The 72089-nt window shown below is 38.6% G+C and overlaps 2 protein-coding genes across 3 annotated transcripts in view; both read right to left on the bottom strand.

Annotated features, from left to right (window-relative positions):
- Positions 1 to 15460: 15460 nt before the first annotated feature.
- On the bottom strand, positions 15461 to 35313 carry LOC138808597 (zinc finger protein 420-like). Its single transcript, XM_069994893.1, has 6 exons — positions 35227 to 35313; positions 34364 to 34509; positions 32932 to 32990; positions 20006 to 20132; positions 19203 to 19292; positions 15461 to 18109 (listed from the first exon to the last, which is right to left on the bottom strand). The coding sequence occupies exons 3-6, from the start codon at positions 32986 to 32988 to the stop codon at positions 16059 to 16061; spliced, it is 2325 nt and encodes a 774-aa protein (XP_069850994.1). The 5' UTR covers positions 32989 to 32990; positions 34364 to 34509; positions 35227 to 35313; the 3' UTR covers positions 15461 to 16058.
- A 17216-nt stretch (positions 35314 to 52529) lies between these two features.
- The window catches only part of LOC138808598 (zinc finger protein 268-like), a 20229-nt gene continuing 669 nt past the window's right edge, over positions 52530 to 72089 (bottom strand). Inside the window, exons 2-5 of one of the 2 annotated variants that reach the window (XM_069994894.1) lie at positions 71231 to 71289; positions 59860 to 59986; positions 59058 to 59147; positions 52530 to 57964 (exon numbers count right to left, since the gene is read on the bottom strand). In XM_069994894.1, coding sequence (XP_069850995.1) covers positions 55914 to 57964; positions 59058 to 59147; positions 59860 to 59986; positions 71231 to 71287 — 2325 coding nt within the window. In that variant the 5' untranslated portion in view covers positions 71288 to 71289 and the 3' untranslated portion in view covers positions 52530 to 55913. Of the gene's footprint in view, positions 57965 to 58684; positions 58836 to 59057; positions 59148 to 59859; positions 59987 to 71230; positions 71290 to 72089 lie in introns of those variants that run through there. The other variant, XM_069994896.1, reaches the window with a different exon arrangement.

The raw sequence follows: 72089 nt of genomic DNA on the forward strand, positions 1-72089 counted from the left end.
TGCATTTTCCTCTTCTTTTCTTGTCTTTCTCTTTAACCCAATCGCATGCTTTTCAAGTACCCACTTCCTGGTACAAATTTTGCAAATCTGATTCCCACCACCTTTTGTACCTACTCTACTTAATTTTTGTCAGTTAGTCCTTCTGCCTACTAAGAGGAGAAGTATCATAATACCCTAATACAAAGATGGAAGTTGAGTTGTAGTTCTTTGCATTATAGTGATTGATACAAACTGAGACATATATATTTTTTTGGGGGGTCCAATCATGGGGCCTGAACTCTGGGCCTGGGCTCTTCAGCTCAAGGCTAGCGCTATACCACTTGAGCCACAGCACCACTTCCAGCTTTTTTCTTTTTGCTTATGTGGTGCTGAGGAATGGAACCCAGTGCCTCAGGCATGCAAGGCAAGCGCTCTACCACTGAGCCACCTTCCCAGCCCTAAGCTGAGATATCTTAATCCTTAATTATGTAATTTTTTTAAACTGTGGTACAGAGGTCAGGCACATATTCCTGAATTCAAGAAATAAGAACCCACTCATTTAATCATGGAAAAAACAGACCCCTTTTACTTGGGATTTCATTAAATATTCCAGAGTTTCAATCATTTCCACATTCTTTAACATCTTCACAGACTACCCTGTCTTTAGCTGACCGTGTAGATTACGGTATACTGAATCAAGTTGACTGTTTTTGTAATTCACTAACACTGAGACTCAGGCATAGTTAAAAAAACCCTTTGGATCTCTCATATCCCTTCTATACAATGGCAGAAATAAATCCATGCCTCTGTAATGTGGAGATTGATAGTTCTGACATGATAGCATTGTTAGCAGAAGGGAAGGATATCATATAGAAACTGCCTAGATCTTGGTCTATGTAAGCCACATTTTCTTTGTCTATTCATCAACGGTAGTACTTCCAGACTGCTTCCAGTTTGGCTCTTGGGTATAGGGGTACAATAAAGTGGGTGTAAACATGACCCTGTTCTCTCCTGACAAATTCCTTGAGTTCCAGAAGGATGGTGGAGCAGAAGCTGGAGGCTAATCAAGCTCTCCCATAAAAGCAGTTTTTAATGTTCCAGTGAATAGTCCTAAGCCAGAGAATCACACCAAGTGTGCCATGACATTACAGAGAGTTAGTCCAGAGAGGGAAAATCCAGGCAAGGAGACAGATCTGAGAACTTGCAAGCAGCCGTGGCTGTGGCTGTGGCGGTGGTGGCAGCGGCGCCGTAGCCGCCATACCTGCAACATAGAGAGTCTGGGACAAAGGTGTCAGACCCGGCAGATGAGCCGATTCTACTCAACACCAGCAAGAACTGACAAGGAGCAGACATCTTCATCCTGCAGTTTGCAGACGAGAGACGACCCAGGAACCAAGACTCCAGTGTGAGTAGAAGCCTGACATTCTCACTCCTTTTCAGGGAGCAGAGGAGGGAAGGCCACCCCTCCCCATCCACTACTGAAGATCTCCATCTTTGATACTGACAAAGGCCTGGCTGAGCATCTAGCTCCAACTCAGGCCTTGGAAGAAAACTAGAGTCATTTAGCAGGTCACTGGAGTCTATAATGGCCTGCCAGGCTCAGCTCCACCCACGGAAATATCACCAAGCCTTGGCTGGCTGCCATCCCCAGGAGTGGCTTTCTTCACTGGGTAAACAGAGAAAGAGGCTGCCCCTCCCTACAGCAGCCTTGACAATCAATTGAAATTCAGTAACCATAAACCCTGACAATGGCTCCAGGCTGGGCTCTGTGAGTGTCTCAGAAACTAGCCCCTCAGGGAAAAGCTACTGTTTGCTGAAAAGGCCTCAGCTCTACCCAGAACCTAGCCTCGTCACAGCATCTCCAAACTAGAGTCAACAGTCATCTCCTTCTTTTGTGATACTCAGAGCAGATCCAACTCCCATTGAAATAGCCTGGGAAGAGGATCACAAACTCCTGGGTAAAGCAGAGCATTTTTCTGCCTGGTCAAACAAACTGACTTAAGAAACCAACGAGCAAATGATTTGCATTTTAATGATAAATAAACGAAAGCCGGCAAAAAAAAAAAAAAAAAAGAAACCAACGAATCCACAGGAAAATCAAACACCACGAGCAGACCAGAGACTCCAACAAGAGACTGGTTACAGACACAAGAGAGATACAGGATCTTCCAATCCCCTCTAAAAATATCAAAGAAGTCTTTTTTGTACCTTGAATAAAATTTTTTTTCTAAAACATTTTTTAATTTTTCATTTTTAACTTTAGAAAAATTGTTTTCTATTAACTTCTTTTTCTTCCCCTTATAATTTTTATTTTAGGGGTACATGTGTGTGAGGTTTTATCTTTTTTGCTTTTTTCAGTTTTTTTGTTTAGCTCTACTGAACTTTTGATCATTTTTTTGTCTTTCTCATTCTTTTCATCTTTTCTTTACTTTTGTTCTTCTTTGCGTGACTTAATTGCTGTTCTGCTCATCCTCAGATACACCCAGAGTCCATTATTAGCTCTTATTCCCCATTGTGTATACACTTAATCCAGAAATTTATTACTCAATTCAAAACTTCTTAGACTTAAATTCCTTTATAGCAGCACTACCTCTTTTTACCTGTGTAACATTTTAAGCATTTTTATTTTTAAATTTTTCGTGTCTCCTTTATATTCCTCCCCTTCTCTCATTCTATCCACATTCTTCTCTGAATATTTCGTTTTCAAATTTGCATAACTTTTAAGTGTTGCAGTTTTTAATTTCTAATTTTTGCTTTTCTATTTTATCTTGTCTTTTTTTTCTTTCCCTTTCTTTTTTCTCTTTGTCTACTTTCATTCTATTCAACCTATTTCCTGCTTTGAGAATAGGACTTAGTTAACTGTCCCTCTGCCTTTCCACATCCCTCAATTCCTTTTTTACCCACATCTCTCCTCAAACCTAATAATTTCTGGTTTGCCAAATTCTTTTTTCTGGTGTAGCCTATTAATACATAATTGTTTGATGTGGAATCGGTATATCTGTTGAACTAGATTGTATCTGCAGACTATTGACTGTGCAACTACAGACTTTGGTTGATGCTTGCCTTAAGATAGTGTTCTAGCATAAAACGTGTTACTTTCATCCCTAATGGGCAGAACAAGCTGGAAAAACAAAGAATAATGGCAAGTCCAGGTACCTCAACTCCCACTCATGATAATCAGGGGACAGATCAGATAATGAATAATCCAGAGGAGAGTTCCCAAATAGCTCTACAAACACTGCTGGTAAACATGGAAATGAAAAGATTGAAAACTTGCAAAGGACTCTCTATGATCATGATAGGAAGAGAGAGGAGGCAAACCAAAGTTTCATATAGGAAAATATTTGATACAGGATTTGCGTGAGCAGCTTGAGAACACTCAAAGAGAAAGACAGAAATTCGAGGAGAAAGCTGATTAGTCAAAGAGAAAGTCAGTAATGGCATGAGCAGACTGAGAACACTCAAAGAGAGCTACAGGAATTAGGTGAACATGAGGAAGCTAATCAAAGAGAAATAGAGGAATTGCGAGAACAGTATGAGAATACACAAAGATCACTAAAGGCTTGCATGGAATTCATTAACAGAGAGCTGAAAGAAGTCAGGAAGACCACAAAGGGAATGCTGAATGAACCCAACAGAAAAAATGGGAGTCCAAGGAAACCATAACCAACAAACTAAGTGATTTGAGAATAAACAGTGAACACCAAATTAAGGAAGTCAAGTGGTTCATACACGATCTAAAACAAAGCTCCAACAAAGAATTTGAAGCCAGCCATCAAAGCTGACCAATTAGAAGGAAAATAAATAAAAAAAACAAAGTAGAAGCCTTGACAGTACATTACACCATGCAGAAGATCAAATCTCGGGGATTGAAGACAGCCTAGATATTATAGAGAAAGAACATACAACCATCCAAGACAAATCCAAGAAATATGATAGATCTATTCAACACTTGGAAGATACCATCAGAGGCCTAATCTGAGGATAATGGGTGCAGAGGAGCACCTAGAAACAGAAGTTAATGGTCTAGGAAAAATGTTTAACAGGATCCTAGGAGAGGACTTCCCAAACGCGAAAAAAGATGGGCCTATTCAGATACAAGAAGCTTTTAGAAGTTAAAATAGACCAGACCAGAATAGAACATCCCACCATCACATTATATTCCTCACAGAATCAATTCAGACCAAGGAAAAGATCCTTAAGCTATCAAGGAGAAAAGATCAATCACCTATATAGGGAAACAAATTAGAATCACCTCAGATTTCTCAGCAGAGACAATGAAAGCAAGAAGAGCCTGGAATGATATATGCCATGTCCTAAAGACAAACAACTATCAGCCAAGAATATTGTACCCAGCTAAGCTCTCATTCATAACCGAAGGTCAAATTAAAACCTTCCACAAGAAAGAAAAATTCAAACAATATAACTTCACCAAATGAGCCCTACAAAAGATTCTTAAAGATGTCCTACACATAGAAAACCAACAAGAACACAATAAAGGCCAAGAAACCGCACCCAAACTGAGAATCCAAGAACCATAGGAAGAACCCAGTTGCTGCAGCCTCCAACAAGGTGGATTAAATGGCAGGAACTCCCAAATACCTCTCAGTCCTCTCTCTCTACATAAACGGACTTAACTCTCCAATTAAGGGACCTAGACTGTCTAATTGGATTAAAAAACAAGATCCTTCTATCTGCTTCCTTCAGGAGTCACATCTTTCCCATAAAAACAAACACATTTTCGATGTGAAAGGCTGGAACAAAATCTACCAAACACATGGCCCCCATAAACAGGTGGAGTTGTAATCCTAATATGAGATAAAATAGACTTCAAATTAAAATTCGTGACATGAGATAAAGAAAGTCGCTATATACTAATTAAGGGATCTCTCCTTCAGGAGGAGGTTACAATTCCAAATATCTATTTGCCAAACAACGATGCACCCAAATTTATCCAAGAAACACTACTTTCCTTCAAATCCCACATAGATACAAAGGCATTAATTGTTGTAGACTTTAACACAACACTTTCCCCACTAGACAGATCAACTCAGCAAAAACTCAACAGAAATCACAGATCTAAAGAACTGCCTAGATCAACTAGATTTAACAGACATCTACCGAATATTTCACCCAGCAGCATCAGAATACACGTTTTTCTCAGCAGCACATGGATCATTTTCCAAAATAGACCACATTTTAGGCCAGAAAGCAAACTTTTCCCAATTCAGAAACATTGAAGTTATACCTTGCATTCTCTCAGACCACAAGGGAATAAAATTAGAACTCAACACCAAAATCCAGGAGGCTGAAAAACACACTGCTGAATCACGAGTGGGTCATGGAAGAAATTAGAAAGAAATTCAAATGTTCATAATATTCCACAGAAATGAACAAACAAATTTCCAGCTCCTCTGGGACACAGCAAAGCAGTACTCAGATGCAAGTTTATAGATCTGAGTTCCTACATCAACAAATTGGAGAGATCTGAAACCAGCAATTTAATGAGACATCTGATCCTACTTGAAAAAGAGCAGAAAGATAAACCCCGATCCAATAGATGGAAAGAAATAATTAAAATTAGATCTGAATGAAATGAATTAGAATCCAAAAAGGACTATAGAAAGAGTCAACAAAACAAAGAGTTGGTTCTTTGAAAAAATTAACAAAATTGATAGACCCTTAGCAAATCTTCTCAGAAAAAGAGAACACACCCAAATAAATAAACTCAGAGATGATAATAGGAACATCACCAAAGAATAAACCAAGATTCAGAACATTATAAGGGAATCCTCCTCGCAAATATCTACATGCTGAAACTAAACCAAGATGAGTTATACCATCTTAACAGGCCCATATTAAGCATTGGAAAAGAAATAGAAATAAGTGTCCTGCCATCTAAGAAAAGTCCAGGACCAGATGGTTTTACAGCAGAATTCTACAAGGCCTTTAAAGGAGATCTCACACCAATATTCCTGCAACTCTTCAATGAAAGTGAAAGAGAAAGTTCAGTACCGAACTCATTCTATGAAGCCATCATAACCCACATCCCAAAACCAGCCAGGGACTCATGAAAGAAAGAGAACTATAGACCCTTTTCTTTGATGAACATTGATGGAATATATCTCAAACAAATTTTAGCCAATCGACTTCAAAAATTCATCCAAAAAATTGTACACCACTTGAAAAAGGAAATCAAAACACAACTTAGAAAGTGGCAAAAACTCCCATGCTCTTGGATTGGAAAGACCAAGATTGGGAAAACGGCAAGACTTCCTAAGGCTATCTACAAATTCAATGCGATACCTATCAAAATTCCAGCCTCATTCTTCAAGGAAATAAAAGAGGCAATCCAGAAATTCATATGGAACAATAAAAGAATCTGAATAGCAAAAATGATCCTCAACTAAAGAACAGTGCTGGAGGAATTTGGTATTGACCAAATTTCAAACTCTACTATAAAGCCATAGTAATCACAACAGCTTGTTACTGGCACAAGAACAGACCTCAGGACCAATGGAATAGAATTGAAAACCCAGAAATGAAGGACGGACCTATGGCCATCTAATCTTGGATAAGGGAATGAAAAAATTAGAACTGAAGAAAGACAGCCTCTTCAGTAAATGGTGCTGGCAAAATTGGTTAACTACTTGTAGAAAAGTAATGCTAGATCCTTATATATCACCCTGCACCAGAATCAACTCCAAATGGAGCAAAGACCTCAGCGTCAAAGCAGACACTGTGAAAACATTACAGGATGGAATAGGAGAAACCCTAGGTCTCCTTGGCACAGGCCCAAATTTTATTAAGAGCCCCAGAAACACAACAAATCAAAGAAAGGTTGGACAAATGGGATTGCATGAAATTGCAGCACTTCTCCATGGCAAAGGACATAGCTAGCAAGATCAATAGAAAGCTAAAGACTGGGAGAAGACCTTCACTAGCCATACCATGCACAAGGGTCTCTTATGTAAAATATCCCTGGAACTCAAAAAATTAAGTCCCCCAACAACAAATTTTCAAAGAAACAACTGCCCAATAAATAAGTGAGCTAAAGTCTTAAAGAGAAACTTCTCTGAAGAGGAAAGAAGGATGGCCAATAAACACATGAAGAAATGCAGGGAGGGTGGCTCAGTGGTAGAGTTCTTGCCTTGCAAGCCTGAGGCCCTGGGTTCGATTCCTCAGCACCAAATAAGAGTAAAGAAAAAAGCCGGAAATGGTGTTGTCGCTGGAGTGTTAGAGCGTAAGCCTTGAGCCGAAGAGGTGAGGGACAGTGCCCACAGAGTTCAAGCCCCACTACCGGACCCCCCCCCCCCCCCCCGCAAAAGAGAAACTTCTCTGAGAGAGGAAAGAAGGATGGCCAATAGACACATGAATAAATGCCCAACATCTATAGCCAAAAAAGAAATGCAAATCAAAACAACGTTGAGATACCATCTAACCCCAGTTAGAATGGATAAAATCAAGAACTCTAATAACAACAGATCCTGGAGGGGATGTGGATAGAAGAGAACTTTACTGCATTGGTGGTGGGAGTGTAAACTTGTTCAAACACTTTGGAATGCAGTATGGAGGGTCGTCAAAAGACTCCACATAGAGCTCCCCTATTACCCAGCATTTCCACTTGTGGGCCTTTACCCAAATGTTCACAAACAAGACCACACTAAAGCTACCCACACGACTATGTTTATTGCAGCATTGTTTACTAAAGGTAAGACATGGAACCAACCAAGATGCCCCTCAGTAGATGAATGGATCAAGAAAATGTGGTATGCATACACAATGGAATTCTATGCCTCCATCAGAAAGAATGACATTGCCTTATTTGTTAGGAAATGGAAAGGATTGGAAAAAATTATATTAAATGAAGTAAGCCAGACCCAAAGAAGCATAGGTCCCATGGTTTCCCTTATTTACATAACTAGTATAAGTCAGAGTCAAGCACAAAAGGTCAGATAAATTATTGTTAGAGAAATGAATCCTAAGATATGTATTCAAATGTTTTTTTTTCTTCCTGCGATTGTTTCTAACAGATTTATAAGATTATTTCTTTGTTGCTTTGTTTGTCCCTGCTCCACCATATAACCCCTGCTTTCCCTGTATTTGATGTCGGTATAATTTTTGATGGGGAAGGGGAAAAACTCATCATTTAAATAGGGATACAGGTGGACCCATTGCAACAATGAGATGTACAAGTCATTATGTTGAAAATGAACTTTACCACTTTGGTGCCAGGGGCAGGAGGGGGTTGAGGGGGGGAAGATTTTGTGAGGGGGGGTGGGAGGAAGGGAAGGGGGAAACAAAGGAGGAGGCTACAATGCTTGATAAGAAATGCACTCATTACCTTGCCCATGTAATTGTAAACCCTCTGTTCAGTATTTTCACAATAAGAACAAACAAATTCCTTCAGATGTAGGCCCATGAGTAATATTGCTGCATCCTATGATACTCTTACTTTTAGCTTTTTGAGAGACATCTATACCATTTTCCCTAGTTGATACACTAATATAAACTCATACAAACATCCTCACTAGCAGTTACTGCTTTATGTGTACTTGCTGATTTCCAATCTGATGGAAATATGATGAAACTTTATGTCATTTAAATTTGTATTTCTGTTCTGGCCTGGGATGCTAAACTTTGCTTCATCTACAAATGTTCTCAGTTGTACATCTTGGGAGTTAAGTACACTCATTTGTCCTGTCAGTTCATTTATGTATTTATTAATTAGATTATTGGTTCTTCAGGAGTTTAGATATTTGAGCTCTCTCTCTGTATGTTGGTCATTAGTCTGTTTTCAGATATATTGCTGGGAAATATGTTTTCCCATGCTGCAGACTATTATGCAGTATTTTAATTCTACTTCTCAAAATCTGTGATGTTTTGAGAGTGAGGATCCGTGGTAGAGTGCTTGCCAAGCATGCATGGAAACCATGGTTTTATCCTCCATACCACATAAACAGAGAAAACTGGAAATGGCACTGTGGCTCAAGTGGTAGAATGGTAGTCTTGAGCAAAAGAAGTTCATGGTCAGTGCCAAGGCCCTGAGTTCAAACCCCAGGACTGGCAAAAAAAAAATACAATCTGTCATGAAATCATTGAAATAACTAAAGTCCATATACTTTTACTTAATACACAACTGCTGGAGGATTTCTATTATACTAAGACCTATACACTACTTGTTCTTCACATAGCTGATTTTTATGTTGAATTGGCTCATGCCTATTTTATTTTTTTGCCAGCGCCTGAGCTAGAACTCAGGTTTTGTGCTTGTTCACTTTCCTCTCTCCTAGGTCAAGAACATGTGAGCCACGCCTCCCACTCAGCTTTTTGCTGGTTAATTGAAGCTAATGTCTTGTCACCTTTTCGGTCTGTTCTTGCTCTATTCCTTGATCCTCAGATCTTGGCTTCCTGAGTATGTAGGCTTCCAGGCAAAATCCATCAATCCCTTGCAGGCACAAACCACCAGCACATATATGGTTTTTTCCTTTTATGGCTGTTGCCATACAAAATAAGATGAATATTCAAATACCATAAAGCATGTCCCAATCTTTTGGACCATACATATATTCTAATTATATATTAACTATATATATTACAGAATGTATATATAATATATATAGATCATTTTAGCTGGGAACAAGCACAAATACACACACATACATATATGAGAAAACTGCACATGTCTGTGGCTTGACATCATTAGCAGAGAAACCATGGCCATTAATATTCCATACAAAAAATTAAAGTACTTTATGTTTACAGGTATGCACCTATATTTGTATATGAATATGTAAACATATATACACACACGCATATATATACACTTGCACACTCATGTATATATTATATGGTATATATTGATATATTATATATGGCATGTATGCAAATGAGGCAGCGCCTTACTATGTACCCTATGTGGCTCTCAAATAGGTGAAAATCCTGTCTTCCTTTATTTTGTTTTGAATTATAAGCCTGCCGAAACACACCTAGCTTATTAACTTTATGTCAGATGAATACACTGCTGTGCTCAAATCATATGAGTTTCTCATTATTAAAGATGGATAATCGTTAGAGGAACTAAGAAATGAACTAACTTCACAACCTTATCATATTAACCTATTTTTCTGTTTCTAAGAGGATTCCTTAAAAGTGTGCATAATTACAAAATGAAGTTGAATTACTACAATGGTATTGATTTCTGTACATCAGTCAAACATGCAAAAGTTAGCATTTGATCTCATTGCCTAGGTGCTTTTCCTGAGTTTCTTTGCTTAAGGCTAGTCCTCTACCACTTGAGCCACATATCTATTACTTATGACCTTTATGGTGGTTAATTGGAGATAAGACTCTGCTGTTCATTTTGCCCAGGCAAGCCTCAAAGTTTGGTCTTCATATTTCAGAATTGCAGGTATGAGTGGCCTGAGCCCAGCATCTTTACATATTGTTATTTACATGCCTTCACTTATTTCTGGTGCTGAATAAGGTTTGTTTGCTTTTTCTGCTGGTCCTGGGGCTTGAACTCAGGGCCTAGGTTCTGTCCCTGAACTTTTTTGCTCAAGACTAGTATCACTTGAGCCACATGTTCACTTCAGGCCTTTGGGTGGTGAATTGGAAATAGGAATTTCAATGACTTCTGTAGCTGGGCTGGTTTTGAACTATGATCCTAAGATCTCAGCCTCCTCAGTAGACAGGAGTACAAATGTAAACCACAGGTGCCCAGCTGCTTCATAAGTGTTCTGAATCAGTGTTTCTGAATACTTTACACTGATCAACAGTTTTCATCAGGTGGGTTTCAGACACTCTTCAGGGTGAAAGGGAGAACAAAGCTGTGAGGGGGAACTAAGAATATTGCTCAGGTGCTAATGTAGCAGAGAAACTATTCTTGGTGAGATGAATTGTGCTTTTATTTACAATCAATGAAATTCCTTCACTTTTAGTCTCCTTCTTTGTAAGAATCTTCACCTCTTGGGTTTTCAATTCCAAATAATTTGAATAAGCTTACTGCTATCACTTCTTTGTGGACTTGATCATACAATAAATGAGTTTCCTCTTTTATGTGCCTGTATTTAAGGGTCTGATATGGGTCTGTGTTCTGTTGCACCATGTCTGCTCCTGAGATGAGCTGCTTAGTAGAGCCAATGATTGTGGAAAAGGTCTGATAAATTGCAAGATGCTATGGAGGATTATGGGTGGATGCCAGTGACTGGATGAAGTTTACAAACAAGACCACACTAAAGCTACCAGCACAACTATATTTATTGCAGCCTTATTGACCATAGCTAAGATATGGAACCAACCCAGATGCCCCTCAGTAGATGAATGGATCAAGAAAATGTGGTATATACACACTATGGAATCTATGCCTCCATCAGAAAGAATGACATTGCCCCATTTGTTAGGAAATGGAAAAACTTGGAAACAAATTTCTTTATATGTATGCACCCATGTTTGTATATAAATATATAAACATATTCACACATGCATATATATACATTTGCACACTCATGTATATATTATATGGTATATATTAACATATATTTTATATATACAAATGAAGCAGAGTCTCGCAATGTAGCCTATGTTGCTCTCAAAGAGGTGAAAATCCTGTCTTCCTTCACTATGTTTTGAATTATAAACCTGCTAAAACATACCTAGCTTACTCTATTTAATTCAGAGGAATTCACTACTGTGCTCAAATCAAATGAGTTCCTAATTATTAAGGAAGGAAAATGTTTCGAGGAACTACTAAATGAACTAGCTTCACAACCCTATCAAAGAAAGTTATCTTTCTGTTTTAAGAGGATTCCTTAAAAGTGTGCATTATTACAAAATGAAGTTCAATTACTACAATGGTATTGATTCCTGTACATCAGTCAAACATGCAAATGTTAGTACTTGATCTCATTTCCTAGGTGCTGTTCTTGATCTTCTTTGCTTAAGGCTAGTCCTGTACCACTTGAGCCACATATCTTTTACTTATGACCTTTATGGTGGTTAATTGGGGAGAAGAGTCCCCTGTTCATTTTGCCCAGGCAAGCTTCAAAGATTGATCTTCAGCTTTCAGAATTGCAAGCATGAGCAGCCTAAGCCCCGCAGCTTTACATATTGGTATTTACATGCCTTGAGTTATTTCTGGTACTGAATAAGGGCTTCGATGTTTGTTTGCGTTTTTGCTGGTCCTGGGGCTTGAACTCAGGGCCTAGGTGCTGTCCCTACACTTGATTGCTCATGACTAGTACTGTATCACTTGAGCCACATGTTCCCTTCAAGCCATTGGGTGAATTGGAAATAGTAATTTCAATGACTTTTGCAGCTGGGCTGGTTTTGAAATATGATCCTAAGATGTCAGCCTTCTGAGTAGATAGGAGTACATGTGTGAACCACAGGTGCCCAGCTGCTTCATAAGTGTGCTGAGACCTCTTAAAATCAGCCAAATACTTTACACTGACCCAACAGTTTTCATCAGGTGAGTTTCAGACACTCCTCAGGGTGAAAGGGAGAAAAAAGCTGAGTTGGGAACTAGGAATATTCTCAGGTGCTAATGTGTCAGAAACTATTCATGGGGAGATGAATGTGTTTTTCTTTTATTAAGGAGGTGCCATGGACTGGCTCTGTCGGGACGACGGAGGACACCTAGTGGAGGTAACTGGAATAGGTGGGGAGATGGCCAACAGACAATTCACACAAGAGGAGTGAATGCTGAATGTGATTTACTGCAGAGGATAACAAGCTTTTATAGAAAATATCTCCATGAGACAGGGCAAAAGGTTACACAATCTTGCTGCAAGACTTCGTTCTTGGGTGGTCATCAGCTGCTCGCCTGATCTTGTTTTTTGCATGATGAGCTATGACGATAGGCAGTTGTTTTCGGCTTTACCTCTATTTTTAAGAAATACAGTTGTTTCGAGATGTTTATCACCTATTAACCATTAACCAGAGCATATGGGCAAGGTGCTGGACAGAAAGGCATGAACTCTAGTACTCTATTGTTACTTTTGTTTAGTTTTGTACTTTATGCGTTTCGAATCTTTTCTAAGCAATTATTCTTCTTTGCCATTTTTTAGAGGGTCCCCATTTTGTGGCCCAAAATCATGATATTCAGTATACTTAGTTAAATCTGGCCATATATCTAATTCAAGCTCATAGTGTCTTCTCTGTAACCCTTTCACATAATCGTTTCCTCTTCTCCATAGAGGCCTTAACTGTCTCATAAGATCTTTCTTGTTCCTTTTTTGATAGTATGCACCAAGGAGGCCTAGATCTAGCAAGTCTCTCAGTAAATGCAAGAGAGTAAAAGGAAGTTCTTTCTCCTAAGTAGTTTTCCCAACTGTTGCCATCCTTATCATATACACCTGTAAAAGGCTATGGATCTGGGGGAAGTCTCTGTGGTCCTCTAAATAATGGAGGATTCCACTATTTTCCTCTGATAACCCATTGCCACCTTCCATCTACCAACCTTTTAGGAATCTTATTTAGCTTTTGGTCTAAATATTCCTCTACATCTTTCTTATCTACAGGATATCTATATGAGTCTATTGTCTATGCTCCAGGATTAAAGGGAAGTCTCCAATAGCCATACACTCTTTCTGCTCTAGCCATGCCTACTGCTTCTTGTAAATTTCTTACAAACAATTCCTTTTGCTGAAGTGACGTCATGAAACCTCCCAATACTTTTATATTTACTTATGACTTGTCTAATAGCCTCCATAAGAGGGACTTTCAGGGTAGCACTTAACTCTGGTGAGCTAGTCATGTTCTCAGGACACTCATCAGATGCTGGAGTCGTCAACACTTCCAAGAAAGAGCCCTGAATGAGGGAAAGTTGAGCATGAGTAAGTAGAACAAGCAACAGGAGCAGTAAAAGATTAATAGGCACTCCTATTCAGTGAAAAAAAGAAAAACAGGAACATATCTTTCCCAGGGCCTTGCCAGCCTTTTTAGGAGGTAGGCCTCTTTGAAGCCCCATTCTCTGAGGTAGACTTCTGTGAAGTCCTATTCTCAGGGGTAGGCTTCTGTGAAGTCCCATTCTCAGAGGTAGGCTACTGTGGAGTCCCATTCTCAGATCTAAAAGCAGGTGTTCCAGGCTAAGCAGACTCCACAGAAGTAGGCGTGGCAACAAGGGTATTTATTTTTTATTTTTTTTGGTTCGGTCGTGGGACTGAACTCTGGGCCTGGGCGCTGTCCCTCAGCTCTTCAACTCAAGGCTAGTGCTCTATCACTTCAACCACAGTGCCACTTCTGGCTTTTTCCTTTTTGCTTATATGGTGCTGGGGAATCAAACCCAGGGCCTCATGCATGTAAGGCAAGCGCTCTACAAGTGAGCCACCTTCCCAGCCCTGCTTTTATTTTCAATCAATGAAATTCCTTCACTTTTAGTCCTCTTCTTTGTAAGAGTCTTCATTTCCTGGGTTTTCAATTCCAAATAATTTAAATAACCTTAATGCTATCCCTCCTTTGAGGACTTGATCATATAGTAAAGGAGTTTCCTCCTTTATGTGCCTGTATTTAGGTCCTGATATGGGTCTGTGTTCTGTTGCACCATGACTGCACCTGAGATGAGCTGGTTAGTAGAGCCAATGATTGTGGAAAACATCTGACATAATGAATAGTGCTGTGGAGGGTTATGGATGGATTCAGGTGACTGGATGAATTTGTAGTGACATATATGTATATTTACATACATAGATATGCATACCCACACACACACAATGTAATCACCCTGGTGAGCTGCTGATGAATGCGTCCCTTGTAATCTGTCACTCAAAGCCAAGAGGTTCACATTTATGAACCATTGGGACATTCTCAAGTATGTCTCTAAAGTCCTCATAAGCTGTTGCTATGGAGACATGTTCATGTGGGGCTTCTGAATTCTGTTTTTACACATGGGATTGTGGAATGTTAAGTGTATATTCTTTTTTGTTTTCTTTAGCTCCAAGAATGGGACTCAAAGCCAGTACATGATACTTTGCTCACTTACTAATGCTCTAACAACTAAGCCATACCTCTATCCCTTAAAGTATGTATTTTGTCTATTCTGTTGTGAAAGACTATATGAATATATGACAAATACTACCAGCTCTATAAAAATTATAGAACTGTTCATTTCCAGGGGTGAAGAGACTGATGTTTTAGAAGGTATTCTAGGTTTACAGAAAAATTTGAAAATTGTTTCCCACAAGAAATCTGAATGGATTCTATGTCACTTTTATTGAATTTCACCACATAAAATAAGTATTTACTAAATCAACTTTATTACTCATCTATAATTCTCAAATATTTCTCATTTTTAAACGTTACAAAATTCCATTAAATCACTCAATTTCTTTATAGATTCTATGAAACTACTTATTTTCCTAATTTATAACATTTCAGTTTTACTTACATAAGTTTTGTAAACACCTTTGAAGAAAGTAGACTGCTTCCCAATGATAGGATTCATGATACTAAATACAACAACCTCAAAATTAGAGATGTGGCACAAAGGGTAGAGTGCTAAGCTTGAGAATAAAAGCCAAAGGGAAGTAAAGGGCCATGAGTTCAAATGAAACTAACAGCAAAATAAAAGGAAAAAGGTAAATATCATCCTAGAATTTCATGAAACAGGAAATTAGACATAATCATCTTCTTGTAGATCTCCCAATAGAGAATGTTAGAAATGGAACTTGAGAAATTTTAGAAGATGGACATTTAGGGAAGAATGACTGAGAGTACTTAGAACTTTTTTGAAAAACTTTCTACATGTTTTACATTGCTATGATTTCTCATGTGTGTGTGTGTTAAATGATGAACCCTGAGCTGTGACTTCTGGTTGAAGAATTCCACATTTCTACCTTGATAAGGTTTGTATCCTGTGTGGGTTCTCTATTGCAAACTGACTTCTCTTCCAAATGAAAGACTTTCCCTACTTGTTACATACTAGAGATTTCTCATTTGGGTGAATTTTCTTATATGCTAGGCTGTGGCCTCCTGTGCACGGTTCTTTCCACATTTGTTGCAGTCATAAGGCTTCTCTCTTGTGTTGTGCTCTCTGATGAAAAATAAGGGTTGACTTCTGTGTGAAACTCTTTCCACAGCTGTTACATTCCTAAAGTTTTACTCCTGTGTGTTCTCCGATGGACAGTAAGGTTTCCCCTGTGGCTGAATGACTTTCCACACAGGTCACATTCAAAAGGTTTCTCTCCTGTGTGTGTTCTCTGATGGTCAGAAAGGTATACCTTCCTGGTGAAAGACTTTCCACAGCTGTTACATTCATAAGGTTTCTCTCCTGTGTGCATTATCTGATGGATGTTAAGTGCTGCCTTCCACCTGAAAGACTTTCCACACTCCATACATTCATAAGGTTTCTCTCCTGTGTGTATTATCTGATGTGATTTAAGGATCGACTTCCGGATGAAAGACTTTCCACACCAGCTACATCCATAAGGTTTTTCTCCCGTGTGTTTTCTCTCATGGACAGTAAGGCCGATTTTCTTGGTGAAAGACTTTCCACACCTCCTACATTCATAAGGTCTCTGTCCTGTATGTGTTGCCTGATGGGCAGTAAGTTGTGACTTCATGGCGAAAGACTTTCTACACACATTACATTCATAAGGTTTCTCTCCCGTGTGTATTGTCTCATGGATAGTAAGGCATGTTTTCCGGGCGAAAACCTTTCCACACCTGCTACATTCAAAAGGTCTCTCTCCTGTATGTGTTGTCTGATGGATCCTAAGGTTTCCTTTCTGGGTGAAAGACTTTCTACACACATTACACTGATAAGGTTTCTCTCCTGTGTGTGTTGTCTGATGGATTTTAATTTGTGCCTTCTGGGTGAAAGACTTTCCACATATATTACATTTGTATGGTTTCTCTCCTGTGTGTGTTGTCTGATGGACATTAAGGGTTGTCTTCTGGGTGAAAGACTTCCCACATTTGTTACATTCATAAGGTTTCTCTCCTGTGTGTGTTCTCTGATGGACAGTAAGGTATGCCTTCAAGTGAAAAGATTTTCCACACTTGTTACATTCATAAAGTGTCTTTCTTGTGTGAATTTTCTGATGAAAAGTAAGGTTTGCCTTCCGGATGAAGGACTTTCCACACACATTACATTCATAAGGTTTCTCTCTTGTGTGTGTTGTCTGATGGACAGTAAGGTGTGCCTTCTGGATGAAAGACTTTCCACACACATTACATTCATAAGGTTTATCTCCTATGTGTATTCTGTGATGATATGTAAGTTTTGACTTCCGCATGAAAGACTTTCCACACAGGTTACATTCATAAGGTTTCTCACCTGTGTGTGTTCGCTCGTGAGCAGTAAGGTTTGTCTTCTGGGTGAAAGACTTCCCACACTGGATACATTCATAAGGCTTCTCTCCTGTGTGTGTTTTCTGATGGACAGTGAGGTATGACTTCAGGCTGAATGACTTTCCACACAGGTTACATTCATAAGGTTTCTCTCCTGTGTGTGTTGTCCGATGGACAGTGAGGTGTGCCTTCTGGCTGAAAGACTTTCCACACACATTACATTCATGAGGTTTCTCTCCTGTGTGTGTTAGCTGATGGACAGTAAGCTGTGCCTTCCGAGTGAAAGACTTTCCACACAGGTTACATTCATAAGGTTTCTCTCCTGTGTGTGTTGTCAGATGGACATTAAGGGTTGTCTTCCGGCTGAAAGACTTTCCACACACATTACATTCATAAGGTTTCTCTCCTGTGTGTTTTGTCAGATGGACAGTAAGGTGTGCCTTCCGGCTGAAAGACTTTCCACACACATTACATTCATAAGGTTTCTCTCCTGTGTGTGTTCTCTGATGGACAGTAAGGTATGTCTTCCGGGTGAAAGAATGTCCACATTGGTTAGATTCTTTAACTACAGGAGATACTCCAGGACTATAAGCAGCACATATCCCATTAGACTCGCCATGGAGAAGCATGTTCTGACACTGCCTGAACTCCTCTGTCCTTATCCCTAAGGAGTTCCCATTATTCCTAATCAGCTCTGACTTAGGTTTGGATCTCAAATTAAAAGTTGTTATTAATTTCACATTTTTCTCCCCTGTATTAATATTCATGACTCCGACTTCAGACAGACAATCATAGGGATTCTCCTGACAGGTCTTAGTCCTGTACTCCTTTTCTTGGACATCTACAATGAGATATAGAAAGACAGACAAAAACAGAAATGAGACCTCAAGATTCCTTAATGTAACAGTAAAGGCATTTCCGTGCATCCTAACTGTTACGAGATTTTAAAAGATCAAAGCAGGAACTCTTTGATGCAGAATATAAGCTTTTCTCTGTAATGTATTAGTTAAGAAAGTAGCACTGACATTTTACAATGGTAAATAATGTTTTTCTGTTTCAGTTTTTCTCAAGGAATTAATTACTCAAATGATTCATCTACACACTATTAGTTATAAGCTGAGTACTAAACATTTGCCTTTAATACCCTCGAGGTTTGGTCCTAAGGGAATAGCTATTATTTTTCTTTTAATTTGTGGAAATAATTTATACATTTTGCTGCTTAGCTTCTCAACCATTAGGTGAGGAACAGAAATACTGTCTAGATTTAGGGACCATTAGGGTGTTTGATACATCCCTTGGCCTTTCCGCTAAGCATGGAAGGTTCCTGAGAGTAAGGATTTATACCTCCATCTCTTCAGTTCTAACTTCTCACTAAGAATTACTTTAGGGATTGGTGGCATTTTTAAAATTGGTTTCCCTCACCCTTAGTCAAATTCTCATCAAATTTCCTTTTCTAACACTCCTGCTCCTTCACAACCATTCAAGACCAAAGATACTGCAGCTCACCACCCAGGTAGTCATCCCCTATGAACCAAAAGCTTTGCTTCTGAATCTCACTCACTTCCAACATCACCAAGAAGCAATTTTCCTCTCACAGGATAGCAGTCCTGGCATACTCCTCATTTCCTCATACCTGCATAGGCCTTGTTTCAATGAAAATGAGACCTCATTTTCTACATTTCTCATTTCCTTTTTCTGTTTAAGAAGGATTTCTACAAAGAAAAAGAAAATTGTTCACTTTAACTATACTGGGACAGCCAAATCAGTTTGTCTCCATGTAAATTCTTGATTGTCATGTCCTTAAGACAAAGGATCACCTAGTTCTCTGCCACACATGACTCAGGGAACTAGGAACATTATTGCTCAGTAAAGCTCATTAAACTTACCAAGTGTACTCTGGCTACAAAACTATCATGCAAGATGCTTTATCTCACCTGTGAGATTTTTGTCTGAGGCTTCTCTTATCCATGGTTCTGACCCTTGCTCCAGCTTGGCAATCAATTTAGGTTTAGGAACACAGTGTCCTGTTATTAACAAGTAGAGAAGAACTATTGGTAGGATGGGTCATCATTACTGTAAGGTCTTAGACATCATGTTCACAAACTTGCTCCTAAACCTTGTTTCTCATTTCTTATCCACTCCCTTGTTGATATTCCCCAGCTTTCAACTTATTTTGCCAATTGTGTGGCTTGAACTCAGCTCTTTTGCTCAAAGCTAGCATTCTGCTAGTTTCAGTCCCAGCTACATTTGTAGGTTGTGAAGGGATTTGGAGATAAAAGCCTCATGGTCACTTTTCTGCAGTTGCAGGCTTCAAACCAACATCCTCACATTTCTGCCTCCAGAGAAGCTAAGATTACAGGTGTTAGCCACTGCACCCAGGATCAGGGTTGATTACAAATAACCACTTTCAACTAGTGATTTTCAGATCATACTTCAAATAGTGATGTACTTTCTATTCTAGACTATATTTGCACGTACAGAAATCAACCCAAGTTTAGGATGACAGTCTTCTTTCTATTAGTGGAATGTAGTTTAGATTTTGGGTCCAAGTGCTGATTGGGTTTCTTGATGAATGGGAATAAAATTGTCTCTAATTACATAATCAAGTGGAAAAAATGGACAGGAATTTTATATTCCCACGGACTGGAATCGTCTACCGAAACAACATAAATATTTATATATCTACTTAAAAAAAAAACAGCCTTTGATCTCGCATGTTCAAATGACTTTTGCTCACCTAAAGACAAGAGGTTGCTGTAGGTCTCCAGCATTACATCTCTATGCAGGGTCCTCTGAGCATGATCCAAGTCTTGCCACTCCTCCCAGCTGAAGTCCACAGCCACATCATCAAATGACACCAGCTTCTGTAATGGCACATTTGAATCAAGTAATTAGCCCAAGTCAGGAAGGTCTGTGGGACTCATCCCCAATTAATCACCAGGAGAAAAGCAGAACTGGTGCTCTGGCTCATGTGGTAGAGCACTAGCCTTGAGGGGCAGAATTCAGGGACAGTGCTCAGGTCCAGAAATCAAACCTCACAACCAACCAACAGACACGCATGCACACACACACACACACACACACACACACACACACACACACACACACACACACACACACACACACACACACGGTATCTCATAAGCAATTACAACACATTTAGGACATCACAAGGAATACATAGCACCTTACTGATTCATGAAAAGTAAGTGTCTACATAAATGTTAAAGGCAGTAACAGTACTTAAAACGTCGCTAATGATGGATTGGCCCTTATAAGATCTGCTTTACTTCCCATATATAAATATCCTATGTTAACTATTTTGTAGTTTCAGTGCTAAATACTGAATTATGGTCATAGATACCCTGATATTTCTTTCCTATGTAAAAAAGAACTGCTAGAAGGAAGTTTTGTGAACTTGGCCTACCTTCTACAATCCACAATATAGTTGCGAGGGGCATACCATGTTCCCTGACTACATTTTCATTTAAATATGCCTTCATGGAAGGATGGAGGATGGATAGAGACTTAAGGAACATTCAAGATGACAAAAAACGACGACAAAGGAGCCAAAGACATACAATGGAAGAAACACAGCCTCTTCAACCGCTGGTGCTGGGAAAACTGGGCAGCCACATGCAGAAAACTAAAAGTGGACCCCAGCCTATCACCATGCACCAACATCAACTCAAAATGGATTAAAGACCTTAACATTAAACCTGAATCTCTGAAACTACTGCAGGACAGAGTAGGAGAGACACTTGAACTAATAGGCACAGGAAGGAACTTCCTGAACAGAGTCCCAGGGTCACAACAAATTGGAGAGAGACTCGACAAATGGGACTACCTTAAAATAAAAAGCTTCTGCACAGATAAAGCTATCGCAACCAAGCTAGAAAGACAACCAACTAATTGGGAAAAAATATTTACCAGCAATATATCAGACAAGGGGTTAACATCCTGTATATACAGGGAACTCAAGAAACTAATCCCTCCCAAACCTAACAAACCAATTACTAAATGGGCAAGGGAACTAAAGAGGGACTTCTCAAATGAAGAAATAAAAATGGCAAAGAAACACATGAGGAAATGTTCATCATCCCTGGTGGTGAAGGAAATGCAAATAAAGACAACCCTGAGATACCACCTTACCCCAGTCAGAATGGCCCACATCCACAAATCAGCCAACGACAAATGCTGGAGGGGATGTGGAGAACGAGGAACGCTATTACACTGCTGGTGGGAATGTACACTCATACAACCACTTTGGAAAGCAGTCTGGAGGGTCCTTAGAAAGCTAAAGATTGACCTCCCTTACGACCCAGTCATACCACTTCTAGGCATCTACCCTGAACAACAGGAACCAATATACAAGGACACGTGCACCTCCATGTTTATTGCAGCACTGTTCACAATAGCTAGGATATGGAAACAACCTAGATGCCCCACCACAGATGAATGGATCCAAAAATTGTGGTATCTATACACAATGGAATATTATGCAGCCATTAGAAATGACAAAATAATGGCATTTGCAGGGAAATGGATGGAGCTAGAAGGAATCATGTTGAGCGAGGTAAGCCAAGAACGAAGAGACAAACAGTACATGGTCTCCCTGATAAGCGGATGATAAATCCAAAATGTTAGGTGATATGACAAAACTAACAGGACTTAAGAAACAAAGAACTCCCACTCATCTGGTTGAACCACTACTAAATATCCCCATGCTGCTGATCACGTGTATGGTATATAACATATGAACACCGTTATATATTACAGACTGTGATAGACAATTTGCTCCAGGAAAGTTAGAATGAACGTGTGACTTTAAATGAGCATCATTATTCCACAATACTGTGAATTTCCGGAAATTAAGTAATCACTTAATCACAATCAAAAAAAAAAAAAAAAAAAAGAACCTTGGGGAAGGGAGGGAGGGAGGGGATGGTAGGGAGAAAACAATGGAGGGGGCAACAATGTTCAAGAGGAAGTGTACTCATTACCCCACTCATGTAACTGTAACCCTCTGTATAGAATCTTTACAATAAAAAAATTAAAAAAAAAAAAAAAAAAAAAAAAAGATGACAAAAAACGAAAAATAGGACCACGACAAGCAAGACAGAGAAAAATTAGAATAGGGATGTGATCTAATGATACAGAAGACAAATTTACAAGTTGGAAGGAAATAAGAGTGCTAATTTGCCTGCAGAGGCTAAGAGGAGAGGTTTTGAACTCCCACACTGAACCCTATTACAAATGATGAATGGCCTAGCCAGCCATGCTTGGCAATAGCAGAGGTGAATGCTCACTAACACACAAAAGGGAAATATATATGTGAGAAATTGAAAGAAAATAACATTCAATTCACAATCCATTGGGCAGAGGAACTCTACTAAAAATGTAGATTGAAGATATGGTCAGGGAAAGAGAGTTGATAAATTACACATCTGCATTTTAAGAGTGTTACAAGAGAAGTGCTTCAAGAGAAGAGCAAAAGGAGTCCACATATATATACAGGTAGGACAAAAAAACTAAAATGGTAAATGTGTAGGTAAGTATAAAGGAATATATTGGTCATATATTTTATGTAATATTTCTGCAATAGTTTGTTGAAATAAAACTTATAGTACCATATTCATGATTCACAATGCATGAAGATCCAATATATAAACTCATCACTTTATTTAAAGAAATGTATGTAGATTACTCATATGCATCAATAAATATTGCAATTACCAGGCAAATCGGAAGGCCTCAGTCCAACGAATTAATTGTACCAAAATAGAGGGTACTAGATTTAGGGCTGGAAATGTGGCTTACTCCAGAGTGCTAGTCTAGAATGCACGGGTTCAATTATTCAGTGCCATGTGAACAGAAAAACTAGAAATAAGGAAAACGATTGAAGACACTTTAAAAAAATTCTACAAATAATTCCTTGAAATATACAAAGCTCAGTATCAATAGTCAGGAGAAGAATTCAAATCAAAATTCTACAGAAATAACTACTTTATATATGTTACTATGGGCAGTTTTAAATAAAAACAACAAATATCCTTCCAAAGTCTAACAAAGGCTGGGAAGGATGTGAATTCAATTTGAACCTTGTTGCATGTCTGGCAGGAATGTAAAACAATCAAAGATGGTATGGACAGAGCTAAAAAGAACTAAATAGAGAATTACATAGGAATATGGTCCAGCACTTCTATTTCTAGATTTGTACCCAGCAGAAGAGAAAGCAGAGATAAGAAGTAGTATTAGAGAATCACTTCAGAGCAAATACTGACAAGAACCTAAAGACAGAAACAGGTAAAAGAATAAACAAAGACATTGAAAAGGAAGACAAGTTTGCTACATTTTATAGCAGGGTTGATCTTTGAATACATTAAGCTAAGTAAAATACAGCAGTCATAAAAGCACAGCCATGGTATGATTTCCCTTACTGAGCTTTCAAGGATCAACAAAGTCATAGAGCCAAAAGTAAGATGGTTCCAGAGACTGGGGTAGAGAGGAAAAGGAGCTGCCTATTAATGAATATACAGCTTCATACATGGAAAATGAAACATGCTGTACATGGATGGAAGAGATGGCTGCACAACAACGCAGCCATATGAACTATCAGTGAACTCTGAATTGAAAATGGGTAATGTAGCCACACAGGATGGAACATACCTATACACCCTGACCTTGGGAAATTCAAAAAGGATGAACAGCCAGGCTAGGTTCCATAACAATTTCAAGAGCATGCTGGACTACATATCAAGACCTGTCTTCAAAAGGAATAGGGAATGATTTGTATTGACAAAGCTCATAAAATTCACAAACTTTATAGACCATGACAATGACAATTTGCCTTGAAGGTGAAAATGTGTTTTTGACTTCAACTAAGCATCTCTGTTCCACAATACTGTGACATATGTGAAATTTAAATAATCACTTTCTCTCAATGTAAACAACAAAAAAAGAAAATTCAGAGAAGGGGTGGTTTAGGAGCAATGGGGGACAGACATCTTCTATTCACATACTGTTTTGTAGAATGGCAACTTCTTTGTATAACTACTTAAACCTAATAATAAAATAAATTGTTTGAAAAAAGGAATATGGAAAAATCAAATTTTAGACTCTCTGAATAGGATCAGAGATATAGGTGCCATGTGTGTCTATTTTCCAGTTAAAATAACAAATTAAAATTTAAGAACAAACGTTAAGCCACATTTTAGCTGGAAACATACAGCTACAAATAGCATTAGTAACAAACACACATAGACCAAAAATGCAAAGTATTCCTTTTTTTTTTTTTTTTTAAATCGGTTGTGTGGCTTGAACTCTAGGCTTGGGCACTCTCCCTCAGGTCTTCAACTAAAGCCTAATGCTCCACCACTTGATCCACTGTGCCACTTCCGGTGTTCTGAGTGATTTATTGGAGATAAGTGTCTCATGGACTTTCCTGTCCAGGCTGGCTTTGAACCAGGATCCTCAGCTCTCAGCCTCCTGAGTAGCTAGGATGACAGGTGTGGGCCACCGGAGCCTGAACAAAAATGCAAATTACTCTAATCTGTGCATCTTAATTTTAGTTTTTGTATATCTTTTCACTGACTATTTTTCAAGTGTATCTCATATTGCTGAATCAGTTCTCTAGGAAGCTTCCCAAGGATATTTCTTGCTGTTCTTTTTGATGGGCTTATAATGTACTATATGATTTTTTTTTTTTTTGTTTCTTTGTATGTTCTTCTGCCATGGCATAAACCTTGTTGTCACTGTCTTTGATTCTGGTGTCTTGCATCTTGTATATACATTTTTCTAATTGAGGAGGGGAACAGAAATTATAAAATGCTGAAATAAGAATAGAGGATGGGCCATTGTAACAATGACTTGTACAAGGAACTATGTTGAAAAGGAACCTAACCTGACCTGCTAGGCTCAGCTCCACACAAAGGGAAGTCTCCCAGCCAGGGCTCCAGCCCCAGGAGTGGCTTTCTTCACTGGGTAAACAGAGAAAGAGGCTGCCCCTCCCTATAACAGCCTTGACAATCAATTGAAATTCAGTAAACATAAACCCTGAGAATGGCTTCAGGCTGGGCTCTGAGAGTCTCTCAGAAGCTAGTCCCTCAGGGAAAAGCTACTGTTTGCTGAAAGGCCTCAACTCTATCCAGAACCTAGCCTCTTCACAGCATCTCCACACTAGAGGAAACAGCCAACTCCATCTTTTGTGATACTCAGAACAGATCTCCCTCCCATTAAATTGCCCTGGGAGAAGGATCACAAACTCCTGTGTAAAGCAGAGCAGTTTTCTGCCTGCTCAAACAAATTGACCTAAGAAACCAACCAAGCCACAGGAAAATCAAATACTGCAAGCGGATCAGAGACTGTAACAAGAGACTGGTTAAGGACACAAGGGATCTTCCCATAACCTTCCCCCACAAAAAAATCAAATAGTCTTTTTTTGTACCTTTCATAAAAGTTTTTTTCTAAAACTTTAATTTCATGTTTTTATTGTGAAAATACTGCACAGATGGGTTACAATTACATGGGCAAGATAATGAATACATTTCTTATCAAGCATTGTAGCCTCCTCCTTTGTTTCCCCTTCCCATCCCTTCCCAGCCTCCCCTGGCGCCCCCACACAATCCTCCCCCGCACCAAATTTGAAAAGTTTGTCTAAAACTTTCTTCAATTTTTAACTTAAAAAATTGTTTTGTATTAACTTTTTTTTCCCCTCCTCTTATAATTTTTATTTTAGGGGTATAAGTTTGTGTGCTTTTTTTTCTTTAAATAAAATTTTTTTTGTTTAGCTCTACTGACCTTTTGATCCTTTTTTTCTTTCATTCCCATTCTTTTCACCTTTTCTTCTCTTTCATTTTTCTTTGCGTGACAATTGCTCTTCTGCTTATCCTGATATACCCTTAGTCGATTACTAGACCGAATACCCCATTGTGTACAACTTAATCCAGAAATTTATTACTGAATTCAAAACCTCTTAGACTTGAATTCCTTAATAGCAGTACTCTTTATACCTATATAATATTTTAAGCTTTTTAAAAACATTTTTTCATGTCTCTTTAGCCCTCCACTTCTATCATTCTATCCACCTTCTTCTTGGAAATTATGTTTTGAAATTTGAAGTCAGTGTTTCACTGTTTAATTTTTAATTTTTATTTTCCTGTTTTTTCTTGTCTCTTTGTTTCTTTCTCTTTCTCCTTTTTTAAGCTCTCTTACTTTCATTCTATCCAATCTATTTCCCACTTTGAGATTAGGACTTAGTTAATTCTAGCTCTGCCTTTCCACATCCCTCTATTCCTATTTTTACCCACATCTCTCAATAAACCTAATAATTTCTGGTTTGTCAAATTCTTCTTTGCGCTTCTTAGCCCATGAATACACAGTTGTTTGATGTTGAATAGTATATCTGTTGAACTAGATTGTATCTGCAGACTTTTTACTGTGCAACTACAGACTTTGGATGATGCTGGCCTTAAGATAGTGTTCTAGCATAAAACTGGAGTTACTTTCATCTCTAATGGGCAGAGCAAGCCGGAAAAACACAAGAAAAATGGCAAGTCCAGGCATCTCAACTCCCACTAAGGATAATCAGCTGACAGACCAGATAATGAATAATCCAGAGGGGAGTTCCCAAATAGCTCTACAAACACTGCTTGTAAACATTGTAAATGAAAAGACTGAAAACCTGCAAAGGACTCTGTGAGCATGATACGGAGAGAGAGGAGACAAACCAAAGGTTAATACAGGAATATCATGAGCTTGAAGAAGCTACTCAAAAATTGATACAGGAATTGGTTGAACACCTTGAGAACACTCAAAGAGAAATAAAGGAATCCATGAGCTGGCAGAGATCAGTCAAAGGGAAAGAGGAATGGCGTGAGCAGGCTGAGAACACTCAAGGAGAACTACAGGAATTGGATGAACTTGAGGAAGCTAAGCAAAGAGTAATACAGGAATTGAGAGATAAGGATGAGCATACACAAAGATCACTAAATGCATTCATGGAATCCATTAACAGAGGACTGAAAGAAGTAAAGGAGACCACAATGGGAATGCTGAATGGAACCCAACAGAAGGAATGATAGCCCACAGAAACCATAACCAATCACCTAAGTGATTTGTGAATAAACAATACCAAATTAAGGAAGTCCAGTGCTTCATACACGATCTAAAACAAAGTTCCAACAAAGAATTTGAAGCCATCAAAGCTGACCAATTAGAAGGAAAAGAAATAAAAAAACAAAGTAGAAAAATCTTGACAGTAGGTTAGACCATTCAGAAGATCAAATCTTAGGGACTGAAGACAACCTAGATATTACAGAGAAAGAACATATAACCATCCAAGACAAATCTAAGAAATATGATAGATCTATTCAACACTTGGAAGACACCATCAGAAGGCCCAATTGGAGGAGAATAGGTGTAGAGGAGAACCTAGAGACAGTAGTTAATGGTCTAGAAAATTTGTTTAACAGGATCCTAGCAGAGAACTCCCAAACATGCAAAAAGATAGGCCTATTCAGATACAAGAAGCAAACGGCCCCCATAAACAGGCTGCAGTTGCAATCCTAATACCAGGTAAAATAGACTTCAAAGTAAAGTTAGTGAGAAGAGATAACGAAGGTTGCTACATACTAATTAAGGGATCTGTCCTTCAGGAGGATATTACAATTCTAAATATCTATTCACCAAACAACGGAGCACCCAAATTTATCCAAGAAACACTACTTTCCCTCAAATCCCACATAGATTCAAAGACAGTAATTGTTGGGCACTTTAACACACCACTCTCCCCACTGGATAGATCAACTCGGCAAAAACTCAACAGGGAAACCTAACAGATCCTAACAACTGCATAGATCAACTAGATTTAACAGACATCTACCAAATATTTCACGCAACAGCATCAGAATACATGTTTTCCTCAGAAGCACATAGAACATTTTCCAAAATAGACCACATTTTAGACCACAAAGCAAACTTGTCCAAATTCAGAAACATTGAAGTAATACCTTGCATTCTCTTAGACCAGAAGGGAATAAAATCAGAACTCCACACCAAAAGCAACCAAAGAAAGTCCTGTAATACATGGAGGCTGAACAACACACTGCTGAATCACGAGTGGGTCACGGAAGAGATTAGAAAGAACATTCAAATATTCATGATATTCAACCAAAATGAACACACAAATTACCAGCTCCTCTGGGACACAGCAAAGGCAGTACTCAGGGGCAAGTTTAGAGATCTGAGTTCCTACATCAACAAATTGCAGAGATCTGAAATCAACAATTTAATGAGACATCTGAGTCTCCTTGTAAAAGAGCAGCAAGATAAACCCCAATCCAGTAGACAGAAAGAAATAATAAAAATTAAATCAGAATTACATGAATTACAATCCAAATAAAGTATAGAAAGAATCAACAAAACAAAGAGTTGGTTCTTCGAAAAAATTAACAATATTAACAGACCCTTAGCAAATCTTCTTAGAAAAAGAAGAGAACACACCCAAATAAATAAACTCAGAGATGAGAATGGAAACCACCACAGAAACAACCAAGATTCAGAACATTACAAAGGAATACTTCTGAAACATTTATGATAAGTTTGAGTACTTGGCAGAAATGGACCTTTTCCTAGCAAATATTGACTTGTCGAAACTAAACCAAGATGAGTTAAACCATCTAAACAGGCCCATAACAAGCATTAAAATAGAAACATCTAAGAAAAGTCCAGGACCAGATGGTTTTACAGCGGAATTCTACAAGGCCTTCTAAGCAGAGCTCACACCAATACTCCTCCAACTCTTCAATGAAATTCAAAGAGAAAGTTCACTACCGAACTCATCCAATGAAGCCCTCATAACCCTCATCTCAAAACGAGGCAGGGACTCATCAAAGAAAGAGAACTTATAGACCCATTTCTTTGATGAACATTGATTCAAAACTTCTGAACAAAATTTTGGCCAACTGACTTCAACAATTCATCCAAAAAATCATACAACACAATGAAATAGGATTCCTTTCAGGGTTGCAAAGCTGGTTCAATATATGCAAATCAACTAATATAATTCATCACATCAACCGGAGCAAGAATAAGAACCACATGGTTATCTAAATAGATGCAGAAAAAGCATTGGACAAGATCCAACACCCCTTTATGATGAAGGTTGTGTAAAAATTAGGAATCCATGGAACATTCCTCAATACAATAAGGCTGTATATGACAAACCTACAGCCAGCATTATACTCAATGGTGAAAAACGAAAGCCATTTCCTCAACTCAGGAACGAGACAAGGATGTCCACTATTTGCACTTATCTTCAATCTAGTATTAGAATGCCTAGCTACTGCAATAAGACAAGATGCAAACATAAAGGGGATTCAAATAGGGAAAGAAGAAATAAAACTCTCCCTCTTTGCAGATGACATGATCTTATATTTAAAGAATCCCACAAACTGCACTCCCAAATTACTCAAGTTGATTCAAAAGTTAGGTGAAGTATCAGGGTATAAAATTAACCCTCAAAAACCAATGGCTTTTTTGTATGCCAACAATGAGAAAAGTGTGGCTGAATTTAGGAAAGCAACTCTATTCGTAATAGCCCCCCAAAAATAAAATACCTAGGAATTAACTTAACCAAAGAAGTGAAGGGCCTCTATGATGAAAACTGAAAAACTTGAAAAAGGAAATCAAAACAGAACTTAGAAAGTGGCAAAAACTCCCATGCTCCTGGATTGGAAAGATCAACATGGTGAAAATGGCAATACTTCCCAAGGCAATCTACAAATTCAATGCGATACCAATAAATATTTCAACTTCCTTCTTCAAGGAAATAGAAGAGGCAATCCAAAAATCCGTATTCAACAATAAAAGACCCCGATAGCAAAAACGATCCTCAATGGAAAGAACACAGCTGGAGGAATAACAATACCAAATTTCAAACTCTTCTACAATGCTATAGTAATCACAACATCTTCTTACTGGCACAAGAACAGACTTCAGGACCAATGGAATAGATTGAAAATCCAGAAATGAACCTACAGACCTATAGCCATTTAATCTTGGATAAGGGAGCAAAAAAAGAAAAAAAAAGAATGGAAGAAAGACAGCCTCTTCAGTAAATGGTGCTGGCAAAATTGGTTAAATACTTGTAGAAAACTAAAGCTGGATCCTTATATATCACCCTGCACCAGAAGCAATTCCAAATGAATCAAAGCCTGCAGTGTCAAGGCAGACACTCTATAAACCATACAGGATGGAATAGGAGAAACCATAAGTCTCCATGGCATAGGCCAAAATTTAAAAATAGAAATCCAGAAACAAAAAAATCATAGAAAGGTTGGATAAATGGGATTGCATGAAATTGCAGCACTTCTGCATGGCAAAGGCCATAGCTAGCAAGATCAATATAAAGCACAGGGATAGGAAGAAGATCTTCACTAGCCATACAATGGATAAGAATCTCATATCTAAAATATACCTGGAGCTCAAAAAATTAAATCCTCCAACAACAAATCTTCATAGAAACAACTGCCCAATAAATAAGTGGGCTAAAACTTAAAGAGAAACTTCTCTGAAGAGGAAAGAAGGATGGCCAATAGACACATGAAGAAATGCTCAACTTCTCTAGACATAAAAGAAATGCAAATCAGGGGCTGGCAACATAGCTCAGTGGTAAAGTGCTTGCCTTGCATGCCTGATGACCTGGGTTCAATTCTTCAGCACCACATAAGCAAAAGAAAAAAGTCAGAAGTGGTGCTGTGGCCCAAGTGGTAGAACGCTAGCCTTAAGCTGAAGAGCTGAGGGACAGTTCAGGCCCCACGACCTGACCGCAGAAAAAAAAAAAAAAGAAATGTAAATGAAAACAACATTGAGATACTACCTCACCCCAGTTAGAATGGCAAAAATCAAAAACTCTAATTAAACAACATATGCTGGAGGGGATGGGGACAGAAGGGAACATTACTGCATTAGTGGTGGGAGTGTAAAATTGTTCAACCACTTTGGAAAGCAGTATGGAGGTTCCTGAAAGAACTCCACATAGAGCTCCCCTATGACCCAACAATCCCACTTTGGGGCATTTACCCAAATGTTCACAAACAAGACCACACTAAAACTACCCTCACGACTATGTTTCTTGCAGCCTTATTTACCATAGCTAGGATATGGAACCAACCCAGATGCCCCTCAGTAGATTATGGATCAAGAAAATGTGGTAAACATGGGTGAGGAGAGGATGGAAAGGGATGAGAAGGAGAAACAAAGGAGAAGGCTATAATGCTTGATAAGAAATGTACCCATTATCTTGCCCATGTAATTGTAACCCCTCTGTACAGTATTTTCACACACACCAAAAAAGAATAACATAGGAAAGGTCTCTCACAAACTCTGTTTGGCTCTAAATGTAATATTAATCGAGATTTTTAATTTTTTTTTTTGATGTACTCATGGTAACCTTCCTTGTGTGAACCCAAATGAAGATGCTTAGTTGAAGGAATTCGGGGCACAACTGGCAGTGAGCTTTAGGACCCCTACTTCCTCCCTATCTCTCTGTCTGTGCTTTTGTGTTTTTCTAATTTTCTTTAGCTCTGGACTCTTCATAGAAGTACCTCGGCTTACATTTAGCAACATGTTTCCTTCATAATGGGTAAAAACATGTTAATTCTAAGAGTCATGTCAATAAAGGAAAAGTGATCAGTAAGAAAAACTAGTTCTAGTAGGGCACTGGTGACTCACGCCTGGAATCCTAGCTACTGAGGAGGCTGAGATCTGAGGATCACGCTTTAAAGCCAGCTCAGACAGAGAAGTCCCTTAGACGCATAGCTCTAATAAACAACCACAAAACTGGACGAGGGACTGTGACTCAAGTGGTAGAGTACTCGCCTTGAGCTGAAGAAGTGAGAGACAGTACCCAGGTCCAAGAATTCAAGCCCTACAATGGACAAAAAAACAAAGAAAACAGAAATACTAGCTCCCAGATACAGCATTTGAAGCAAAGAAAAAAGCAAGAGACAGATGGAGGGAGGAGGGTCTGAGAGAAACAATGAGAAAGAGAGAGAGAAAAACAGATGAAATCAAAGAGAAGAGAGAAAGAAAGCTAGAGAGCAAGAAACAGAGAATGAATAGACAAAATACAGACAAAAATCTAGTCAGGAGTTCTTTGAGAAACATGGAGGGATTTCTAGAAAGGATATACACTATATAATGAAATATAGCCTAAGTTTCAAGTAGAAAAAACCTATGAAGCAGTCGAAGAACTAGTAATTTAAGTACACATATATTACTCAGTACACTTCAATAGTTGAAGGTATATGTGACTACAGTTTTCAGAAAGTATAGTAAAAATTTCATTAGGACAGTTTAATGTTATTCATGGGGATGTGATCTCTGACCAGTTGCTTCCATGAGCAGTCACCTCCTCGGTGTCAGTGAATCCCTTAACAAGTTTGACTACTTCTAACAACATCAGAACAACTAGAAACAAACTGAAGTAATCTACTCATTTTAGCCAGAATGTCAGACTAATAATGTGCAAAACCTACAAGCCATCTTTATCTGATTTAGGAGCATGTTCCTCAAGTTGAATCTATTTTTCTGTTTTTCAATCTTGTCCACTATTAGGTTCAAAAAATGGAATGTAAAACAGAGAAAGCAAAAGCAACTTACCACAGATCCTTTCATTCTTTCTTGCTGTTGAAAATGGACAGAAGATTCTGGAAGCATGGCTGGGAGAAAAGGCAAATGAGGTAGTCAGGAAAGAATCTGTGTGATTTTGCCCCAGGTTTTCCTGCTTATAACATTACCCATGGGCCGGAAAAGCATAAAGCCTTCTTATGGGAGAACAAGTATGGTTTATGTCTGAAGTAGTGCATTAATCAAACATTCCAGTAAAGATGAAGCCATAGTCGATTAATTGGTAGATAGATAGAATAAAAGCAATTCATTTCTAGGTGAAGATACATTCCGTATTCCTAAAAACTAATACCCCACAAAAATAATTGAAAAATAAAAACATACCACATTTCATTAAAACTAGTTTTTACTGAAATATACTTAGGGATGCAAGAACTATTTTTTCCTTTAACGCAAAGGGATCCTAGCACTCCACTGGGCATTTGTACTCCACCTCATTCATTTCCAGATTTTCATACCAGGGAAATCATGTATAGTATAGCTCAGTATTTTTCACAAAGGGTATACAGGAAGGACATATGCAATGCATGTTTCTAGTGCTATAATGTTGGAAATGGCACATTTCCTTATATCCAAATACTCAGAGCACCCTTATGCCAGGACTTTCAATTTGCCATTGAAGCTACTTTGGCCAAATGGACATCACTGAAGATCTTATGTCAGTAATGCTCACTTTCCTGAACAGTCATATGAAGAACCTTGGCCATAATGCTGAAGGTACAGGGCCTAATAAGATGAACATAAAATACTGGGTCATAGGAGAGACACAATTCCAATCAACCATCCTCAGGGAAGGATTTAGAAGATTAAAGTCTTATCTGTGATTTAAACAATATTAACACAAAATAGCAAGTTGAGGGCACCCCAAAATGTAGATCCATAAAAGTTAAATCGGTATGGGAATTGTTTGGTACTTGTTGGTTGCTTTCTTACACAGGAAATGCTGTTATCCACAGATCATTTGTTTCTTTGCACAATTATGTAGAATTGCATTTAAATTATATTATTAGATTATATTTAACTTAATTTTCTATATTATTAAATGATTTATCAAGTGTTTGGGAATGCATGTTTAGGCAGTCTCTCTCATTTTAAGTAATGTAAAATAGCCTCATTAGCATATGGAGAAGTTGCTGTTTCTCAGAAACAAATATAGTGCAGAATATCCCTAACATTTTAAAGTTGCAGAAGCCATAGGATATGAAGAGGATAAAAATAGGATCAATATGTATCTATATGATATTTTAAAGGACTGTTTATGATTCACTGACTTCAAATGCCAAAAAGAATTTTCTATGTAAAATAATACTTCTTTGAGCAGATTTTAACACAACGGATAACACAAGCTAAATCTTCAGGACAGGTTATATCTATGCATCATATATCCTTGAGCAATATACATTACCTCCAACTTTTTTCTATATATTTTTCATAGAAGTCCAAGTTTCTAGATCAACACTTCCTGAACGGCCAGAAAAAACTTAACATGTTACAAGTAGCTTCAGGAAATCCACTGATGAGACATCTGGATTAAGTCTGAGGGATCCCATACTAGAAATGAGAGTGGGAAGAGGTTGAATCAATGAGTGGGAATAGGATTAGGGATCTAGTACATAGAGAGACACTTTCAGATGTGACATTTATCCCTCCAGCCCAAACCACAGTCTCATGCCCCCTCTGATTACTAGGCTTCGGCTTAATCCTCAGGCCAGATGCGGTCCCCTCCTGAAAGAGGGTCTAAACCTTCCAACAGAACCAAGTGATTTGAGAAGAGTTGGCAGGAAGAGTATCACGTCAATCTTGTGCTCTGGGAAGGAGATTCCACAAGCTGGATCCAAACACGTGTGAACTCCAGCCCAGAGTGCTAAGAAGGCTGCCAAGCAGGGGCAGAGCAGAGACACCTCTAGCAGAAACAACACAGAAGCCCAAAAGGCAACTGCCATGGAAGGAGACTCAACCCTGGCACACACACTTCACAAGGTCACGACAACCGTTTCCGTGCTCAGCTTACAGCTGGGCAAAGTGAATCAGGTGGCGTGGGTGCCGGCAGCATCTCTCAGTCGTGGCGTTCACACGCACAGCTCCCGGCTCTCCTAGTCTGGAGAGCCACCCAGCTTGCTCTTGGGGTTCCGGGAGCCAGTGTCTGGCTTCTGGAGGCTCGCGGGCCAAAGGCAGCACAAGCACCCGAACCCCAAACAAATCACCAAGCCCAGACAGGAGGCACACGTGGGGCTGACTCCGGTCCTGCACCCAGCTTGCCGTGCATACCTGACATCGGATCCGCAGCCTGAGATTCCTTGAGGTTACAGCACCCAAGGTCCCCTGAAGAGCGGGTGGGCGCCTGCCTAGGGGCTTGGACCTCGGGAAAGCAACACCGAACTTCCCAGAACTTCTAGCAGAGGGGGAAAAGGAAAGAACCCGGAATTACCAGAAAGAAAAAAATCAACAGTGGGCGGGGAGACGCATGCGCAGAAAGAACTTCCCGCCCCCTGCCCCAAACCATCTGGTTCCAAGGTCTGTGCCTCAACTAAGACTACAATTCCCACAATGCACGGCGCACGGCGCCACCTGGACCAGGTTGGGCTTGGCCCTGGGATTCTGACCAGTACCACACCTCAGGTCCCAGAATTGCATGGAGGTCTGCAGATCTTGCTCTCTTGGCAGTGGGAGCAAAGGCGAGTTTCTTCCTGAAAATTATTGTGTGGCTCCTGAAATATTCAACGACTAACCCGAAGATGGAAATGTGTTAGGAGCATTGCATAAGTTGGCTTTTTAATTCTTAGTTCTAATCATGCAATTGAGGTGATGAGACTGCGTTGTTATTTTCAGTTTTGTTCAGCTCTTATGTTCTCCTGAATATAAATTACATCTCCGTTTTGCCTTCAGTTTTTTAATATCTCTCGTCTCACTTTAAAACGGTATTCGCAGCCCCTAACATTTTCCACTGCTGTAATGTAGACGTTGGAATAAAATAGGTACATAGGCAGCATAATCCTTTTCTCAATTTGATTTCTCAAAATCCATTTCCCTGAAACTCCCAAATTCCACCTATGAAAGCTTAAGGAGTTTTTGGTTGCTTGTTTCTGAATTTTGTCTTTCCGCTTAGACATTTTTATTTTCTTTTCCTTTTTTTGCTGTTGGTCCTGTGGCTTGAACTCAGACCTTGGGCACCATGTGTGAGTTTTTTTCTGTGCTCCATTTACCAGTTCTTTAATAGTTTCTTCAGCTAATTTGTGACACGTTCCCTCACAGGGCTTTCTTAGACCATGGATCATCACCTCCCTTGCTCTTCAAAGAGATGGTGTTTTGGGGGATCTGGAAGAGTGTGGGTTTGGGTACAGGAGTGAAGTTTAGGGTAGGTCTGTTTTGATGTGAAGTTTGATCATTTCCCCCATCCAGTCTGTTTTTGTGTTTCAATCTTTGTTTTATATTCCTATCACTTCTGTGATCCTAAATGTTCCTTCCTCTCGGTAACTCAAGGCTGCATACCTAGGAAACCTCAGACTGGTCTTCCCAGAACTTATCCATTAGACTGTGGAATACATCTGTTGTCTCCTTCCCTCATATCTGAGATCCTATTCGTGTCTCTTAAAGGTTTACTGTGATATTTGCTGAACCTGTTCATTGGTTCCGGCAAGGTTTATGGAGGGAAACTTTCGTGCCTACTATTCAGTCCTCCAGTGTGTGGGTTCTCCAGGACTCTTCAGTGGACCTCAGTTATTCCTCATGAAAGTGGGGATCATAGAACATAGATGGGTATATAGACTTCAACGAAGCGCACATATAAAAATATACAGAAAAACCCAATAAATATATTCTGTAAAAGTCAATAGGTTCAGAGGCAAGGAGAAAAGAATCAAGTAAAAACTGGAGTGATTCCAAGACTAGGTTTGACGTGTACTTTTCATTGTTCAAGATTACATTTCTCATCAATTTCTCTTTTATTCTCTTTCTTTTTTTCCTTTATTTTCCTTTACCATTCCTAGGACTTCAACTCAGGGCCTAGGCACTGTCTGTGAGCTGCTTTAGTTCAAGACTAGCACCTTACTATTTTAAGTCATAGCAGTGCTTTCTGCTTTTTCTGTGGATGTGGTACTGAGGAATTGAACCCAGGGCTTCATGCATGCTAAGCAAGCACCCTAACTCTAGCCACAGTCCCAACCCATATATGTATTTTTCATTTCTTTAAAGCAGTATAAATAGTCTTGACTTCCTACATTAAATTAAAATTGTTCATTGCTCACATATATGTCCAATTATTTTTATACAAAAATTATATCCTGTTAGTGCATTGTATTCCACTAGTGACTATAATAACTTTCAGTGTATCCTTGTGATTTTCTAATTAAAAATAATATCAGCTTTGGGAGTCAGTGGCTGCTACCTGTCATTCTAGCTACTCAGCAGTCTGACTTCAGAGCCTTGGTCTTGGAAGACAGCCTGGGCATGGAAGTATATGGGAGCCTTATTGCCAGTTAACCATCAGAAAGCCAGAAGTAGAGCTGCAGCTCTAGCATTGAGTGAAAAGGCACAGAGACAGCACATAGTCCCTGAGTTAAAGCCCCAGGATGGCACAAATAGAAAGTTAATGTTACCTGCACATAAAGATAATAACACCCCTTCTATGTGAAGTCTTTTGAGGAACCTCCATACTGCTTTCCAAAGTGGTTGAACAAGTTTACATTCCCACCAACAATGAAGTAAGGTTCCTTTCTGTCCACATCCCCTCCAGCATCTGTTGTTGTTAGAGTTCTTGATTTTTGCCGTTCTAACTGGAGTGAGGTGATATCTCAATGTTGTTTTGATTTGCATTTCTTTTATGGCTAGGGATGTTGAACATTTCTTCATTTGTCTATTGGCCATCCTTCTTTCTTCTTCAGAGAAGTTTCTCTTTAAGTCTTTCGCCCACTTATTTATTGGGCAGTTGTTTCTTTGAGGATTTGTTGTTGGATGGTTTAATTTTTTGAGTTCCAAGTATATTTTAGATATGAGACCCTTGTCCGTTGTATGGCTAGTAAAGATCTTCTCCCAATCCGTGGGCTTTCTATTGGTCTTGCTAGCTATGTCATTTGCCCTGCAGAAGCTCTGCAACTTTATGCAATCCCATTTGTCCAACCTTTCTTTGATTTGTTGTGTTTCCGGGTCTCTATTCAGAAAATTTTGGCCTGAGCCACGGAGACCTAGGGTTTCTCCTATTCTATCCTGTAATGTTTTCAGAGTGTCTGCTTTGAGTTCAAGGTCTTTGATCCATTTGGAGTTGATTCTGGTGCAGGGTGATATATAAGGATCTAGCTTAAGTTTTCTACATGTAGTTAACCAATTTTGCCAGCACCATTTACTGAAGAGGTTGTCTTTCTTCCATTCTATTGTTTTAGCTCCCTTATCGAAGATTAGATGGCTATAGGTCTGTAGGTTCATTTCTGGGTTTTCAATTCTATTCCATTGGTCCTGAGGTCTGTTCTTATGCCAATACCAAGCTGTTTTGATTACTATGGCTTTATAGTAGAGTTTGAAATTTGGTATAGATATTCCTCCAGCAGTGTTTTTTCCATTGAGGAGCGTTTTTGCTATTTGGGGTCTTTTATTGTTCCATATGAATTTTTGGATTGCCTCTTCTATTTCCTTGAAGAATGAGGTTGGAATTTTGATAGGTATTGCATTGAATTTGTAGATAGCCTTGGGAAGTATTGCCATTTTCACAATGTTAATCTTTCCAATCCAGGAGCATGGGAGTTTTTGCCATTTTTTAAGTTCTGTGTTGACTTCCTTTTTTAAGATTTTAAAGTTTTCATCATAGAGGTCCTTCACTTCTTTAGTTAAGTTAATTCCTAGGTATTTTATTTTTTGTGGGGCTATTACAAATGGAGTTGCTTTCCAAATTTCAGCCACACTTTTCTCATTGTTGGCATACAGAAAAGCCATTGATTTTTGGGGGTTAATTTTATAACCTGCTACTTTGCCAAAGTTTTGAATCAGCTTGAGTAATTTGGGAGTGGAGTCTATGGGATTCTTTAAATACAAGATCATGTCATCTGCAAAGAGGGAGAGTTTTATTTCTTCTTTCCCTATTTGGATCCCCTTTATGTCTGCATCTTGTCTTATTGCTGTAGCTAGGCATTCTAATACTAGATTGAAGAGAAGTGGAGAGAGTGGGTATCCTTGTCTTGTTCCTGAGTTAAGAGGAAATGGCTTTAGTTTTTCACCATGGAGTATAATGCTGGCTGTAGGTTTGTCATATACAGCCTTTATTGTATTGAGGAATGTCCCATGGATTCCTAATTTTTCCAAAACCTTCATCATAAAGGGGTGTTGGATCTTGTAGAATGCTTTTTCTGCATCTATTGAGATAACCATGTGGTTCTTATTCTTGCTCCTTTTGATGTACTGAATAATATTAATTGATTTGTTTATATTGAACCAGTTTTGCATCCCTGAAATGAATCCTGTTTGATTGTGGTGTGTGATTTTTTTGGATGATTTTTTTGTTGATGTCGATTGGCCAAAATTTTGTTGAGAAGTTTTGCAACAATATTCATCAAAGAAATCAGTCTCTAGTTCTCTTTCTTTGAAGAGTCCCTGCCTGGTTTTGGGATGAGGGTTATGATGGCTTCATAGAATGTGTTGGGTAGTGAGCTTTCTCTTTCAATTTCATTGAAGAGTTGGAGGAGTATTGGTGTGAGCTCTGCTTTTAAGGCCTTGTAAAATTTGTGGAATGATATTTTTGTGTGTGCTTGGCTTACAGTGGTTGGACGTTGTCCTTGAGCTTTTTTTTTTGGTCAAGACTAGTGCTCTACTCGTTAAGTCATAGCTCAACATTCACCTTTTTGATTGTTTTGTATCCTTTCATAATCAACTGGAGATATGAGTCTTCTAGGCTTTTCTAATAGGGATAATTTGGAACTATTATCCTCAGATCCTAGCCTCCGGAGTAGTTAGGATGACCGGCATGAGTCACCAGCACCTGGCTGACTGAACATTTGTAAAAAATATCTTGGATATGTTATTTTACACACACACACACACACACACACACACACACACACACACACACACACACACACACACACACAAACAGACACAGGTACATATGATAGTGTCCTGAAGGATTGCAGTTACATGAGCAAGGTAATGAGTCCATTTCTTAATGAGCATTTGTTACCCCCTCATTTGTTTTTCCCCTACCATCCCTTTACTCCTCACCTCCCCAAGGCTTCCTGCCCACCAAAATTGTAAAGTTCCTTTTCAACATAGTTCCTTGTACATGAGATTGTTACAATGTGTCATCCTGTATCCTTATTTCAGCATTTTGTTACTTCCCTTCCCCTCCTCAATTAGAAAAAGCTATATACAAGATGCAAGACACCGGAATCCAAGAGAGTGACAACAAGGTTTATGCTATGGCAGAAGAACATACAAAGAAACAAAAAATATCATATAATACATTAGAAGCCCATCAAAAACAACAGCAAGAAAAATAAAATTTCTTCTTTCCCTTCTTGGGCTTCATTTCGCTTAGCATCAGCTTATATGGTCATATGTACACAGCTTTTGGCCATTTCTGCTTGTCCTAGACATGGACTAGTTATTGCAGATAAGGGAAACTACTTTTTCCCTTACATTTAATTAGTGTATATTTGTTGAACAAAGGAGGTTCATTGTGTATTTCCATTATGTATGTGAATGGACACTCATTCTATTCCTTTAACAACCAGTGGGGTGGGAAGGACACACCCCGTGGTGATGTCATTGCCCAAGGGTCTGGGCCACTGAAAGGGGCAGGGTGTACATCATGGTTGTGAGTGGGTGGTTTGGGGGAGGAGGGTGAGTGGCAGATGAAACTGTTAGAGGCGGGAAGCGGACATTGCCTATATATAGCCTGCATATTCCCATGATGAGGGGTGGAGATTGAGATGGCATAGAAAACGACAGTAAGAGGAGCCTATTGCAGCAGATCAGGGCCTGATCAGGCAGCAGATCAGAGGCTCCAGGCCTCTGGAGAGGCCAGTGGCAAGGCATAAGACCTGCAAAGAGGCCTGAGTTGAATGGAGAGGCCTGCAGAGAAGGAAGAAGGAAGCAAAAGGAAAAGCCTTCCCCTTTGGAGCTTGGCAGCTTTGGAGCATTGGAGCTTTGGAGATTTTCAGACTGACTAATAGGAGGTTTGCAGTCCAACTAGTAAAGGTAGGAGCTGCCCATTGGAGGCTTGGAGGTTGAGGCTGCTCTTGGTTCTGGGTACCCAGGCATGCACAAGGTAGTCGCAGGCCCCCTTTCTGGTGTAAGTAGTGTAAATAACGTTCCTTTTCAACTTTAACTGTGCTTTGATAGATTGTCATGACATTCCCTTCCTCATCCCCTTTCTGAAAACAATATGAACACATTCCATTGTTACATTTGCACAAACATATATAAGGATTGTTTCATCATTCCGGCCTCTTTATCCTATCTTCCCTGCTCCTACTGCTACTCCTATCCTCATCAGAAACTATTATGTTAGTGTTACTTGTTTATTCTTTTTAATTTTTACTATAATGGTGATGTACAAACGCATCACAGTTCAATAGTCATGCATTGAGAACATTACTTTTTGAACTGTGTAATTTTTTGTTTTTTATATTTTTGTTAGTTGCGCAAATTTGTTTCACCTAGGGACAGAGCCCACCCCAACAAAGTTGTTAATAAAGAAGCAACATGATTGAGAATATTCCTACACTGACCAGTCAGGGCCGCAGCACAGTCTTGCGAGCTGAAACTGGGACCTGGAGCAGCCAGATTCTTTGTTTTTAAAGGCAAAATCCATGAGGTCGAACCTGGTCACTTGCAGGTGACCAATGGGATTGTAACACACGAAGGATTGTACAGTCCTACCAGACCACAAACAGGTGGCCAACAGCCGGAGTTTACCATAAGCATGTGCAAAACACAGGGTTACCTGAAGCACCTGGTGTCAGTAGTTGGAGCCAGATTACAATGTATCTGTCTCAAGGGTGAGACTTTAAGTCAACAATCAATGGTCGGTTAGGTTGTTAAAGGGAGGGGTACCAGATGCATTTTTTTAATTCTGGGAACTAGGTCCATCAAGGCTAAAATCCCTAAAACAAAGGCAAAGCTCAAAATGGAATCATACCAGCTGGGGCCTCATCTCAGGGTTCACTTCAATATTACAATTTTGGTTTAAGAATGTGATTGTACAATATGCATATGCATATCCCTTAGGACCCCATTCCATTCCTTTATAGAAGACAAAAAACATAATATTTACCTGTATTAACCTAATTTATTTCGAATAACAAGTCGCTATATAGTTACATTCTTTTAGCAGTAAATGCCGTATTATCTCGTTTGTAGCTGAATAAGGGCCCAATGAATATGCATATTACATTTTCTTTTTATTTATCCTGAAGGCGTTTATGTTGCTGTTTATCCAGCGATAACTAGGAATACAAATCTGGTAGGCAGAAAGAGGGCTACACCACGTGGGCATACACAAAGCTTATTGAAATAGCACATGCGTGTATACAGTATACAGGCAGGAAAGTAAATCTTCACACAAGGGCAAGAAAGTCAATCTTAAACAGTTTAAGCAGAATACAGATGATGAGAATTTACTTTAAGTCAGTTAGCAGAAAGAATTAATCCTTGACAACAAAGGTGAGGTAACTCTAGTGATCAAAGATTACTGAGAGTAAGCAAGGCACAGATGAGCAACGTTAGACACACAAAGGGAGTCTAGAGGCCTTGTTCTATGGGATGAATAGGAGGGGCAAGAATGGCACTTCCTGCACACCTTCACTTCAGACTTGTTGCTTGGCGTGGGACTTTTGCCCTGACTTGGAAGGGGCGTTCCCCTTTTCTGTGCCCAAAGGAATGCATGCGGGCATATTGCATCCTCATGGCACCCAGGACCTCAGATGGGGTCACAAACGTTCATGCTTTCAAGAGTTGTTAATACAATATCTCTTGATCAATGTCACTCAGGTCGACATACTCATTCATCCCTCCCCTACTTATCCTTTGGCTTTTCTTAATTTTGTAAGGTATACATTGGATTTCAGACTGCATTTTCCTCTTCTTTTCTTGTCTTTCTCAATAACCCAACCGCATGCTTTTCAAGTACCCACTTCCTGGTACAAATTTTGCAAATCTGATTCCCACCACCTTTTGTACCTACTCTACTTAATTTTTGTCAGTTAGTCCTTCTGCCTACTAAGAGGAGAAGTATCATAATACCGTAATACAAAGATGGAAGTTGAGTTGTAGTTCTTTGCATTATAGTGATTGATACAAGCTGAGATATATTTTTTTTGGGGGGTCCGGTCATGGGGCCTGAACTCTGGGCCTGGGCGCTGTCCCTCAGCTCTTCAGCTCAAGGCTAGCGCTCTACCACTTGAGCCACAGCGCCACTTCCAGCTTTTTTCTTTTTGCTTATGTGGTGCTGAGGAATCGAACCCAGTGCCTCAGGCATGCAAGGCAAGCACTCTACCACTGAGCCACCTTCCCAGCCCTAAGCTGAGATATCTTAATCCTCAATTATGTAATTTTTAAAACTGTGGTACAGAGGTCAGGCACATATTCCTGAATTCAAGAAATAAGAACCCACTCATTTAATCATGGAAAAAACAGACCCCTGTTACTTGGGATTTCATGAAATATTCCAGAGTTTCAATCATTTCCACATTCTTTAACATCTTCACAGACTACCCTGTCTTTCGCTGACCGTGTAGATTACAGTTTACTGAGGCAAGTTGACTGTTTTTGCAATTCACTAACACTGAGACTCAGGCATAGTTAAATAACCCTTTGGACCTCTCATATCCCTTCTATACAATGGCAGAAATAAATCCATGCCTCTGTAATGTGGAGTTTGATAGTTCTGACATGATAGCACTGTTAGCAGAAGGGAAGGATATCATATAGAAACTGCCTAGATCTTGGTATATGTAAGCCACATTTTCTTTGTCTATTCATCAACGGTAGTTCTTCCAGACTGCTTCCAGTTAGGCTCTTGGGTAAAGGGGTACAATTAAGATGGGTGTAAATATGACCCTGTTCTCTCCTGACAAATTCCTTCAGCGTTCCAGAAGGGTGGTGGAGGAGAAGCTGGGGGCTAATCAAGCTCTCCTATAGAATGCAGTTTCAATGTTCCAGCGAACAGTCCTAAGTCTTTTTTTGTACCTTGAAGAAAATTTTTTTCTAAATCATTTTTTAATTTTTCATTTTCAACTTTAGAAAAATTGTTTTCTATTAACTTTTTTTCTTCCCCTTATAATTTTTATTTTAGGGGTACATGTGTGTGAACTTTTATCTTTTTCGTTTTTTTCAGTTTTTTTGTTTAGCTCTAGTGAACTTTTGATCTTTTTTTGTCTTTCTCATTCATTTCACCTTTTCTTTTCTTTTGTTCTTCTTTGCGTGACTTAATTGCTGTTCTGCTCGTCCTCAGATACACCCAGAGTCCATTATTAGATCTTATTCCCCATTGTGTACACACTTAATCCAGAAATTTATTACTCAATTCAAACCTTCTTAGACTTAAATTCCTGAATAGCAATACTACCTCTTTATACCTATATAACATTTTAAGCATTTTTATTTTTAAGTTTTTCACGTCTCCTTTATATCCCTCCCCTTCTCTCATTCTATCCACATTCTTCTCTGAATATTTCCTTTTCAAATTTGCATAATTTTAAGTGTTGCAATTTTTAATTTCTAATTTTTGCTTTTCTATTTTTTCTTGTCTTTTTTTTCTTTCCCTTTCTTTTTATCTCTGTCTACTTTCATTCTATTCAACCTATTTCCTGCTTTGAGATTAGGAGTTAGTTAACTCTCCCTCTGCCTTTCCACATCCCTCAATTCCTATTTTATCCACATCTCTCCTTAAACGTAATAATTTCTGATTTGCCAAATTCTTTTTTCGGGTTTGTAGCCCACTAATACATAATTGTTTAATGTTGAATAGATATATCTGATGAACTAGATTGTATCTGCAGACTATTGACTGTGCAACTACAGTCTTTGGTTGATGCTTGCCTTAAGATAGTGTTCTAGTATAAAATGTGTTACATTCATCCCTAATGGGCAGAGCAAGCTGGAAAAACAAAGAATAATGGCAAGTCAAGGTACCTCAACTCCCACTCATGATAATCAGGGGACAGATCAGATAATGAATAATCCAGAGGAGAGTTCCCAAATAGCTCTACAAACACCACTGGTAAACATGGAAATGCAAAGATTGAAAACTTGCAAAGGACTCTCTATGATCATGATAGGAAGAGAGAGGAGGCAAACCAAAGTTTCATATAGGAAAAAATTTGATACAGCATTTGCGTGAGCAGCTTCAGAACACTCAAAGAGAAAGAAAGAAATTTGGTGAGAAAGCTGATCAGTCAAAGAGAAAGTCAGTAATGGAGTGAGCAGACTGAGAACACTCAAAGAGAGCTACAGGAATTGCATGAACATGAGGAAGCTAATCAAAGAGAAATAGAGGAATTGAGAGAGCAGGATGAGAATACACAAAGATCACTAAAGGCATTCATGAAATCCATTAACAGAGAGCTGAAAGAAGTAAGGGAGACCACAAAGGGAATGCTGAATGTAACCCAACAGTAGGATTGGGAGTCCAAGGAAACCATAACCAATCAACTAAGTGATTTGAGAATAAACACTGAACACCAAATTAAGGAAGTAAAGAAGTTCATACAACATTTAAAACAAAGCTCCAACAAAGAATTTGAAGCCATCAAAGCTGACCAATTAGAATGAAAATAAATAAAAAAGAAAGTAGAAAGTCTTGACAGTAGGTTACACCATGCAGAAGATCGAATCTCGGGGATTGAAAACAGCCTAGATATTATAGAGAAAGAGCATACAACCATCCAAGACAAATCCAAGAAATATGATAGATCTATTCAACACTTGGAAGACACCATCAGAAGGCCTAATCTGAGGAAAATGTGTGTAGAAGAGCACCTAGAAACAGAAGTTAATGGTCTAGGAAAATTGTTTCACAGGATCCTAGGAGAGGACTTCTCAAACACGCAAAAAGATGGGCCTATTCAGATATAAGAAGCTTTTAGAAGTTAAAATAGACCAGATCAGAATAGAACATCCCACCATCACATTATATTTCTCACAGAATCAATTCAGACCTAGGAAAAGATCCTTAAAGCTATCAAGGAGAAAAGATCAATCACCTATAAAGGGAAACAAATTAGAATCACCTCAGATTTCTCAGCAGAGACAATTAAGCAAGAAGAGCCTGGAATGATGCATGCCATGTGTTAAAGACAAACAACTATCAGCCAAGAATACAGTACCCATCTAAGCTCTCCTTCATCACCGAAGGTCAAATTAAAACCTTCCATACGAAAGAAAAATTGAAACAATATATCTTCACCAAATGAGCCCTACAAAAGATTCTTAAAGATGTCCTAAACATAGAAAACCAGCAAGAACACAATAAAGGCCAAGAAACCGCACCCAAACTGAGAATCCAAGAACCATAGGAAGAACCCAGTTGCTGCAGCCTCCAAGAAGGTGGATTAAATGGCAGGAACTCCCAAATACCTTTCAGTCCTCTCTCTCTACATAAACGGACTTAACTCTCCAATTAAGGGACCTAGACTGTCTAGTTGGATTAAAAAGCAAGATCCTTCTATATGCTTCCTTCAGAAGTCATATCTTGCCCATAAAAACAAACACATTTTCGATGTGAAAGGCTGGAACAAAATCTATCAAACACATGGCCCCCATAAACAGGAGGAGTTGTAATCCTAATATGAGATAAAATAGACTTCAAATTAAAATTCGTGACATGAGATAAAGAAAGTCGCTATATATTAATTAAGGGATCTCTCCTTCAGGAGGATATTACAATTCCAAGTATATATTTGTCAAACAACGATGCACCCAAATTTATCCAAAAAACACTACTTTCCCTCAAATCCCACATAGATACAAAGGCATTAATTGTTGTGAACTTTAACACAACACTTTCCCCACTAGACAGATCAACTCAGCAACAACTCAACAGAAATCACAGATCTAAACAACTGCCTCGATCAACTAGATTTAACAGACATCTACCGAATATTTCACTCACCAGCATCAGAATACACGCTTTTCTCAGCAGCACATGGATCATTTTCCAAAATAGACCACATGTTAGGCCAGAAAGCGAACTTGTCCAAATTCAGAAACATTGAATTTATACCTTGCATTCTCTCAGACCACAAGGGAATAAAATTAGAACTCAACACCAAAAGCCACCAAAGAAAGTCCTGTAACACATGGAGGCTGAACAACACACTGCTGAATCACCAGCGGGTCATGGAAGTGATTAGAAAGAAATTCAAATGTTCATAATATTCAACAAAAAGGAACAAACAAATTACCAGCTCCTCTAGGAAACAGTAAAGGCAGTTCTTAGATGCAAGTTTGTAGATCTGAGTTCCTACATCAACAAATTGGAGAGATCTGAAACCAGCAATTTAATGAGACATCTGATCCTACTTGAAAAAGAGCAGAAAGATAAACCCCGATGAAGGAGATATAAAGAAATAATTAAAATTAGATCCGAATTAAATGAATTAGAATCCAAAAAGAAGTATAGAACGAATCAACAAAACAAAGAGTTGGTTCTTTGAAAAAATTAACAAAATTGATAGACCCTTAGCAAATCTTCTCAGAAAAAGAAGAGAACACATCTAAATAAATAAACTCAGAGATGATAATAGGAACATCACCAAAGAATAAACCAAGATTCAGAACATTATAAGGGAATACTCCTCGCAAATACCTACATGCTGAAACTAAACCAAGATGAGTTATACCATCTTAACAGGCCCATATCAAGCATTGAAAAAGAAATAGAAATAAGTGTCCTCCCATCTAAGAAAAGGCCAGGACCCAGATGGTTTTACAGCAGAATTCTACAAGGTCTTTAAAGGAGATCTCACACCAATACTCCTCCAACTCTTCAATGAAATTGAAAGAGAAAGTTCACTACCGAACTCATTCTATGAAGCCATCATAACCCTCATCCCCAAACCAGGCAGGGACTCATCAAAGAAAGAAAACTATAGACCCTTTTCTTTGATGAACATTGATGGAAAATATCTCAAAAAATTTTGGCCAATCGACTTCAAAAATTCATCCAAAAAATCATACAACACTTGAAAAAGGAAATCAAAACACAGCTTAGAAAGTGGCAAAAACTCCCATGTTCTTGGATTGGAAAGACCAAGATTGGGAAAATGGCAATACTTCCTAAGGATATCTACAAATTCAATGCGATACCTATCAAAATTCCAGCCTCATTCTTCAAGGAAATAGGAGAGGGAATCCTGAAATTCATATGGAACAATAAAAGACTCTGAATAGCAAAAATGATCCTCAACAGAAAGAACAGTGCTGGAGGAATTTGGTATTGACCAAATTTCAACCACTACAATAAAGCCGTAGTAATCACAACAGCTTGTTACTAGCACAAGAACAGACCTCAGGACCAATGGAATAGAATTGAAAACCCAGAAATGAACTACAGACTTATGGCCATCTAATCTTTAATAAGGGAGTGACAAAATTAGAACTGAAGAAAGACAGCTCTTCAGTAAATAGTGCTGGCAAAATTGGTTAACTAGTTGTAGAAAACTAATGCTAGAACCTTATATATCACCCTGCAGCAGAATCAACTCCAAATGGATCAAAGACCTCGGCGTCAAAGCAGACACTGTGAAAACATTACAGGATGGAATAGGGGAAACCCTAGGTCTCCTTGGCACAGGCCCAAATTTTATTGAGACCCAGAAACACAACAAATCAAAGAAAGATTAGACAAATGGGATTGCATGGAATTGCAGCATTTGTGCATGGCAAAGGACATAGCTAGCAAGATCAATAGAAAGCCTAAAGATTGGGAGAAGACCTTCACTAGCCAAACAATGCACAAGGGTCTCTTATGTAATATATACCTGGAACTCAAAAAATTAAATCCCCCAACAACAAATCTTTAAAGAAACAACTGCCCAATAAATAAGTGGGCTGAAGATTTAAAGAGAAACTTCTCTGAAGAGGAAAGAAGGATGGCCAATAGACACATGAAGAAATGCTGGGAAGGTGGCTCAGTGGTAGAATGCTTGCCTTGCAAGGCTGAGGCCCTGGGTTCAATTCCTCAGCACCACATAAGCAAAAAGAATGAACCCTTAGATATGTATTTTAATGTTTTTTTCTTTCATGCATGTTTTTCTAACGCATTTATAAGATTATCTCTTTGTTGCTTTGTATGTCCCTCCCCCACAGTATAACCCTTGCTTTCACTATATTTGATGTCAGTATAAATTGTGTAGGAGATGGGGAAAAATCAGTTGTTTAAGGATACAGGTGGACCTGTTGCAACAATGAGAAGTACAAGTTGTCATGTCCAAAACGAGCTTTACAACGTCGGTGCAGGAGGGGGAAGGGGGGGAAAGAGACGGATTGGGATTGGGGGGGAGGGGGAGGATGGGAAGGGATGTGAAGGGTAAACAAACGAGGAGGCTGCAATGCTTGGTAAGAAATGTACGCATTATCCTGCCCATGTAATTGTAACCCCTCTGTATAGTATGTTCACAAATAAAATTAAATTAAATTAAAAAAAACGAAAGTACTTTATGTTTATATGTATGCACGTATTTTTGTATATGAATATATAAACATATATACACACATGCATATATATATATACACACACTTGCACACTCATGTATATATTATATTGTATATATTAATATATTATATATTGCATGTATTCAAATGAGGCAGAGCCTTACTATTTAGGCTATGTTGCTCTCAAGGAAGAAAAACCTTTCTTCCTTTATTTGGCTTTGAATTATAAGCCTACCGAAACACACCTAGCTTACTAACTTTATTTCTGATGAATACACTGCTGTGCTCAAATCATTAAGGATGGATAATCTTTAGAGGAACTAATAATGAACTAACTTCACAGCCTTGTCATATTAACTTATTCTTCTCTTTCTAAGAGGATTCCTTAAAAGTGTGCATAATTACAAAATGAAGTTCCATTACCACAATGGTATTGATTTCTGTACATCAGTCAAACATGCAAATGTTAGCATTTGATCTCATTGCCTAGGTGCTTTTCCTGCGTTTCTTTGCTTAAGGCTAGTCCTCTAGCACTTGAGCCACATATCTATTACTTATGACCTTTATGGTGGTTAATTGGAGATACGACTCTGCTGTTCATTTTGCCCAGGCAAGCCTCAAAGTTTGGTCTTCATATTTCAGAATTGCAGGTATGAGTGGCCTGAGCCCAGCATCTTTACATATTGTTATTTACATGCCTCCAGTTATTTCTGATGCTGAATAAGGTTTGTTTGCTTTTTTTGCTGGTTCTGGGCTTGAACTCAGGGCCTAGGTTCTGTCCCTGAACTTTTTTGCTCAAGACTAGTTTCACTTGAGCCACATGTTCACTTCAGTCCTTTGGGTGGTGAATTGGAAATAGGAATTTCAATGACTTCTGTAGGTGGGCTGCTTTTGAACTATGATCCTAAGATCTCAGCCTCCTCAGTAGACAGGAGTACAAATGTGAACCACATGTGCCCAGCTGCTTCATAAGTGTTCTGAATCAGTGTTTCTGAATACTTTACACTGATCAACAGTTTTCATCAGGTGGGTTTCAGACACTCTTCAGGGTGAAAGGGAGAAAAAAGCTGTGAGGGGGAACTAAGAATATTGCTCAGGTGCTAATGTAGCAGAGAAACTATTCTTGGTGAGATGAATTGTGCTTTTATTTACAATCAATGAAATTCCTTCACTTTTAGTCTCCTTCTTTGTAAGAATCTTCACCTCTTGGGTTTTCAATTCCAAATAATTTGAATAAGCTTACTGCTATCACTTCTTTGTGGACTTGATCATACAATAAATGAGTTTCCTCTTTTATGTGCCTGTATTTAAGGGTCTGATATGGGTCTGTGTTCTGTTGCACCATGTCTGCTCCTGAGATGAGCTGCTTAGTAGAGCCAATGATTGTGGAAAAGGTCTGATAAATTGCAAGATGCTATGGAGGATTATGGGTGGATGCCAGGGACTGGATGAAGTTTACAAACAAGACCACACTAAAGCTACCAGCACAACTATATTTATTGCAGCATTATTGACCATAGCTAAGATATGGAACCAACCCAGATGCCCCTCAGTAGATAAATGGATCAAGAAAATGAGGTATATATACACTATGGAATTCTATGCCTCCATCAGAAAGAATGACATTGCCCCATTTGTTAGGAAATGGAAAAACTTGGAAACAAATTTCTTTATATGTATGCACCTATGTTTGTATATAAATATATAAACATATACACACATGCATATATATACACACTTGCACACTCATGTATATATTATATGGTATATATTAACATATATTTTATATATACAAATGAAGCAGAGTCTCGCTATGTAGCCTATGTTGCTCCCAAAGAGGTGAAAATCCTGTGTTCCTTCACTATGTTTTGAATTATAAACCTGCTAAAACATACCTAGCTTACTCTATTTATTTCAGAGGAATTCACTACTGTGCTCAAATCAAATGAGTTCCTAATTATTAAGGAAGGAAAATGTTTAGAGGAACTACTAAATGAACTAGCTTCACAACCCTATCAAAGAAAGTTATCTTTCTGTTTTAAGAGGATTCCTTAAAAGTGTGCATTATTACAAAATGAAGTTCAATTACTACAATGGTATAGATTCCTGTAGATCAGTTAAACATGCAAATGTTAGTACTTGATCTCATTTCCTAGGTGCTGTTCTTGATCTTCTTTGCTTAAGGCTAGTCCTCTACCACTTGAGCCACATATCTTTTACTTATGACCTTTATGGTGGTTAATTGGGGAGAAGAGTCCCCTGTTCATTTTGCCCAGGCAAGCTTCAAAGATTGATCTTCAGCTTTCAGAATTGCAAGCATGAGCAGCCTAAGCCCCGCAGCTTTACATATTGGTATTTACATGCCTTGATTTTTTTCTGGTACTGAATAAGGGCTTCGATGTTTGTTTGCTTTTTTGCTGGTTCTGGGGCTTGAACTCAGGGCCTAGGTGCTGTCCCTACACTTGATTGCTCATGACTAGTACTGTATCACTTGAGCCACATGTTCCCTTCAAGCCATTGGGTGAATTGGAAATAGTAATTTCAATGACTTTTGCAGCTGGGCTGGTTTTGAAATATGATCCTCAGATGTCAGCCTTCTGAGTAGATAGGAGTACATGTGTGAACCACAGGTGTCCAGCTGCTTCACAAGTGTTCTGAGACCTCTTAAAATCAGCCACATACTTTACACTGACCCAACAGTTTTCCTCAGGTGAGTTTCAGACACTCCTCAGGGTGAAAGGGAGAAAAAAGCTGAGTTGGGAACTAGGAATATTCTCAGGTGCTAATGTGTCAGAAACTATTCATGGGGAGATGAATGTGTTTTTCTTTTATTAAGGAGGTGCCATGGACTGGCTCTGTCGGGACTCGGAGGACACCTAGTGGAGGTAACTGGAATAGGTGGGGAGATGGCCAACAGACAATTCACACAAGAGGAGTGACTGCTGAATGCGATTTACTGCAGAGGATAACAAGCTTTTATAGAGAAAGTCTCCATGAGACAGGGCAAAAGGTTACACAATCTTGCTGCAAGACTTCGTTCTTGGGTGGTCATCAGCTGCTCGCCTGATCTTGTTTTTTGCATGATGAGCTATGACGATAGGCACTTGTTTTTGGCTTTACCTCTATTTTTAAGAAATACAGTTGTTTCGAGATGTTTATCACCTATTAACCATTAACCAGAGCATATGGGCAAGGTGCTGGACAGAAAGGCATGAACTCTAGTACTTTATTGTTACTTTTGTTTAGTTTTGTACTTTATGCGTTTCAAATCTTTTCTCAGCAATTATTCTTCTTTGCCATTTTTTAGAGGGTCCCCAATTTGTGGCCCAAAATCATGATATTCAGTATACTTAGTTAAATCTGGCCATATATCTAATTCAAGCTCATAGTGTCTTCTCTGTAACCCTTTCACATAATCGTTTCCTCTTCTCCATAGAGGCCTTAACTGTCTCATAAGATCTTTCTTGTTCCTTTTTTGATAGTAAGCACCAAGGTGGCCTAGATCTAGCAAGTCTCTCAGTAAATGCAAGAGAGTAATAGGAAGTTCTTTCTCCTAAGTAGTTTTCCCAACCGTTGCCATCCTTATCATACACACCTGTAAAAGGCTATGGATCTGGGGGAAGTCTCTGTGGTCCTCTAAATAATGGAGGATTCCACTATTTTCCTCTGATAACCCATTGCCACCTTCCATCTACCAACCTTTTAGGAATCTTAATTAGCTTTTGGTCTAAATATTCCTCTACATCTTTCTTATCTACAGGATATCTATATGAGTCTATTGTCTATGCTCCAGGATTAAAGGGAAATCTCCAATAGCCATACACTCTTTCTGCTCTAGCCATGCCTACAGCTTCTTGTAAATTTCTTACAAACAATTCCTTTTGCTGAAGTGACGTCATGAAACCTCCCAATACTTTTATATTTACTTATGACTTGTCTAATAGCCTCCATAAGAGGGACTTTCAGGGTAGCACTTAACTCTGGTGAGCTAGTCATGTTCTCAGGACACTCATCAGATGTTGGAGTCGTCAACACTTCCAAGAAAGAGCCCTGAATGAGGGAAAGTTGAGCATGAGTAAGTAGAACAAGCAATAGGAGCAGTAAAAGATTAATAGGCACTCCTATTCAGCGAAAAAAAGAAAAACAGGAACATATCTTTCCCAGGGCCTTGCCAGCCTTTTTAGGAGGTAGGCCTCTTTGAAGCCCCATTCTCTGAGGTAGACTTCTGTGAAGTCCTATTCTCAGGGGTAGGCTTCTGTGAAGTCCCATTCTCAGAGGTAGGCTTCTGTGGAGTCCCATTCTCAGATCTAAAAGCAGGTGTTCCATGCTAAGCAGACTCCACCGAAGTAGGCGTGGCAACAAGGGTATTTATTTTTATTTTTTTTGGTTCGGTCGTGGGGACTGAACTCTGGGCCTGGGCGCTGTCCCTCAGCTCTTCAACTGAAGGCTAGTGCTCTATCACTTGAACCACAGTGCCACTTCTGGCTTTTTCCTTTTTGCTTATATGGTGCTGAGGAATCAAACCCAGGGCCTCATGCATGTAAGGCAAGCGCTCTACAAGTGAGCCACCTTCCCAGCCCTGCTTTTATTTTCAATCAATGAAATTCCTTCACTTTTAGTCCTCTTCTTTGTAAGAGTCTTCATTTCCTAGGTTTTCAATTCCAAATAATTTAAATAACCTTAATGCTATCCCTCCTTTGAGGACTTGATCATATAGTAAAGGAGTTTCCTCCTTTATGTGCCTGTATTTAGGTCCTGATATGGGTCTGTGTTCTGTTGCACCATGACTGCACCTGAGATGAGCTGGTTAGTAGAGCCAATGATTGTGGAAAACATCTGATATAATGAATAGTGCTGTGGAGGGTTATGGATGGATTCAGGTGACTGGATGAATTTGTAGTGACATATATGTATATTTACATACATAGATATGCATACCCACACACACACAATGTAATCACCCTGGTGAGCTGCTGATGAATGCGTCCCTTGTAATCTGTCACTCAAAGCCAAGAGGTTCACATTTATGAACCATTGGGACATTCTCAAGTATGTCTCTAAAGTCCTCATAAGCTGTTGCTATGGAGACATGTTCATGTGGGGCTTCTGAATTCTGTTTTTACACATGGGATTGTGGAATGTTAAGTGTATATTCTTTTTTGTTTTCTTTAGCTCCAAGAATGGGACTCAAAGCCAGTACATGATACTTTGCTCACTTACTAATGCTCTAACAACTAAGCCATACCTCTATCCCTTAAAGTATGTATTTTGTCTATTCTGTTGTGAAAGACTATATGAATATATGACAAATACTACCAGCTCTATAAAAATTATAGAACTGTTCATTTCCAGGGGTGAAGAGACTGATGTTATAGAAGGTATTCTAGGTTTACAGAAAAATTTGAAAATTGTTTCCCACAAGAAATCTGAATGGATTCTATGTCACTTTTATTGAATTTCACCACATAAAATAAGTATTTACTAAATCAACTTTATTACTCATCTATAATTCTCAAATATTTCTCATTTTTAAATGTTACAAAATTCCATTAAATCACTCAATTTCTTTATAGATTCTATGAAACTACTTATGTTCCTAATTTATAACATTTCAGTTTTACTTACATAATTTTGTAAACACCTTTGAAGAAAGTAGACTGCTTCCCAATGATAGGATTCATGATACTAAATACAACAACCTCAAAATTAGAGATGTGGCACAAAGGGTAGAGTGCTAAGCTTGAGAATAAAAGCCAAAGGGAAGTAAAGGGCCATGAGTTCAAATGAAACTAACAGCAAAATAAAAGGAAAAAGGTAAATATCATCCTAGAATTTCATGAAACAGGAAATTAGACATAATCATCATCTTGTAGATCTCCCAATAGAGAATGTTAGAAATGGAACTTGAGAAATTTTAGAAGATGGACATTTAGGGAAGAATGACTGAGAGTACTTAGAACTTTTTTGAAAAACTTTCTACATGATTTACATTGCTATGATTTCTCTCGTGTGTGTGTGTGTTCAATGATGAACCCTGAGCTGTGCCTTCTGGTTGAAGAATTCCACATTTCTACCTTGATAAGGTTTGTATCCTGTGTGGGTTCTCTATTGCAAACTGACTTCTCTTCCAAATGAAAGACTTTCCCTACTTGTTACATACTAGAGATTTCTCATTTGGGTGAATTTTCTTATATGCTAGGCTGTGGCCTCCTGTGCACGGTTCTTTCCACATTTGTTGCAGTCATAAGGCTTCTCTCTTGTGTTGTGCTCTCTGATGAAAAATGAGGGTTGACTTCTGTGTGAAACTCTTTCCACAGCTGTTACATTCCTAAAGTTTTACTCCTGTGTGTTCTCCGATGGACAGTAAGGTTTCCCCTGTGGCTGAATGACTTTCCACACAGGTCACATTCATAAGGTTTCTCTCCTGTGTGTGTTCTCTGATGGTCAGAAAGGTATACCTTCCTGGTGAAAGACTTTCCACAGCTGTTACATTCATAAGGTTTCTCTCCTGTGTGCATTATCTGATGGATGTTAAGTGCTGCCTTCCACCTGAAAGACTTTCCACACTCCATACATTCATAAGGTTTCTCTCCTGTGTGTATTATCTGATGTGATTTAAGGATCGACTTCCGGATGAAAGACTTTCCACACCAGCTACATCCATAAGGTTTTTCTCCCGTGTGTTTTCTCTCATGGACAGTAAGGCCGATTTTCTTGGTGAAAGACTTTCCACACCTCCTACATTCATAAGGTCTCTGTCCTGTATGTGTTGCCTGATGGGCAGTAAGTTGTGACTTCATGGCGAAAGACTTTCTACACACATTACATTCATAAGGTTTCTCTCCCGTGTGTATTGTCTCATGGATAGTAAGGCATGTTTTCCGGGCGAAAACCTTTCCACACCTGCTACATTCATAAGGTCTCTCTCCTGTATGTGTTGTCTGATGTATCCTAAGGTTTCCTTTCTGGGTGAAAGACTTTCTACACACATTACACTGATAAGGTTTCTCTCCTGTGTGTGTTGTCTGATGGATTTTAATTTGTGCCTTCTGGGTGAAAGACTTTCCACATATATTACATTTGTATGGTTTCTCTCCTGTGTGTGTTGTCTGATGGACATTAAGGGTTGTCTTCTGGGTGAAAGACTTCCCACATTTGTTACATTCATAAGGTTTCTCTCCTGTGTGTGTTCTCTGATGGACAGTAAGGTATGCCTTCAAGTGAAAAGATTTTCCACACTTGTTACATTCATAAAGTGTCTTTCTTGTGTGAATTTTCTGATGAAAAGTAAGGTTTGCCTTCCGGATGAAGGACTTTCCACACACATTACATTCATAAGGTTTCTCTCTTGTGTGTGTTGTCTGATGGACAGTAAGGTGTGCCTTCTGGATGAAAGACTTTCCACACACATTACATTCATAAGGTTTATCTCCTATGTGTATTCTGTGATGATATGTAAGTTTTGACTTCCGCATGAAAGACTTTCCACACAGGTTACATTCATAAGGTTTCTCACCTGTGTGTGTTCGCTCGTGAGCAGTAAGGTTTGTCTTCTGGGTGAAAGACTTCCCACACTGGATACATTCATAAGGCTTCTCTCCTGTGTGTGTTTTCTGATGGACAGTGAGGTATGACTTCAGGCTGAATGACTTTCCACACAGGTTACATTCATAAGGTTTCTCTCCTGTATGTGTTGTCCGATGGACAGTGAGGTGTGCCTTCTGGCTGAAAGACTTTCCACACACATTACATTCATGAGGTTTCTCTCCTGTGTGTGTTAGCTGATGGACAGTAAGCTGTGCCTTCCGAGTGAAAGACTTTCCACACAGGTTACATTCATAAGGTTTCTCTCCTGTGTGTGTTGTCAGATGGACATTAAGGGTTGTCTTCCGGCTGAAAGACTTTCCACACACATTACATTCATAAGGTTTCTCTCCTGTGTGTTTTGTCAGATGGACAGTAAGGTGTGCCTTCCGGCTGAAAGACTTTCCACACACATTACATTCATAAGGTTTCTCTCCTGTGTGTGTTCTCTGATGGACAGTAAGGTATGTCTTCCGGGTGAAAGAATGTCCACATTGGTTAGATTCTTTAACTACAGGAGATACTCCAGGACTATAAGCAGCACATATCCCATTAGACTCGCCATGGAGAAGCATGTTCTGACACTGCCTGAACTCCTCTGTCCTTATCCCTAAGGAGTTCCCATTATTCCTAATCAGCTCTGACTTAGGTTTGGATCTCAAATTAAAAGTTGTTATTAATTTCACATTTTTCTCCCCTGTATTAATATTCATGACTCCGACTTCAGACAGACAATCATAGGGATTCTCCTGACAGGTCTTAGTCCTGTACTCCTTTTCTTGGACATCTACAATGAGATATAGAAAGACAGACAAAAACAGAAATGAGACCTCAAGATTCCTTAATGTAACAGTAAAGGCATTTCCGTGCATCCTAACTGTTACGAGATTTTAAAAGATCAAAGCAGGAACTCTTTGATGCAGAATATAAGCTTTTCTCTGTAATGTATTAGTTAAGAAAGTAGCACTGACATTTTACAATGGTAAATAATGTTTTTCTGTTTCAGTTTTTCTCAAGGAATTAATTACTCAAATGATTCATCTACACACTATTAGTTATAAGCTGAGTACTAAACATTTGCCTTTAATACCCTCGAGGTTTGGTCCTAAGGGAATAGCTATTATTTTTCTTTTAATTTGTGGAAATAATTGATACATTTTGCTGCTTAGCTTCTCAACCATTAGGTGAGGAACAGAAATACTGTCTAGATTTAGGGACCATTAGGGTGTTTGATACATCCCTTGGCCTTTCCGCTAAGCATGGAAGGTTCCTGAGAGTAAGGATTTATACCTCCATCTCTTCAGTTCTAACTTCTCACTAAGAATTACTTTAGGGATTGGTGGCATTTTTAAAATTGGTTTCCCTCACCCTTAGTCAAATTCTCATCAAATTTCCTTTTCTAACACTCCTGCTCCTTCACAACCATTCAAGACCAAAGATACTGCAGCTCACCACCCAGGTAGTCATCCCCTATGAACCAAAAGCTTTGCTTCTGAATCTCACTCACTTCCAACATCACCAAGAAGCAATTTTCCTCTCACAGGATAGCAGTCCTGGCATACTCCTCATTTCCTCATACCTGCATAGGCCTTGTTTCAATGAAAATGAGACCTCATTTTCTACATTTCTCATTTCCTTTTTCTGTTTAAGAAGGATTTCTACAAAGAAAAAGAAAATTGTTCACTTTAACTATACTGGGACAGCCAAATCAGTTTGTCTCCATGTAAATTCTTGATTGTCATGTCCTTAAGACAAAGGATCACCTAGTTCTCTGCCACACATGACTCAGGGAACTAGGAACATTATTGCTCAGTAAAGCTCATTAAACTTACCAAGTGTACTCTGGCTACAAAACTATCATGCAAGATGCTTTATCTCACCTGTGAGATTTTTGTCTGAGGCTTCTCTTATCCATGGTTCTGACCCTTGCTCCAGCTTGGCAATCAATTTAGGTTTAGGAACACAGTGTCCTGTTATTAACAAGTAGAGAAGAACTATTGGTAGGATGGGTCATCATTACTGTAAGGTCTTAGACATCATGTTCACAAACTTGCTCCTAAACCTTGTTTCTCATTTCTTATCCACTCCCTTGTTGATATTCCCCAGCTTTCAACTTATTTTGCCAATTGGGTGGCTTGAACTCAGCTCTTTTGCTCAAAGCTAGCATTCTGCTAGTTTCAGTCCCAGCTACATTTGTAGATTGTGAAGGGATTTGGAGATAAAAGCCTCATGGTCACTTTTCTGCAGTTGCAGGCTTCAAACCAACATCCTTACATTTCTGCCTCCAGAGAAGCTAAGATTACAGGTGTTAGCCACTGCACCCAGGTCAGGGTTGATTACAAATAACCACTTTCAACTAGTGATTTTCAGATCATACTTCAAATAGTGATGTACTTTCTATTCTAGACTATATTTGCACGTACAGAAATCAACCCAAGTTTAGGATGACAGTCTTCTTTCTATTAGTGGAATGTAGTTTAGATTTTGGGTCCAAGTGCTGATTGGGTTTCTTGATGAATGGGAATAAAATTGTCTCTAATTACATAATCAAGTGGAAAAAATGGACAGGAATTTTATATTCCCACGGACTGGAATCGTCTACCGAAACAACATAAATATTTATATATCTACTTAAAAAAAAAACAGCCTTTGATCTCGCATGTTCAAATGACTTTTGCTCACCTAAAGACAAGAGGTTGCTGTAGGTCTCCAGCATTACATCTCTATGCAGGGTCCTCTGAGCATGATCCAAGTCTTGCCACTCCTCCCAGCTGAAGTCCACAGCCACGTCATCAAATGACACCAGCTTCTGTAATGGCACATTTGAATCAAGTAATTAGCCCAAGTCAGGAAGGTCTGTGGGACTCATCCCCAATTAATCACCAGGAGAAAAGCAGAACTGGTGCTATGGCTCATGTGGTAGAGCACTAGCCTTGAGGGGCAGAATTCAGGGACAGTGCTCAGGTCCAGAAATCAAACCTCACAACCAACCAACAGACACGCATGCACACACACACACACACACACACACACACACACACACACACACACACACACACGGTATCTCATAAGCAATTACAACACATTTAGGACATCACAAGGAATACATAGCACCTTACTGATTCATGAAAAGTAAGTGTCTACATAAATGTTAAAGGCAGTAACAGTACTTAAAACGTCGCTAATGATGGATTGGCCCTTATAAGATCTGCTTTACTTCCCATATATAAATATCCTATGTTAACTATTTTGTAGTTTCAGTGCTAAATACTGAATTATGGTCATAGATACCCTGATATTTCTTTCCTATGTAAAAAAGAACTGCTAGAAGGAAGTTTTGTGAACTTGGCCTACCTTCTACAATCCACAATATAGTTGCGAGGGGCATACCATGTTCCCTGACTACATTTTCATTTAAATATGCCTTCATGGAAGGATGGAGGATGGATAGAGACTTAAGGAACATTCAAGATGACAAAAAACGAAAAATAGGACCACGACAAGCAAGACAGAGAAAAATTAGAATAGGGATGTGATCTAATGATACAGAAGACAAATTTACAAGTTGGAAGGAAATAAGAGTGCTAATTTGCCTGCAGAGGCTAAGAGGAGAGGTTTTGAACTCCCACACTGAACCCTATTACAAATGATGAATGGCCTAGCCAGCCATGCTTGGCAATAGCAGAGGTGAATGCTCACTAACACACAAAAGGGAAATATATATGTGAGAAATTGAAAGAAAATAACATTCAATTCACAATCCATTGGGCAGAGGAACTCTACTAAAAATGTAGATTGAAGATATGGTCAGGGAAAGAGAGTTGATAAATTACACATCTGCATTTTAAGAGTGTTACAAGAGAAGTGCTTCAAGAGAAGAGCAAAAGGAGTCCACATATATATACAGGTAGGACAAAAAAACTAAAATGGTAAATGTGTAGGTAAGTATAAAGGAATATATTGGTCATATATTTTATGTAATATTTCTGCAATAGTTTGTTGAAATAAAACTTATAGTACCATATTCATGATTCACAATGCATGAAGATCCAATATATAAACTCATCACTTTATTTAAAGAAATGTATGTAGATTACTCATATGCATCAATAAATATTGCAATTACCAGGCAAATCGGAAGGCCTCAGTCCAACGAATTAATTGTACCAAAATAGAGGGTACTAGATTTAGGGCTGGAAATGTGGCTTACTCCAGAGTGCTAGTCTAGAATGCACGGGTTCAATTATTCAGTGCCATGTGAACAGAAAAACTAGAAATAAGGAAAACGATTGAAGACACTTTAAAAAAATTCTACAAATAATTCCTTGAAATATACAAAGCTCAGTATCAATAGTCAGGAGAAGAATTCAAATCAAAATTCTACAGAAATAACTACTTTATATATGTTACTATGGGCAGTTTTAAATAAAAACAACAAATATCCTTCCAAAGTCTAACAAAGGCTGGGAAGGATGTGAATTCAATTTGAACCTTGGTGCATGTCTGGCAGGAATGTAAAACAATCAAAGATGGTATGGACAGAGCTAAAAAGAACTAAATAGAGAATTACATAGGAATATGGTCCAGCACTTCTATTTCTAGATTTGTACCCAGCAGAAGAGAAAGCAGAGATAAGAAGTAGTATTAGAGAATCACTTCAGAGCAAATACTGACAAGAACCTAAAGACAGAAACAGGTAAAAGAATAAACAAAGACATTGAAAAGGAAGACAAGTTTGCTACATTTTATAGCAGGGTTGATCTTTGAATACATTAAGCTAAGTAAAATACAGCAGTCATAAAAGCACAGCCATGGTATGATTTCCCTTACTGAGCTTTCAAGGATCAACAAAGTCATAGAGCCAAAAGTAAGATGGTTCCAGAGACTGGGGTAGAGAGGAAAAGGAGCTGCCTATTAATGAATATACAGCTTCATACATGGAAAATGAAACATGCTGTACATGGATGGAAGAGATGGCTGCACAACAACGCAGCCATATGAACTATCAGTGAACTCTGAATTGAAAATGGGTAATGTAGCCACACAGGATGGAACATACCTATACACCCTGACCTTGGGAAATTCAAAAAGGATGACCAGCCAGGCTAGGTTCCATAACAATTTCAAGAGCATGCTGGACTACATATCAAGACCTGTCTTCAAAAGGAATAGGGAATGATTTGTATTGACAAAGCTCATAAAATTCACAAACTTTATAGACCATGACAATGACAATTTGCCTTGAAGGTGAAAATGTGTTTTTGACTTCAACTAAGCATCTCTGTTCCACAATACTGTGACATATGTGAAATTTAAATAATCACTTTCTCTCAATTTAAACAACAAAAAAAGAAAATTCAGAGAAGGCGTGGTTTAGGAGCAATGGGGGACAGACATCTTCTATTCACATACTCTTTTGTAGAATGGCAACTTCTTTGTATAACTACTTAAACCTAATAATAAAATAAATTGTTTGAAAAAAGGAATATGGAAAAATCAAATTTTAGACTCTCTGAATAGGATCAGAGATATAGGTGCCATGTGTGTCTATTTTCCAGTTAAAATAACAAATTAAAATTTAAGAACAAACGTTAAGCCACATTTTAGCTGGAAACATACAGCTACAAATAGCATTAGTAACAAACACACATAGACCAAAAATGCAAAGTATTCCTTTTTTTTTTTTTTTTTAAATCGGTTGTGTGGCTTGAACTCTAGGCTTGGGCACTCTCCCTCAGGTCTTCAACTAAAGCCTAATGCTCCACCACTTGATCCACTGTGCCACTTCCGGTGTTCTGAGTGATTTATTGGAGATAAGTGTCTCATGGACTTTCCTGTCCAGGCTGGCTTTGAACCAGGATCCTCAGCTCTCAGCCTCCTGAGTAGCTAGGATGACAGGTGTGGGCCACCGGAGCCTGAACAAAAATGCAAATTACTCTAATCTGTGCATCTTAATTTTAGTTTTTGTATATCTTTTCACTGACTATTTTTCAAGTGTATCTCATATTGCTGAATCAGTTCTCTAGGAAGCTTCCCAAGGATATTTCTTGCTGTTCTTTTTGATGGGCTTATAATGTACTATATGATTTTTTTTTGTTTGTTTCTTTGTATGTTCTTCTGCCATGGCATAAACCTTGTTGTCACTGTCTTTGATTCTGGTGTCTTGCATCTTGTATATACATTTTTCTAATTGAGGAGGGGAACAGAAATTATAAAATGCTGAAATAAGAATAGAGGATGGGCCATTGTAACAATGACTTGTACAAGGAACTATGTTGAAAAGGAACCTAACCTGACCTGCTAGGCTCAGCTCCACACAAAGGGAAGTCTCCCAGCCAGGGCTCCAGCCCCAGGAGTGGCTTTCTTCACTGGGTAAACAGAGAAAGAGGCTGCCCCTCCCTATAACAGCCTTGACAATCAATTGAAATTCAGTAAACATAAACCCTGAGAATGGCTTCAGGCTGGGCTCTGAGAGTCTCTCAGAAGCTAGTCCCTCAGGGAAAAGCTACTGTTTGCTGAAAGGCCTCAACTCTATCCAGAACCTAGCCTCTTCACAGCATCTCCACACTAGAGGAAACAGCCAACTCCATCTTTTGTGATACTCAGAACAGATCTCCCTCCCATTAAATTGCCCTGGGAGAAGGATCACAAACTCCTGTGTAAAGTAGAGCAGTTTTCTGCCTGCTCAAACAAATTGACCTAAGAAACCAACCAAGCCACAGGAAAATCAAATACTGCAAGCGGATCAGAGACTGTAACAAGAGACTGGTTAAGGACACAAGGGATCTTCCCATAACCTTCCCCCACAAAAAAATCAAATAGTCTTTTTTTGTACCTTTCATAAAAGTTTTTTTCTAAAACTTTAATTTCATGTTTTTATTGTGAAAATACTGCACAGATGGGTTACAATTACATGGGCAAGATAATGAATACATTTCTTATCAAGCATTGTAGCCTCCTCCTTTGTTTCCCCTTCCCATCCCTTCCCAGCCTCCCCTGGCGCCCCCACACAATCCTCCCCCGCACCAAATTTGAAAAGTTTGTCTAAAACTTTCTTCAATTTTTAACTTAAAAAATTGTTTTGTATTAACTTTTTTTTCCCCTCCTCTTATAATTTTTATTTTAGGGGTATAAGTTTGTGTGCTTTTTTTTCTTTAAATAAAATTTTTTTTGTTTAGCTCTACTGACCTTTTGATCCTTTTTTTCTTTCATTCCCATTCTTTTCACCTTTTCTTCTCTTTCATTTTTCTTTGCGTGACAATTGCTCTTCTGCTTATCCTGATATACCCTTAGTCGATTACTAGACCGAATACCCCATTGTGTACAACTTAATCCAGAAATTTATTACTGAATTCAAAACCTCTTAGACTTGAATTCCTTAATAGCAGTACTCTTTATACCTATATAATATTTTAAGCTTTTTAAAAACATTTTTTCATGTCTCTTTAGCCCTCCACTTCTATCATTCTATCCACCTTCTTCTTGGAAATTATGTTTTGAAATTTGAAGTCAGTGTTTCACTGTTTAATTTTTAATTTTTATTTTCCTGTTTTTTCTTGTCTCTTTGTTTCTTTCTCTTTCTCCTTTTTTAAGCTCTCTTACTTTCATTCTATCCAATCTATTTCCCACTTTGAGATTAGGACTTAGTTAATTCTAGCTCTGCCTTTCCACATCCCTCTATTCCTATTTTTACCCACATCTCTCAATAAACCTAATAATTTCTGGTTTGTCAAATTCTTCTTTGCGCTTCTTAGCCCATGAATACACAGTTGTTTGATGTTGAATAGTATATCTGTTGAACTAGATTGTATCTGCAGACTTTTGACTGTGCAACTACAGACTTTGGATGATGCTGGCCTTAAGATAGTGTTCTAGCATAAAACTGGAGTTACTTTCATCTCTAATGGGCAGAGCAAGCCGGAAAAACACAAGAAAAATGGCAAGTCCAGGCATCTCAACTCCCACTAAGGATAATCAGCTGACAGACCAGATAATGAATAATCCAGAGGGGAGTTCCCAAATAGCTCTACAAACACTGCTTGTAAACATTGTAAATGAAAAGACTGAAAACCTTCAAAGGACTCTGTGAGCATGATACGGAGAGAGAGGAGACAAACCAAAGGTTAATACAGGAATATCATGAGCTTGAGGAAGCTACTCAAAAATTGATACAGGAATTGGTTGAACACCTTGAGAACACTCAAAGAGAAATAAAGGAATCCATGAGCTGGCAGAGATCAGTCAAAGGGAAAGAGGAATGGCATGAGCAGGCTGAGAACACTCAAGGAGAACTACAGGAATTGGATGAACTTGAGGAAGCTAAGCAAAGAGTAATACAGGAATTGAGAGATAAGGATGAGCATACACAAAGATCACTAAATGCATTCATGGAATCCATTAACAGAGGACTGAAAGAAGTAAAGGAGACCACAATGGGAATGCTGAATGGAACCCAACAGAAGGAATGATAGCCCACAGAAACCATAACCAATCACCTAAGTGATTTGTGAATAAACAATACCAAATTAAGGAAGTCCAGTGCTTCATACACGATCTAAAACAAAGTTCCAACAAAGAATTTGAAGCCATCAAAGCTGACCAATTAGAAGGAAAAGAAATAAAAAAACAAAGTAGAAAAATCTTGACAGTAGGTTAGACCATTCAGAAGATCAAATCTTAGGGACTGAAGACAACCTAGATATTACAGAGAAAGAACATATAACCATCCAAGACAAATCTAAGAAATATGATAGATCTATTCAACACTTGGAAGACACCATCAGAAGGCCCAATTGGAGGAGAATAGGTGTAGAGGAGAACCTAGAGACAGTAGTTAATGGTCTAGAAAATTTGTTTAACAGGATCCTAGCAGAGAACTCCCAAACATGCAAAAAGATAGGCCTATTCAGATACAAGAAGCAAACGGCCCCCATAAACAGGCTGCAGTTGCAATCCTAATACCAGGTAAAATAGACTTCAAAGTAAAATTTGTGAGAAGAGATAACGAAGGTTGCTACATACTAATTAAGGGATCTGTCCTTCAGGAGGATATTACAATTCTAAATATCTATTCACCAAACAACGGAGCACCCAAATTTATCCAAGAAACACTACTTTCCCTCAAATCCCACATAGATTCAAAGACAGTAATTGTTGGGCACTTTAACACACCACTCTCCCCACTGGATAGATCAACTCGGCAAAAACTCAACAGGGAAACCTAACAGATCCTAACAACTGCATAGATCAACTAGATTTAACAGACATCTACCAAATATTTCACGCAACAGCATCAGAATACATGTTTTCCTCAGAAGCACATAGAACATTTTCCAAAATAGACCACATTTTAGACCACAAAGCAAACTTGTCCAAATTCAGAAACATTGAAGTAATACCTTGCATTCTCTTAGACCAGAAGGGAATAAAATCAGAACTCCACACCAAAAGCAACCAAAGAAAGTCCTGTAATACATGGAGGCTGAACAACACACTGCTGAATCACGAGTGGGTCACGGAAGAGATTAGAAAGAACATTCAAATATTCATGATATTCAACCAAAATGAACACACAAATTACCAGCTCCTCTGGGACACAGCAAAGGCAGTACGCAGGGGCAAGTTTAGAGATCTGAGTTCCTACATCAACAAATTGCAGAGATCTGAAATCAACAATTTAATGAGACATCTGAGTCTCCTTGTAAAAGAGCAGCAAGATAAACCCCAATCCAGTAGACAGAAAGAAATAATAAAAATTAAATCAGAATTACATGAATTACAATCCAAATAAAGTATAGAAAGAATCAACAAAACAAAGAGTTGGTTCTTCGAAAAAATTAACAATATTAACAGACCCTTAGCAAATCTTCTTAGAAAAAGAAGAGAACACACCCAAATAAATAAACTCAGAGATGAGAATGGAAACATCACCACAGAAACAACCAAGATTCAGAACATTACAAAGGAATACTTCTGAAACATTTATGATAAGTTTGAGAACTTGGCAGAAATGGACCTTTTCCTAGCAAATATTGACTTGTCGAAACTAAACCAAGATGAGTTAAACCATCTAAACAGGCCCATAACAAGCATTAAAATAGAAACATCTAAGAAAAGTCCAGGACCAGATGGTTTTACAGCGGAATTCTACAAGGCCTTCTAAGCAGAGCTCACACCAATACTCCTCCAACTCTTCAATGAAATTCAAAGAGAAAGTTCACTACCGAACTCACCCAATGAAGCCCTCATAACCCTCATCTCAAAACGAGGCAGGGACTCATCAAAGAAAGAGAACTTAGAGACCCATTTCCTTGATGAACATTGATTCAAAACTTCTGAACAAAATTTTGGCCAACTGACTTCAACAATTCATCCAAAAAATCATACAACACAATGAAATAGGATTCCTTTCAGGGTTGCAAAGCTGGTTCAATATATGCAAATCAACTAATATAATTCATCACATCAACCGGAGCAAGAATAAGAACCACATGGTTATCTAAATAGATGCAGAAAAAGCATTGGACAAGATCCAACACCCCTTTATGATGAAGGTTGTGTAAAAATTAGGAATCCATGGAACATTCCTCAATACAATAAGGCTGTATATGACAAACCTACAGCCAGCATTATACTCAATGGTGAAAAACGAAAGCCATTTCCTCAACTCAGGAACGAGACAAGGATGTCCACTATTTGCACTTATCTTCAATCTAGTATTAGAATGCCTAGCTACTGCAATAAGACAAGATGCAAACATAAAGGGGATTCAAATAGGGAAAGAAGAAATAAAACTCTCCCTCTTTGCAGATGACATGATCTTATATTTAAAGAATCCCACAAACTGCACTCCCAAATTACTCAAGTTGATTCAAAAGTTAGGTGAAGTATCAGGGTATAAAATTAACCCTCAAAAACCAATGGCTTTTTTGTATGCCAACAATGAGAAAAGTGTGGCTGAATTTAGGAAAGCAACTCTATTCGTAATACCCCCCCAAAAATAAAATACCTAGGAATTAACTTAACCAAAGAAGTGAAGGGCCTCTATGATGAAAACTGAAAAACTTGAAAAAGGAAATCAAAACAGAACTTAGAAAGTGGCAAAAACTCCCATGCTCCTGGATTGGAAAGATCAACATGGTGAAAATGGCAATACTTCCCAAGGCGATCTACAAATTCAATGCGATACCAATAAGTATTTCAACTTCCTTCTTCAAGGAAATAGAAGAGGCAATCCAAAAATCCGTATTCAACAATAAAAGACCCCGATAGCAAAAATGATCCTCAATGGAAAGAACACAGCTGGAGGAATAACAATACCAAATTTCAAACTCTTCTACAATGCTATAGTAATCACAACATCTTCTTACTGGCACAAGAACAGACTTCAGGACCAATGGAATAGATTGAAAATCCAGAAATGAACCTACAGACCTATAGCCATTTAATCTTGGATAAGGGAGCAAAAAAAGAAAAAAAAAGAATGGAAGAAAGACAGCCTCTTCACTAAATGGTGCTGGCAAAATTGGTTAACTACTTGTAGAAAACTAAAGCTAGATCCTTATATACCACCCTGCACCAGAAGCAATTCCAAATGAATCAAAGCCCGCAGTGTCAAGGCAGACACTCTATAAACCATACAGGATGGAATAGGAGAAACCATAAGTCTCCATGGCATAGGCCAAAATTTAAAAATAGAAATCCAGAAACAAAAAAATCATAGAAAGGTTGGATAAATGGGATTGCATGAAATTGCAGCACTTCTGCATGGCAAAGGCCATAGCTAGCAAGATCAATATAAAGCACAGGGATAGGAAGAAGATCTTCACTAGCCATACAATGGATAAGAATCTCATATCTAAAATATACCTGGAGCTCAAAAAATTAAATCCTCCAACAACAAATCTTCATAGAAACAACTGCCCAATAAATAAGTGGGCTAAAACTTAAAGAGAAACTTCTCTGAAGAGGAAAGAAGGATGGCCAATAGACACATGAAGAAATGCTCAACTTCTCTAGACATAAAAGAAATGCAAATCAGGGGCTGGCAACATAGCTCAGTGGTAAAGCGCTTGCCTTGCATGCCTGATGACCTGGGTTCAATTCTTCAGCACCACATAAGCAAAAGAAAAAAGTCAGAAGTGGTGCTGTGGCTCAAGTGGTAGAGCGCTAGCCTTGAGCTGAAGAGCTGAGGGACAGTTCAGGCCCCACGACCTGACCGCAGAAAAAAAAAAAAAGAAATGTAAATGAAAACAACATTGAGATACTACCTCACCCCAGTTAGAATGGCAAAAATCAAGAACTCTAATTAAACAACATATGCTGGAGGGGATGGGGACAGAAGGGAACATTACTGCATTAGTGGTGGGAGTGTAAAGTTGTTCAACCACTTTGGAAAGCAGTATGGAGGTTCCTGAAAGAACTCCACATAGAGCTCCCCTATGACCCAACAATCCCACTTTGGGGCATTTACCCAAATGTTCACAAAAAAGACCACACTAAAACTACCCTCACGACTATGTTTCTTGCAGCCTTATTTACCATAGCTAAGATACGGAACCAACCCAGATGCCCCTCAGTAGATTATGGATCAAGAAAATGTGGTAAACATGGGTGAGGAGAGGATGGAAAGGGATGAGAAGGAGAAACAAAGGAGAAGGCTATAATGCTTGATAAGAAATGTACCCATTATCTTGCCCATGTAATTGTAACCCCTCTGTACAGTATTTTCACACACACCAAAAAAGAATAACATAGGAAAGGTCTCTCACAAACTCTGTTTGGCTCTAAATGTAATATTAATAGAGATTTTTAATTTTTTTTTTTGATGTACTCATGGTAACCTTCCTTGTGTGAACCCAAATGAAGATGCTTAGTTGAAGGAATTCGGGGCACAACTGGCAGTGAGCTTTAGGACCCCTACTTCCTCCCTATCTCTCTGTCTGTGCTTTTGTGTTTTTCTAATTTTCTTTAGCTCTGGACTCTTCATAGAAGTACCTCGGCTTACATTTAGCAACATGTTTCCTTCATAATGGGTAAAAACATGTTAATTCTAAGAGTCATGTCAATAAAGGAAAAGTGATCAGTAAGAAAAACTAGTTCTAGTAGGGCACTGGTGACTCACGCCTGGAATCCTAGCTACTGAGGAGGCTGAGATCTGAGGATCACGCTTTAAAGCCAGCTCAGACAGAGAAGTCCCTTAGACGCATAGCTCTAATAAACAACCACAAAACTGGACGAGGGACTGTGACTCAAGTGGTAGAGTACTCGCCTTGAGCTGAAGAAGTGAGAGACAGTACCCAGGTCCAAGAATTCAAGCCCTACAATGGACAAAAAAACAAAGAAAACAGAAATACTAGCTCCCAGATACAGCATTTGAAGCAAAGAAAAAAGCAAGAGACAGATGGAGGGAGGAGGGTCTGAGAGAAACAATGAGAAAGAGAGAGAGAAAAACAGATGAAATCAAAGAGAAGAGAGAAAGAAAGCTAGAGAGCAAGAAACAGAGAATGAATAGACAAAATACAGACAAAAATCTAGTCAGGAGTTCTTTGAGAAACATGGAGGGATTTCTAGAAAGGATATACACTATATAATGAAATATAGCCTAAGTTTCAAGTAGAAAAAACCTATGAAGCAGTCGAAGAACTAGTAATTTAAGTACACATATATTACTCAGTACACTTCAATAGTTGAAGGTATATGTGACTACAGTTTTCAGAAAGTATAGTAAAAATTTCATTAGGACAGTTTAATGTTATTCATGGGGATGTGATCTCTGACCAGTTGCTTCCATGAGCAGTCACCTCCTCGGTGTCAGTGAATCCCTTAACAAGTTTGACTACTTCTAACAACATCAGAACAACTAGAAACAAACTGAAGTAATCTACTCATTTTAGCCAGAATGTCAGACTAATAATGTGCAAAACCTACAAGCCATCTTTATCTGATTTAGGAGCATGTTCCTCAAGTTGAATCTATTTTTCTGTTTTTCAATCTTGTCCACTATTAGGTTCAAAAAATGGAATGTAAAACAGAGAAAGCAAAAGCAACTTACCACAGATCCTTTCATTCTTTCTTGCTGTTGAAAATGGACAGAAGATTCTGGAAGCATGGCTGGGAGAAAAGGCAAATGAGGTAGTCAGGAAAGAATCTGTGTGATTTTGCCCCAGGTTTTCCTGCTTATAACATTACCCATGGGCCGGAAAAGCATAAAGCCTTCTTATGGGAGAACAAGTATGGTTTATGTCTGAAGTAGTGCATTAATCAAACATTCCAGTAAAGATGAAGCCATAGTCGATTAATTGGTAGATAGATAGAATAAAAGCAATTCATTTCTAGGTGAAGATACATTCCGTATTCCTAAAAACTAATACCCCACAAAAATAATTGAAAAATAAAAACATACCACATTTCATTAAAACTAGTTTTTACTGAAATATACTTAGGGATGCAAGAACTATTTTTTCCTTTAACGCAAAGGGATCCTAGCACTCCACTGGGCATTTGTACTCCACCTCATTCATTTCCAGATTTTCATACCAGGGAAATCATGTATAGTATAGCTCAGTATTTTTCACAAAGGGTATACAGGAAGGACATATGCAATGCATGTTTCTAGTGCTATAATGTTGGAAATGGCACATTTCCTTATATCCAAATACTCAGAGCACCCTTATGCCAGGACTTTCAATTTGCCATTGAAGCTACTTTGGCCAAATGGACATCACTGAAGATCTTATGTCAGTAATGCTCACTTTCCTGAACAGTCATATGATGAACCTTGGCCATAATGCTGAAGGTACAGGGCCTAATAAGATGAACATAAAATACTGGGTCATAGGAGAGACACAATTCCAATCAACCATCCTCAGGGAAGGATTTAGAAGATTAAAGTCTTATCTGTGATTTAAACA

The sequence above is a fragment of the Dipodomys merriami genome, unplaced genomic scaffold (assembly GCF_024711535.1).
Source record: "Dipodomys merriami isolate MVZ:Mamm:240054 unplaced genomic scaffold, mDipMer1.0.p SCAF_458, whole genome shotgun sequence".
NCBI lineage: Eukaryota > Metazoa > Chordata > Mammalia > Rodentia > Heteromyidae > Dipodomys > Dipodomys merriami.

Bases quoted from the DNA above. Each gene is read 5' to 3' on its own strand.
- LOC138808597 (XM_069994893.1), bottom strand. From the start codon at position 32,988: ATGCTTCCAGAATCTTCTGTCCATTTTCAACAGCAAGAAAGAATGAAA. The intron at 20,133-32,931 runs GTAAGTTGCTTT...GTGCCATTACAG, and splicing joins AAAGAATGAAAGGATCTGTG to AAGCTGGTGTCATTTGATGA. The intron at 19,293-20,005 runs GTGAGCAAAAGT...TGTTAATAACAG, and splicing joins CAGCAACCTCTTGTCTTTAG to GACACTGTGTTCCTAAACCT.